The 72,089-nt window shown below is 42.4% G+C and overlaps 2 pseudogenes; both read right to left on the reverse strand.

Annotated features, from left to right (window-relative positions):
- Nucleotides 1-29,275: 29,275 nt before the first annotated feature.
- LOC124778504 lies at nt 29,276-29,393 on the reverse strand (annotated as a pseudogene).
- A 14,472-nt stretch (nt 29,394-43,865) lies between these two features.
- On the reverse strand, nt 43,866-43,983 carry LOC124778654 (annotated as a pseudogene).
- Between the last annotated feature and the right edge of the window lie 28,106 nt (nt 43,984-72,089).

Here is a 72,089-nt window from a genome sequence, read left to right on the forward strand (position 1 = left end):
TGGAACTGCCTTGTGAGGTGCTGATTCGCTGCTGATGAGGTGGTCGCTTTCTGACTCTCTAAAACGAATTCAGCTCTGAGGGCAGGTCGTGGCATTAACGCTGGCCGGTTCATTACGTCCCGCTCGACCGTGAGCAGCGGGCTGGTACGTATCTGGTATGTGATCAGCGCCAAGTGCTCACCGACTCTCAATTCACGGTCTACATCATTCCTGCCGTCCGCACACTGCCTCATGCTTTTGGTATTTTCCTTTGCACCACAGTGCTCTCTTTATAGAAACAAATGGCTCACATTTGTTTCTTACATATTGTTGCATACGCAAGACTGACATGAGTAAGCAGTTACATTTTTTTTTTGAATCTTCGCACTAAAGCCACAAGGATCTTGCGTTCAGAGCAATAGTAAATCATATTCAGAATTACGAAGAAATGTCGTGGTTTACACTGTCGCCTCGAAATAACAAAATAGTTTTAAGAATGTAAAGTAAATAAATTCCCTCCGTAAATGTGTGTTTATTGGCACTGAAAGATAGGTCGCTATATGAGTATAAAGACGATGGTAACCCAGTTACAGTGTAAGTATATAAAATGTCAGATTAAAAGACCTTCAGCTATCTACATATCCAGTTTTATTTTACTTTTACTGCCAGTTTCAGCATTACATTACGCCATCTTCAGGTCCCTGTGTAAAGAAAATAATGACAACAGTGTAAAATACGTAACAGAAGGGGCGGTGTAAATTCTTTAAGCAATCAAATTACGTACAGTGGTAAAATGTGGTAAACATATAACAAAACCAAACTATACAGAGAGTGACATCAAAACTAAATATAAATTAAGGAATAAAATGAGAGAACAGTTGCGAACTGTACTAATATAAATTAGAGAACAAAATATATATGCCATATAATCGTAAAAGAGAACCTACTAATGGGAGGTCAAAATTACGTGTTATGCGTTGATAACCATAGTTAGTGCCCGTAAAACATCTGGAGCGAAACATCATATACTGATGTTTGCAATCTGAAGGTAAAATATTTATTATATGTTGCCATACACTAGTAAAACATAAAACCACTTGTTGGAGGTCAACCCTGTAACTACCTGTATCACCATGTTTCGTCTACTAAAAAATAACTAATATATTCTACAACAAATCAGAAGAACGATAAACCTATAGTATGTATTCTACATATCTAGAGCAGTGGTAATTATTTCGACAAGTGACTGTATGGACAGTTTCGTGATAAAAGGTTCATGTAAAAACGCAGTAAATTATCAGCTAGCTAAGCTTTACAATGAAGGGAATGTTATGCATAATAGAAATGTTCACGGGCACACGAGCAACTAACGGAATAACTTTATGAATATTTTGCAGCAGTTGGAAGAATGTTTTCAAAACTTCCATCCATGAATTCAGAACATTTTTTAGCCCTTTTCACAATATTACATGTTAGACTTCTGTGTTCCTGTAGTATTTTGGAGTCGCGATGTTCATAATATGGAAGCTTAGTTTGCATCTTGTGTGTGATATTAAGTTGCCTTCGCCTCTTTCATTAATTAATAACAACAAAATTTGATGAAGCGTTGTCCGATGACCTTGTAGACGGCTGAACGCTATCGAAATGATGGATATTTATAACAAAGAAAGCTAGATTTACATGACAGAGTATGTCCAGTCTTGCAATCAAATGAATCTCTTCCAGTGATACTGGTAATCCACTGTGGAGGAAGTCTGTAAACGTGAGTCCTGTAATGTGCTGGCCAGGGCAGCAGTCGAACATTTTCTGTATCCAGAAAGGCCCGTACAGGACCTGCAACATGCAGTCGTGCATTATCCTGCTGAAATGTAGGGTTTCGCAGGGATCGAATGAAGGGTAGAGCCACGGGTCGTAACACATCTGAAATGTAACGTCCACTGTTCAAAGTGTCGTCAATGCGAAATAGAGGTGACCGAGACTTGTAACCAATGGCACCCCATACCATCACGCTGGGCGATACGCCAATATGGCGATGACGAATACACGCCTCCAATGTGCGTTCACCGCGATAACGATAAACACGGATGCGACCATCATGATGCTGTTAACAGAACCGGATTCATCCGAATAAATGACGTTTTGCCATTCGTGCACCCAGGTTCGTCGTTGAGTACACCATCGCAGGCGCTCCTGTCTGTGATGCTGCGTCAAGGGTAACCGCAACCATGGTCTCCGAGCTGACAGTCCATGCCGCTGCAAACGTCGTCGAATTGTTCGTGCAGACGTTTGTTGTCTTGCAAACGTCCCCATCTGTTGACTCAGGGATCGAGACGTGGCTGCACGATCCGTTACAGCCATGCGGATAAGATGCCTGTCATCTCGACTGCTAGTGATACGAGGCCGTTGGGATCCAGCACGGCGTTCCTTATTACCCTCCTGAACTCACCGATTCCATATTCTGCTAACAGTTATTGGATCTCGACTAACGCGAGCAGCAATGTCGCGATACGATAAACCGCAATCGCGATAGGCTACAATCCGACCTTTATCAAAGTCGGAAACGTGATGGTACGCATTTCTCCTCCTTACACGAGGCATCTCAACAACGTTTCACCAGGCAACGCCGGTCAACTGCTGTTTGTGTATGAGAAATCGGTTGGAAACTTTCCTCATATCAGCACGTTGTAGGTGTCGTCACCGGCGCCAACCTTGTGTGAATGCTCTGAAAAGCTAATCATTTGCTTATCACTGGATCTTCTTCCTGTAGGTTAAATTTCGCGTCTGTAGCACGTCATCTTCGTGGTGTAGCAATTTTAATGGCTAGTAGTGTATCTTCAACGTACAATAGTGTGAGTAATAATAACCTGTGAATAGTAGTTATCCATTTATAAATCTGCAAACGTCGTAGTACATTGCCTGTATGACGATATTTTTTGCATTTTGTAATAAAGAAGTGATATTTGGCAGAGCATGTGTGGATCGATACACATGAGAGTTTCTCATAAGATTGTTTGTTGACGGCTTCCTCTTGAATTATATGTGGTACAGTAGCGAGTTTAAAAGAAAGTTGTGCGCTTGGAAGACTACCAATCTCGTTAAGGTTGTTCTCTACTATTGGGAAATCAGCTACATTAGTGTTCGCAAGTAGCTGGCGCATTAATATTATAAAACGCGCAAACAAATATCCTGTCAACGCATTCAGCAACGGTGGGATATAGGCGCGTCGGCTTCAAGCAGATGTGCCTCCACACCTCTTATAAATTAGGAACACGTCTATGTTAACTCTCTAACAGAACTGTCCACACCTTCACGTCATTCGGTATTTACAATTTCATCTGAAACATAACTTCTGAATTTTAATGGAAACGGAAATGACCTAAAGTGTTCACCTGCCTTTACTCCTACATTAGAGGGTGTTTCAGTGCCTCACCTACAAATTTATAGGGACGATTTTTCGCTCACAGAAGTTCATTTTTGTCAAGGTACACATATTTTTTAAACCATGAGTTATTCATATGAGTGAGGCGCTTCGATCATTGTACGCAAAGATTTGTATTCACCAAATAATGAAATGTTGTTCTGGCTCTAATTCACTACCGTTTTTTTCTCTTTTTTCACGGATTCAGCAACGGCTACCATTTGTTTGGAGCACTGGCACGATTAAGTGTTGCAGTGGGGCGGGGAAAATGGGAGAGAGCCTCGTTATAGCTACAACTTGTGAGAGACAAGTCCACCACAATACTTTTGCCGCATTTTATCAACTCCCCCGTGAATCAGGGAGTTTTTCAGTACGTTGTAGAAGTGCTGCGGACAAATGTCACTTTGGGAAGGTGTGGCAGGAGTATAGCCTACATGTATACCATTTCAGAAGGTGCATGCACTAGGACTGTCAATATGGGATTTATGTAATGGTTTCTTTATAAAAATAATGATGCCTTCGCCTTACACAGTCACACACAAACACACACGCACACACACACACACACACACACACACACACACACACACACACTCGTACAGCTTCGTTTCATTGTCAGCATTTAGTAATCGGAAGTCTCGCCAAGGACTGTTAAGAGTCCTCATGCAGTTCTTAATAAAACTCACCAATGAAGGTTTTCCCTGAACGTTTCTGGAAATCGTTGAAGAGCTTCTACACTTCAGTCAGTATGATTAGTTGGAGTATCTTAGCATGACTATCTTACCTGTATACCAAGTTTCCCGAGCTTCAAGACACATTTTGTTTTACGTATCAGTGTCTAGTTTTAACCAGATGAAGCTCCAGTGCTTTTGAACATCCAGCGCTTTCGAAAGCATGGATTACGTCGACATTGGGAAGAAATCAATAAATAGATTAGGACTTTCTTAAAAGACATCACAGTCACCGTTGACTATATAAAATATTTGTTATTACAATTGGTGGTGGTGGTGGTTGTTGGGATGTTTAAGGGGGACTAAACAGCTAAGGTCATCAGTCCCCCATTAAAATTGCAATTTCGGCCTTAGGGTCATTTTCAAGTAACACTGCAAAAGTGACATTCTGTCAGAGTATAAGACTATCTGACGTGAGTACTTTTGCAGTGTTACGTGAAAATGGCCCTAAGGCCGAAATTGCAATCGTAATAATAAATATTTTATACAGTCAACGGCGACTATGATGTCTTTTAAGAAATATTATATCACTGTGAATCCCAACCATGAGAAGTTAATCAGAATAGGACCTGTTGCGTGGCCAACACATTTTCCTGTTCAGTAACCTTAGTGCACATTGCACCAACTAGCACGAGAGCTGAGTTTCATATAATTTCGTAGGTGTCAGGCATGCAATATGTCAAATGGTTCAAATGGCTCTAAGCACTATGGGACTTAAAATCTCAGGTCATCAGTCCGCTAGACTTAGAACTACTTAAACCTAACTAACCTAAGGACATCACACACATCCTTGCCCGAGGCAGGATTCGAGCCTGCGACTGTAGAAGCACCTCGGTTCCGTGTAATATGTAAGGCAGAGTGAATGCCTGCCGTCCACTTAATGACGCATTTTAGTTTCACAATGCTACCCTGAGACACGGTCTAAAATCTGGAGCCGCATCTTGAGACCTGCCGACGATGGACTCCGAAGCCTTGTTTTCTCCCTGAAAGGGAATTTTATGAGTACAACCCACGTTTTGACTATCTATGAAGAAATGGAGAACTTGCGGAAGAAAGACACTTACTGAAGTCAGATTTGAAAAATGACACGTCGGCTTGACATGTAACTTGTGGGCATTACGGAAAACATAGCTTTCTTCTAATGAGAGAATTGTTTCAGAGAAAGACTTTCTTAGTGACTACACCTTCCAATTTAGTGTGGGAAAAGATGGTGTCACACAACAGTTACGAAAGTTATTGTTAAAAATTTTATTGCCAAGTAATTGAACCTCATTGGCCAATCCGATCCATGGAAATATCTACAGGGAAGTTTTTAGCATTGGGATCTTCCCATAGTGGGACACTTTTACTGTGAGAAGCTAGCCTTCAAGACAGACAGTTTGCTACAACTTAGAGGACACTTAGTTACTTGGCTTTGAGATCAGTGGTCATCTCCTAGTGATTGCCAGTAGACGGCAACAGCGGGAAGACATTCACCGCCTTACTTCCACGCAGCTCCCTGTAGGTGCCAATTGTAGACTCTCACGTGGAGAGTGATTTCCTGGTACACATAAGCACTTAAGAACTCAAGTTACAGGACACCTGCCAGTTTCTGTTGGTCTCAAAGCAACCACAGCCAACTTCGGTTAAAATAAAATTTGCATGTATTAAAAGAATATCAAGTTTACAGTTGGTGCATTGTTTCCTAAATGCCACATTTATGTGTTATTATAATTTTTGTAACAACGTAATACCACAATTTAAGGCTGGTGGCAGGCTATATCTCCCATATTACTTAAACGAAATTAATGGTTGAGATATCATTTTCAAGATTTCCTTCACCGCTAATGCGAAAGATACACATATGGTTCAATGTTATTGTTTTCGTCAAAACACTTTATTTAAGAAAACAATGTAGAAGGAGCCATCAATTGAGAATCTGTTTACTAACGTGCACGGTAGCTCCTACAGATGTTTAGATTCTCTACGCAGTTGTAGTCCGTTACTCGATTTCAATCAAACACGCCGATGTAAAGAATTTAGAAGGCGCCATCTATCGAATATATAATTTTACTATAAGGCATAACAACGGTTGGAGCTGTTCGCTTTCAAAGACACTCTACGCGTTGCGACATCACGAATAATAATTAATCTGCCTTCTGCAGGCAAAACAACTCCCGTGAGTATTACCCATCGAGAGACAGGCCAATAGAAGAGCCAATGTCGAAAATACAATTAACGATCACACTTATTGTCTCATGGTATAACTCATGACTCGAAAGGTGACATCAAATGGTGATCAAGTTTTCACTCATCGGTTACTTATGTTGGAAGACGGTGATATATAAAATCAGATTACTCCAATGAAGCGATCAATACTCCTATTATAATTATGATAGTTTTGTTACCATCGTCTTCAATGTCAGAGAAGTCAATGAACAAAATGTTTTGCAGTTCTATGCAACAGCAATCCTATGTCTACAAAATGACTGTTGTAGGACAGTTAATGAATATGTCGTTTCCAAACTGTTACTTGGAGAGGGAAAGGTTTACCTCAGTTCTGTTCCTGTTCAACCACAGAAATAACCAACATTCAATTGTAACCTGCAGAATTCTGGAACTCTTTAAATCCGTCCAGTTTACCACATAATCAATTGCTTTGAAAGAAAAATGCTATTATTATATTAATTAGAAATGTTAACGCTAGTCATCGATTAGTTAATGGTGAAAGATTAGTGATAATTTCCTTAGCAGAGTACATAATGACTCCCAAATCAACTGACTGCGATGAAATTGTGCTCATACCCCGCATTAACCGCACATCTTCTGATGCAAAAATGGATTTCCAAAAGATGATAGTAATTCCTGATAAAAGTAGCCTTCGTTATGACTATTAATAAAGAACAAGGTCAAACTCTTGGCTTATCTGAACTTGTCTTATTGGCATGGCTTTTTCATGACGAAGCACATTCAGTGATATGACACACATGTACAACCAAAGAATTCACAATAATTACATTATAGCCGCTGTTGTCAAAGAATTTTTGTAAAATACAGAAAAGTAAAAAACTAATTATTATTTTCTTATTTATCTATTACTAGGAGGGCTATTGCGAAAGTAAGGAACGATGGTTCGCGAAATGGAAACCACAGTGAAAATCAATACCGTTTTATTTGCAACGGTTAGCTACACCTTCCAGCTACTTCTCTACACAGTTGCCACACAGACTTAGACATCTGTGATAGCGTTGTACCAACTTTTCAATTCCCTAGTTATACGTAGAAGACAGCCGCCAGTGCTTTTCGACAATTTTCTACGCTGGACCGTAGCTCGTTGTCTGTGTCAAAATTTTGTCTTCATAGCCAGCGGTTCGCTTGAGCAGAGATGAACCTCAGAGGTAGCCAATTACGGGCTGCATTGTGGGTGATCAAACACTTCCCATTGCCCCTGCAGAGTGCGGCCGAGAATTGTGATGTAGAACGAATCTCCTGGCAGTTATTTTATGTGTATTGCATAGCTTCAGGCGAAATCTTCGACCAGGTCCTCATACTTGGCGGGAAACGCTGAATTCTAGCCATCTTTACGTTCTCATTGTGAGCTCAAAACTGAAAAGAGCGACATAGTGCTATCGACGAGTGTACTAGACACAGTGCCCAACGCATCTGTGTAAAGCGTCATCAGATTTTCACTGTATTTTCCATTTCACGACCAATCGTTTCTTACTTTCCGAATAACCGACGTATATTACCTACTTGACCAGAATAGATTGCAGATTATTTACTCGGATCAACTAATAGTTTCTTATACCGTAGACTTGCACATAGTAGAAGGAACAATCTCCAAAACATCTGGTGTTCCTGGAAAGTCAAAAATTGACAACCACAAAACAGCCTGTTGAATGGCTCCCGGTAAACTACTTCCTCTGGATGGAAGTGACGGATTGCTCGCATTGCAGTTAAACTGCTGATAGCAAGCCAGACTGCTGGCATCTAAGTGCCCCATTGTTGCTGAAGTCGCCCTGAGGTTGATGACGACCACGTGTGACAGTCAGCAGCACGGGTGCTCCTGTTGGAGGGAGAGAGGAAGGCCGCCGGCTAAGCTTGCTGCTGATTGTCCTGTGCTGACGGCGCGCTGACTCTCGCCCGCCGCTGCCGGAAGGGCTTCCCCGCCCGCTGATCGATCACCGCACACGCGCTATTGGACGCATCGCCTGCGGCACTGGGGCGACACGTTATGCTCAGCACTCCCTTCCCTCTTACTTTCTCCGCTCCATGAAAACTACCAGAAGAGATGGAAATTCCTGGATGGTGATGCAGTTTGGGAGGCCTAACGATCACAAAATCCTATTCACCATCGAAGTGCATTGTTAGGAAGAGTTGTAAATTTTCATGCCTTTTATAAAAAATAACGAGTGTAGAATGGATGAGTCTGGCGACATAACATATGATTTTCCGAAAAATATCATCTACACAATTCCCAACACTGCAAGAGCTGACGAGTGCAACAATCATCGCACAATCAGCTTAACAGCTCAGGCATCCAAACTGCTCACACATGTAATATACAGAAGAATTGAAATGAAAATTGAGGACGTGTTAGTTAACGGCCAGCTTGGCTTTAGGAAAGGTAAAAACGCCAGGGATGCAATGCTGATGTTCCCACATCTACATCTACATTTATATTCCGCAAGCCACCCAACGGTGTGTGGCGGAGGGCACTTTACGTGCCACTGTCATTACCTCCCTTTCCCGTTCCAGTCGCATATGGTTCGCGGGAAGAATGACTGCCGGAAAGCCTCCATGCGCGCTCGAATCTCTCTAATTTTACATTCGTGATCTCCTAGGGAGGTATAAGTAGGGGGAAGCAATATATTCGCTACATCATCCAGAAACGCACCCTCTCGAAACCTGGACAATAAGCTACACCGCGATGCAGACCGCCTCTCTTGCAGAGTCTGCCACTTGAGTTTGCTAAACATCTCCGTAACGCTATCACGCTTACTGAATAACCCTGTGACAAAACACGCCGCTCTTCTTTGGATCTTCTCTATCTCCTCTGCAACCCGACCTGGTACGGATCCCACACTGATGAGCAATACTCAAGTATAGGTCGAACGAGTATCTTGTAAGCCACCTCCTTTGTTGATGGACTACATTTTCTAAGGAGTCTCCCAATGAATCTCAACCTGGCACCCGCCTTACCAACAACTAATTTTATATGATCATTCCACTTCAAATTATTCCGTACGCATTCTCCCAGATATTTTACGAAGTAACTGCTACCAGTGTTTGTTCCGCTATCATATAATCATACAATAAAGCATCCTTCTTTCTATGTATTCGCAATACATTCCATTCGTCTATGTTAAGGGTCAGTTGCCACTCCCTGCACCAAGTGCCAATCCGCTGCAGATCTTCCTGCATTTCGCTGCTGTTGTGGTTGATAATGGAAGAAAAATCAATACACCTTCACAGGATTTGTCGACCTGGAAAAAGCGTTGGACAATGTGAAATAGTGTCAGAAATTCTAAGAAAGATAGGGGTAAGCTATAGGGAGAGACGGGTAATATACAATATGTACAAGAGCCAAGAGGGATTAATAAGAGTGGGTCACAAGGAACGAAGTGCTCAGACTAAGAAAGGTATAGGACAGGGATGTAATTTTTGGCCTCTACTGTTCAATCTGTACATCGAAGAAGCACTGAATAAATAAAGGCTCATGGGTGGTATTAAAATTCAGGATTAAGAATATCGATGATACGATTCACTGATGACATTACTATCCTGAGTGAAAGTGAAGGACAGCTACATGATGTGCTGAATGAAGTGAACAATCTGATATGGATTGAGACTAAATCTAGGGAAGACGAAAGTAATGAGAAGTAGCAGAAATGGGAACAGCGAGAAACTCAACATCCGGATTGATGGTCACGAAGTAGATGAAGTTAAGGAATACTGCTACCTAGGCAGTAAAATAACCAATGACTCACGAGGACGTCAAAAGCAGATTAGCAATGGCAAAAAGGGCATTCCTGGACAAGAAAAGTCTATTAGTGTCAAACATAGGCCTTAATTTGAGGAAGAAATTTCTGAGGATATGAGTACAGCATTGTATGCTAGTGTAATACGGACTGTGGGAAACCCGGAACAGAAGACAATCGAAGCATTTGAGATGTGGTGTTACAGACGAATGTTGAAAATTAGGTGGAATGAAAAGGTAAAGAATGAGGAGTTCTGTGCAGAATGGGAGAGGAAAGGAATATGTGGAAAACACTGATAAGGAGAAGGATCAGGATGGTAGGATATCTGTTAAGACATGATGGAATGACTTCCATGGTACTAGAGAGAGCTGTAGAGGCCAAAAACGGTAGAGGAAGATAGGAATACATCCAGCAAATAATTGAGCATGTGAGCTGCAAGTGCTGCTCTGAGATGAAGAGTTTGGCACAGGAGAGGGATTCGTGGCGAGCAGCATCAAACCAGTTGGAAGACTCATGACACACACACACACACACACACACACACACATACACAAAATACAAGTCTTTCTTACCTCTTCCTACAGAGAAACCAACTATTGATATAGTTACTTACGAATCTTTATAATCGATTAGCGGAAGTATGAAGTAGTTTGGAGTTCATCATTTGCAAGGGTCTAAGGAAGACTAGTAGTAACTTCTCTCGTATCACGTCTCCACTCTCAGGAAGACTTATCCTTGTCTCTGTGCCCTCCAGAAACTTCTGAATCTATTTCCACAGGATGTGAAACATAGTCTTCGTTCTGCTTAACCTTCACCACTGGGGTGTAATCCTACATGGCACCATTAGTGACTATCCGAGTCAATTATAACTAACCGTGACGCGTCTGGGTGCTACACTTGCAGCATTCATCCATTTGTCCATATCACTATACACTCAGTCAGGATGTCTGCGATCAAAGAAGTTATGTGACTGCCATACGATATGTCAACTTCATCGGCTTCTTAATGCGAATGCATTTCAATATCCGAGATCAGAGGTAAAGTACTTGTCATCATAATCAAAACACAGGTTTTCACTTATATAGTATCCCAATTGTGCCGGCCTACACAACGAGAGCATTCGCAAACTCCATTTCTCTTGCACCTGTCCACCTCTGAAACACACTACCCTGTACTCTGCGCACAATTCATTGCTGTCTCACATTTAAGAAGATTCTGAAGCGCTTCCTTTTCTTGTAATTTGCTTTGGGTCATCAGTCTTCTAGCTGGTTTGGCACGCAGCGCCACGACTACCTGTCCCGTGCCAACCTCTTCATCTCAGCGTAGCATTTAAACTCAACGTCTTAGATTGTTTCTTTGGATATATTCTGATCTGTATCTTCACTTCAGTTGTTACCCTCTAGTACCATGTAAATTAATACGTATCCTATTATCCTGTCCCTTCTTCCTGTCAGTGTTTTCCGTATTTTCCTTTCTGCACAGAACCACATTTTTTACCTTGTCAGTTATCTAATTTTCTACACCCTTCTACTGCAACACATTTCAAACGCTTCGATTCTATTCCCAGTTTTCCCACAATCCATGACTGACTTCCATAGAATGCAGGGCTCCAAACGTACATCCTCACATATTTCTTCCTAAAATTAAGACCAATGTTTAGTACTAGCAGGCATCTTTTGGCCAGGTATATCCTCCTTCCTTCGTTCGTCATCTATTTAGGAAGAATACCTTCGTAGTGCCCAATTTTGATGCTAAATTTTACACTAATCTAATTCCTGTTATTCGTCATTACATTTGTCTTTCTCCTAATCCATATTCCTTCCTCAGTACACTGTATATTGCATTTAGTGTTTCATATAATTCTTTCTCGCTCTACTGATGATATCGATGTCATCAAGGACTGTCACTGCTGTTCATTCGGCCTGAATTTTAATCACTTTCCTGAAGTTATCTTTCCTTTTCCGTTATTACTTCTTTCACACACAGAATCAACAGTCACGGAGAGAGACTGAATCTCCGTCCTCCACTATTCATTATTCGAAGGCTTTGTTCTTCGTTTTGATTCGTATTGTTCGTTCTTGCGAATTCCTTGGCTCGAATTGTGTCACAGACTATACATTATGTCACAGACTATAAATTATGTCATAGACTGCACGTTTCATTGGCAATATTGTTTTCTTTATCTTTGCAATGTTTTCACGATAACCCTTTTTACAAGGTAATTAAGCATAGTTTTTCGAAATTTCACAGAAGAGTGAATAGGTGGACCTCTAAATCGTGTGTTTTTTGTCACGTTTTTTGCAGTATCTAACGAATAAACAAAAATAAAATAAATAGCTTATTACTTCTTGAGGACATGTCCGACGAGTAATTCAGCCTAATTTTAGTGCACCCGGTATCCATTCCGTCAGCCTGAAATAATTCAAGGTGGCGGAATTGGTTGCGGGCACGCTAATGAAGATATCTTTCTAAGAGTTAGCTGAATTTTTCCTCGGACATGTCCGCGAAGAGTATTAGGTTATTTTTTAATTTAATTTATTTATTAGTTATTGCCAAAGACACACAACAACGCTACAGCTTTGTTTCAAATATCATTCATTGAAAATTTTTTTTTCGAGATTCAAAAAACTGTGCTATTACTCGTACACAATATACTATATATTAAGAAAATTGTTTGTTTTTTTGATTTCAGATAAGATTTTCAGACTGCTCGACTTCAGTGATGGACACACTTCAATCTGGACATAGCAACTTTAACTTCTCGAAAGTGGGATGTAATGATGAATGAATGTCTTAAAACATATCAGAAAGTGTTGTCCAAGAATCAACAAATACTGTGAAAAAATATTTCCGTTGATTGTTCTATTAGCTTTAAAAATCCGTAAAAATTGTTTATTATACGGCCTGACTGAGGATAATGGACCATGAAGTATCACACCCTACCAGTCTGCCGCGTAACACAACCTGTTTACTTTAGTGTTACGTTATTATTTTTCTGTTCGGTATTTTGCTATCCACTAGTCATTCACTTGAGAAAATACACTTTTACTGCTGAGTCATTTTAAGTTGTCAACGACGAAGAACGAAAAATAAATGAAAATTCAATTCTCTCTCTCCCTCTCTGTTCTGTGGCTGTAGCATCGAGGAGGGAAGAAACTGAGAAGTGTGCTCGCATTATCGGAGATTTATTTTACTAAACGGCGAACGATGTGATATTTGCATGGTCTACCTTACTTCAACTGTCGTTCATTGCTGTTTTAAGTTCAAACAAATTACCAGCAACCAGCTTAGCAGAGCAAAACGAGTTGAAAGCAGTGATGGAGGGGAGAGCTATATTAATCTATGTAACATAGTCAAAGGTATTTTCTATGGCAATGGGATCGAGGGATTTACCGGTCCTCTCTAGGTGCGATAGGATGGATGAGTGTTCATCAAACTACGTACGTATACGCGTTGAACGCCGTTTTGGAGTGTTTGAAAAGAGGTAAAAACTGGCTCGAGTCGGACAGCACTACACGCCTACAGTCATCTACTCTCCAGTTTACGTCTCGTTCAGCCCGTTGAAGAGGTGGAACTTTATGTGCCGCTGTTAACGACAGCGGTATTTTGTGAATTACATGACTTTATCACGCATTGTGTGCAGTTATCTTCGCAATGTTTGCTCAAAAAGTGGTTGAAAAGGACTTACATTCAGACAGCTCTTTCTCTCGCGTTGGAAACCGAGTTTTAAAGAAAAGACCGTGACACTTGTCTGCGGTCTTTGTTAGCTAAGATCATCGTACGACCACCGTATTTCAAGGCTGCAAGTGGTACTCCATTTCCTAAAGACACATTCTACAGTCCACGTTGTTGTACCAACGAATCGGGCAGTTTCATTCCCAGTGCGTCATGGGCACGTCCGAACACAAACTTTTTGCAAAAACAGACACAATGTCTGATAGGATAGCCGCAAACAGTTACTTATAATCCGTCTTGATTTCAAAATGTTTATTTATATGAACGGTTTCGGTTCATCTGGTTCCATCTTCAGATCTGATATTTCGGTTACAGGCGTAACCCGTCCAAATACAGCAACTTTCACGTGCTGCGTCACAGTGACAGATGGTTCTAGATGAACCGAAACCGGTCATATGAATAAACATTTTGCAATCAAGACGGATTATAAGTAACATTATAACTAACTTTTTGGCATTCTGCCCGTCCCCACGTAAACCCACGTTACTGCACTGATTCCAGACAAAGGACTGACACACACACACACACAAACACACACACACACACACACACACAAACACTGCTTCACCGCACTAAGTTAAGCCAAGGTCACACAGCTGCCTCTCATCAGTATTACACAAACAACGCCCCAAGATGACCAGTGTGCTCTTTTAAGAGGCTGAATAATAATTTGTCTGGTGAGCTTGTTAAGTGAATCATGCCAGAGCAGTAAAGAAATATTCATTGCATCCGAGGTGTTAACACTTAGATGCACCTATGAGGTATAATATTCTGACCACTATCCAGTGCGAGAGTGAAATCCGCCTGGTTGGTTGCTGGTACGTGACGCTGTAAGGAAACTACATGGTGGTTAAGATTTAATTAACAGTGTTTTGGGTGCTGAAGTGCAGGTTGTTTAAATCACTGGATGAAGAAGCATCGTAGGCATGTATATTCGTTAATCGGTTCGCTCACGGAGCACGCTGAAAAAAAAAAATCTAGTTTTCAAACATAGGGACTATACAGCCAACAGGTTGCAGATAACTGTTTGGTACAACTGACCTAGGTTTCGACACCTACTACGGGTGTCTTCATCAGAATGAAATTTTGATTAACCGTAAAATTACATTGCTTTCTCGCAATGCAATTTCACGGTTAATCCAAATTTCGTTCTGATGAAGACACCCGTAGTAGGTGTCGAAACGAGCGTGAATTGTGCCAAACAGTTACCTGCAACCGGTTGGCTGTATAATTCCTATGTTTTAAAATTCTATACGGTTGCTGAGAAAGAGCCGTGTTTAAAACTGACAGTTCTCGTTTCTGGCACCAGGTGAAATTACGTCTCTGTAAGCAGTAAGAATGCGGTTCGGGTGTAACAAAAGGGGAGGAGTGATCAAGCACATGATAATGAACATTCTGGAACGTTTATTACGATATGGTCGCTAGTTACAACACATGTTCAACATGTTCCATAAAATTTCTGGCGTGCAGCCGCATATATTCAGCTTCTTCTTCTAATATTTCGGCTGAATACCGTCCACCCATCTTCAGAGTGAGCCGAGGTGACTAACGCTCCAGCACTTGTTCTGTCCTTTTAAACTCGAGAACCGAACCACCGCATATGCTGCCAAAGATGCTCTAGGCGCCAGAGACGTTGATAGGCAGCAAAGAGGTGTGACATGTTCATGGAGATTAAATCTATGGCTACGCATTCGATCCACACTGTGATGTTGATGTGTCACGGAGAGCTGCACTGTCGCGACGTCTTTGTGATTTAATTACAGAAGTTGGCGGATTCCATGATTTGTCCAAGCTGAAGCCACTATCTCTATTAATTTAATTCGTCGCCAACCGAATTTCAATTGCTTCTTTCACTACTGAGTCCCAGAAAAATGAAGTCGAGGCTAAAATTTCGACATTATCGTACACCACAGACTGCCCAGTGTCAATACAGTGCTCCGCCAGCGCAGATTAATTAGGCTGTAAGACACGGGTGCACCTGATGTGCTCCGTGAATCTCTTCTGGACTGTACGTGTCGTCTGTCCGATGTATGAACGGCTGCACTCACACGGGGTCTTGTAAACCCCAGGCTTCCGAAGCACCAAATGATCTTTAACGGAACCCAGGAGTGCTGAAGTCTTTGATGGTGGGCGAAAAATTACTTTCACTTTGTGTTTCCTGAGGATCCGTCCTATTTTTGATGAAAGGCTTCCCACGTATGGCAGGAACGCCGTGGATTTAAAACTTTCCGTGTCTTGTTCCGCTTTTCTTGTGTCAACTCTTGATTTCATTTGTGGTGCTTTACGTATCTGCTGTGGAGAGTATCCGTTGGTTTCAAAAACTCTTCTCAGGTGTAAAAGCTCGTCCTCCAGACTGCTCTCGTCAGCAGTGACGTGTGCTCTGTGTACTAGAGTCCTGAGTACACTCATAGTCTATGAAGGATGGTGGCAGCTATTTGCACGTAAATATAAATCCGTATGGGTCGGTTTTCGATTCACTGCATTTCCCAAAGTGTCATCATCTTTGCGCCGTACTAACACATCCAAAAATGGAAGGCATCCATTTTTTTCGATTTCCATCGGGAACGGAATTTGTCTGTGGATACAATTTAGATGATTTAAAAATTCTTTTAGCTTGTCTTCACCATGGGGCCACACTACAAACGTGTCATCAACATACCCCCAAAACACAGTGGGCTTCTAGCTAGCAGATTCCACCGCTTTCTCCTCGAAGTCCTCCACAAAAAAATTGACCACCAAGGGCGGCAAAGGACTACCCATGGCAACACCGTCAGTCCGTTCATAAAATTCGGCATTGAATAAAAAATCTGTCGAGGTCAGAACGTGTTCAGATAAAGCTGAAATCTTTTTATCGAAATCTTTCCTATGAGAGACAATGATTTCGAAAGAGGAACCTTTGTGAACAACGACACTACAACGAAATTGACTAAAATATCAGAATTGTGCAGTTTGAGATATTTCAGTATGTCAAGTTACGTATGTGATGAGCGCATTTTCCCACCAGAGACCTCAATAAGGACGCTGTTTGGCACAATTATAGGTTGGAGAGCCGATGTTACTCACTATCGGACGTGGAGGAACATCATTCTTATGGATCTTTGGAGGTCCACATAAAGTCTCGGAAGAACGGCACCACTTGGTTTTAATCTTCGCACGACTGCTGGTGGAAGGGGGGAGGCATTCAGAAGCGATGCAGTCTTCCTTACCATCTGGTTGGTGGGGTTTTTAATGATCTTCCGGTATGTGCTTTCACTCAATAAGCTGTTCGTTTTTTCATGGTAGTCGTCACGAGACATTAATACAGTGGCATTACCTTCATCAGCAGGAAGAACCACCATCTCGGAATCCTGGCGAAGCTTACGTAGATATGTTACTCCTTTGTGGGCGAGCCTGCATAACTGCTCGACAACTTTCGCGTCTTACTTCTTCTACTGACTCCGCAGAAAGAGGACGAACAGTTTCTTCAAGAACAGTGATGAAAACCGATATTGGTAAAATCTTTGGTTTGGGTGCAAAGTTCAATCCTTTACTTAAAACCATCATCGTAGCGTCGTTCAAATCTTATCCGACATTTTAATAACGGAGCGTCGAATAACAGTTTTTTGCTGCGAAAACGTCTCAAGCCGGCTAACCTTTGCCATATGTGGCTTCCTCACGAACCCAGTCTGACTTGACCCAATATTAGAATAAGAAGCTGAATTTATGCGGCTGCACTCCTGAAATTTAATGGAACAGTCTTTACGCCGCGAAAACATGAAGATGCACATGTTCAATATGGTTTCCCGACTCAGCAACATGCTTTTTGCGTAACACGGCGCAGTGTATTGTGTATTTTGTATTTAAATCGGGGACCTAGAAACGACGTAGAGGCTTCGTCCCGCCGTAGCCCCCAGTGGTTCAGAATCCCACAACAGGCCACAGCAGTCCACCCACCCCATCCCCATCCCACACCGAACCCAGGGTTGGACACAAGCTGACGGAATGGATTATGGACACACTAAAACCCGTTGGACTCAGTTGAGTCAGCTGATCGCTGATGGTTCGAGAGACAACGTCGCGGTTACAGGTTAGTCAGCGTAAACCAGTTAAAGAGGTTGGCCACCTACGCATTGCGTAACGGATGGTGTTAGCCCTCTAAGAATCAGCTAGGCCTGAAGATGGGGCACTGAAGCACCGAAACTGGCTATCCACACAGTAAATGATATCCTAAGGATGGCTGTGTGTGTTTCATTTTCTTACATAAGTGAAGAGCCGAAGTCCCCCAGATCTACAGTCACAAGGATGGAAATATAAAAACACATGTGGCAGTTCTGTCGGAGCTATGGTGGATTGAGGAGAATAATTGTGAACTAGCATTGATATCTTACTCACCAAATTCACTAGAACTGAACGCGATGGAAACCCATCTGTTAATCTATAGAGCGTCGGCTCGATGCACATACGCCACCAGCCTGTCATTTACGTGGATTTTGCGATCTGTCCGGAGACAGTTAGTGACATAGACAACCAGAAACCTAGCAAGTACTCGTCGAATCCATTCCACGCCAAATCGCTGTAGAATTGCTTTCCTAAGTTGGGCCAGCGCGCTATTAAGCAGGCGGTCATAACGTTTTGGCTCTTCAGTATAGGTTCCAAATAAAATAATGCAGAATGAGCTGTTTCGTTTCTCTTGTTTCATCATCATAACCATCTACATTCATAGACTAGGTTCAAGAACCTGTTCCGACTTCAGCTTTTTAGCTCCATCGTTTGGTGCGCCGAATCCCATCCCCTGCCACTTTGGGTATATATTGAAACTCTTTTTTGGGGTATGTTGCATTCCGTTTACATATTCCTTCCACTTCTTTCTACGTGTGTTGATTTTTGTTGTTATTTGAAATATTTTAAGTTCATTTCTAATATCTTCGTTTCTTAATCTATCTTTTAGTTTACCAGAACTGAGAAATTTCATTTCTGGCGTTAACATTTGAGTAATGTCTCCTTGTTTGCTATCCAAGCCTTAGAGCTGTAAAGTAGCAATGAAAGAGCTAGTGTTTTCTACAATTTCAATTGAATTTCTTCAGTTGTCTTTTTGTTTAATGTTCCACACACACATTGCTATTTTTCTGGAGTCATTCTTTATATCACTGTCATGATCAAAAGAAATGTCGCAGCCCAACTAGTTAAAACGACATACCTGCTGCAATATTTTACTTTCTGTCACTATTTTCGATCGCTCCTGTTGTTTTCCTCGGAATAACATTACTTTTAATCTGATGTGATCCATTATAAATTGTTTATGAAAGCCTGCGACTGTGAAAACAATAGGTTTGTTTATAAATAAATTTTCTGCTACCAGTCACGATTTTTCTTTATTTTACTTTCGCACGACGCGTTTCGGGAAATGATTTCCATTTTAAAGTGCGTTTTTGTGTGTATTAAGCCTTTTATATTCTTGTTGTCAATGTGTGAGAGTCTGCTTCATTTTGTTGACTTCTAAATTTCGCCACTAACTTCACCAAAAGAATCGATACTCAACTAAAAAATCGCGTGTTTCTTATATATTGCAGTATAAGTCAACGAAATGAAGCAGACTCTCACATATTGACATCAATAGAAATGGCTTAATACACACAAAAAACGCACTTGAAAATGGGAATCATTTCCCGAAACGCGTCGTGCGAAAAGTGAAATAAAGAAAAATCGTGACTGGTAGCAGAAGATTCGTTTATAAACAAATCTACCATTACTTTTGTTCTTGACCGGCACACCGGTCAAGAACATTAGAGCAGAGAGGGCTGTGAGACGACGCCAGCAAATAGTACGCTAACCCCTCTCTAGGACGACACCGAAACAGCAGTGGCCTCTACACGACGAGGACATAAGCGCCGCACCGCCTGGCCGCACCCAGTTGAAGTCTAACCGTTGGACGATCTCTACAATAGCTACTTAGGAACTGTATTGTTTCACGTGTATTAGGAGTTGTATATACGGAAGGAGACTGATTATTTGTCTGTTGCCATTTTCTAGCGATACATCATTGTAATTTCCCAAAATTAAGTACTGTAATTTATCTTACTGTAATAAAAATTCATTAATACGATTTGCTTGAATTGTTGTCTAGTGATATGCGAAGCAGGATTCCTAGGCAACCCACATTCGACGAATAGGCGGGACACAACAATATAGCTATTTTGTAATAATATTTTTGATGATTTGTTTTCATTTAAAAGCATTTCGTTGTAATTCGTTTATCCATAGGTGTTTTGAAATGATTGTTAACTAGTTGAAACCATCAGCTGCAGACAGGTGTTGTTGAAATACCTCGATGAGAACAGCTGCAAATGTGTGCCCCGACCGGGATTCGAACCCGGTAGCTCCTGCTTACATGGCAGACGCCGGCCGCAGTGGTCTAGCGGTTCTAGGCGCTCAGTCCGGAACCGCGCGACTGCTAGATCGCAGGTTCGAATCCTGCCTCGGGCATGGATGTGTGTGATGTCCTTAGATTAGTTCGTTTTAGGTAGTTCTAAGTTCTAGGGGACTGATGACCACAGATGTTAAGTCCCATAGTGCTCAGAGCCATTTGAACCATTTGTGAACGTGGGAGACGCTCTATCCGTTTGAGCCACCGACGACGCAGAGGAATAGCGCGACTGCAGGGTCTTATCGCTTGCACGCCTCCACATTCTCAACTGTCCACCATCTATAAACGTCGATACGTGGATGGGCAAATATCTATTAGGTACATTCCGTATGTAGATTGTGGACAGTTGGGAATGTGGGTCTCACGGGAGGCGTGCAAGGGATAAGTCCCTGCAGTCGCACTATTCATCTGTGTCGTCGGTGGCTCAGATGGATAGGACGTCTGCCATGTAAGCAGCAGATGCCAGGTTCGGGTACCGGTCGGGACACACATTTTCAGATGTCCCCATCGGGGTATATCAGCAACACCTGTCGGCAGCTGACGCATTCAATTAATTGTCATTTATTGTAGAGAAGCTGCACCGTCATCAATGGTATCTATGCTTTCGAGAACGGTTACTATCTTCATATATATTCTGGAATGATGTTTTTGACTATTTGGTTTTAGTAATTCTTCTTGCGAAGTAGCTATTATATTCTGGTTGATAGCTTATATTTTTTGTATGTCATGGTCATAGTATAGTTTAAACTTTCGTTTCCTCATTCAAGTTTTATATCATATCACTCATAAAGATGTCACATCTGACTTCGCCAACTCATATATTTCCGTATTGAAACAAAATACGAAAAATGCAATTGTCCAGGGATGCACATATGCCTGCGGCTCACACAATGGGCAGGAACGCAAAATCTCCACAAATAAACAAACATCACTTTCAACACAAAGTTTTTTAAATGGCACATGTATGTATTATTTTTACCAAAATGAAAACTAAACGTATAATTAGTTATAGCAGACATGGTTTCACTGCTCTAAATGTTATTCATTCTGGAATACTAGACTTTAAATAATGGAAACGGTGCCACAGATTCTGCCGTAATGGTGTAATACCGTACTGCGGGTTGCCTGCGCTGTCCTGAAGCATGCTCTAGGCAACCCTTGCTCTGCGCACTATGGCAGAAAATGTGGTGCCATTGCCATACTTTAGAGTACGTAGCTCAGAACAGTGAAAACAAATTGTCACTAATTGTACCTGTAGTTTTCATGACCAAAAAAAGGTACCTTTTTGTTCACAATAATGTTTCTTTACGTTTATGGATTGTTCATTCCTGCCCTCTGTGTCTGGCCTATTGCACTTTTGACGTTTTGTTTCGTTTCGGAAATACACTGATGAAAATAAATCGCAACACAAAAAGGGAGTGTGTGCGACATAAACGAAAGTTGGTAGACGCGTTTCTACATCTGAAAGATGACGTCTATTCAGATTTCACACCAGTGGAATAAGAAGATGCAACTCAGATTTGCTTTAAATATACACTGTAAGCTGTGAGTGTTAGTTACCTTTCAGATTGGACGCGGTGAATTGTTGTTAGTCAAGAATACCTTTAAGGAACAAAGACACCATTATCAACATCTGACTGTTTGAAAGAGGTCGTGCAATAAGGCTACGATTTGCTGGATGTTCCTTCTGTGATACTGCAGGGAGACTTGGCAGGCAAGTAGCCATTGTACGTGGTTGATGGCAGCGGTGGTTACGAGAACGTACGGCTGCAAGATGAGGATCCGGGCGGCCACGTGGCACTACCGAGAGGGAAGACCATCCTATTCGGCGTTTGGCTCTGTCTCATCATACTGTATCTGCAGCAGGGAGTAGGCAGTGAACTGTGATAAATCGGTTACTTCAAGTAGAATTTCGAGCGAGACGCCTTGTAGCATGCATTCCACGGACCCCAAAGTACCACAATTTGCGACTCCAGTGGCATCAAGCGAGAGCTAATTGGAGTGCAGGATGGAGGGCTGTAGTATTTTCTGATGGAATCTGGTCTTACCTCGGTACGAGTGATGGCCGTGTGTTGGTTAGTAGGTTCCAGTGATGGACGTGTGTTGTCTAGAAGGACGACCTGCAACCAAACTGTCTGCGTGCTAGACACACTGGACCTACACCTGGAGTCATGGTCTGGGGTGCGATTTTGTATGACAGCCGGAGCACTCTTGTGATTACCCAACGCACCCGAACCGGAAATTTGTACGACAGTGCGGTGATTCGACCTGTTGTGCTGCCATTCATGAACAACATTCCAGTGGGTGTTTTCCAACAGGATAACGCTCGCCCACATACCGCTGTTGTAGCCCAACGTTCTCTACAGAGTGTCGATATATTGCCTTTCCCTGCTTAATCACCAGATCGGTCTCCAGGTGAGTACGTGATGGACATAATGGGACGACAGCTACGTCATCTACAAACAGCATTAACCGTCAGTGTACAGACCGATCAAGTGCAGCAGGCATGTAACTCCATCCCACAAACAGGCATCCGGCCACTCCAAAACACAATGCATGAATGTTTGCATGCTTGAATGGAATATTCTGGCGAATTTCACATTTTCAATGGTTACTTCACGCTTACATTAAATTGCAATGTAAGCACTTAAATATGTTACATAGGCAAACGTATTCCAGAAAAATACTCTAATTATTTGTTAGCGTTTCGATCTTTTCGGTTCAAACGGTGCAAATGGCTCTTAGCACTATGGGAGTTAACATCTGATGTCATCATATAAGGCCGGAAATGCCTATGTCCATCTATTGTACTATAAATTTTTTTCCGTATTTTGTTACCTGAAGATATGACATTCCTGTGTCTTTATATATTGTAATAGTTTTAATATATATATATATATATATATATATATATATATGTCGATGTATAATTGGTTTGTTTTGTAAAAATTTTTATGCTGGGTCTGGCCAAGGGAAAACTATGCTATCGAATGCTTACATCGATAGGTCGTGTGGAGAACCGAAGTGTTTAGGATCTTTGGTAGTGTTAACTCTGCCGCATGGAGCGCGGGCAGAGGGAGTCTGGCTGGAGGAGGGCGGTGGAGCAGGTGTGTTGTGTGACGCTCCCGCGAGTTGCCGCGCTTTCGGGGTTTGGCAGCATGTAATTGCGCTCGACTTGCTATGATAGTTTCTGACACGGTGTCGCGGACAGGAAGCATTAGCTGGCGCACATCAAGAGCCCGTTTCGCCTGGTGACCGTGTCGAGAAGAAGGCGCGCCAACATCCAGCTTCTGCAACAGCGACGGCCGACAATGAGTGAGTGTCACCACCTCCTCGATCGACGACATAAAACCTTCAACCAACCAACAAGGAAGTCCGGAAGCACGTAAAGTTTTAGAACTGTATGGCAGGCCTCAGCTTTTCAAACTGTTGCATCACAAAAATACAGTAACTTAGCATGAACCTTTGTTGCTCATTGTCCCAATTGCATTACCAATCAGGGTCCCTTCCTTTTCTGGAATGAATCCGAGTGTCGTTGAAATTCATACGGCAGCATTAAAGTAATATCATTCCATTTCACTGCTTTAATTTCAAAGTTCAGTTAAAGTATTCATACCTGGCTACAATATTTAGATTACACAGGCACAAATTAAAAGTGCGAGTTTTGTTACCATATTTTAGCTTACCTGTGACTGCAGCTCAGCTTGATACGTACTAAATTTTACTATTGTTAATTGTTCAGAATCATTTAATTCAAGTCCAAAGTTAAATCTCTTATTTCTATATTGCGTAGATTCAAGTAGCTTTTGAAATGATTGTTGAGGTAGCCCAAGAGTAACCTTATTTTATTGAATTTCGTAGTGCTTCAGAAACAAAGTTCACCATTAATTTCAGTCACTAAATTAACTTTCAATTTTCCGGTTTTATTAATTCTTTTGCTAAATTAAGGCTGAGTGTAGCGAAATTTATTACTTCTGACAAACATTCTGTTTTCACACAGCACGTGCCAACCATCAGTTGCCACGCTTTTAGTGCTAATTATATGTGCATTAATCTTTCATTTTCAGTTATTATAGTAGTTGTCCATAGGACTGGCGACCGTAATTTTTCCCAAATCTCAAAAATCTAATTAACGCCAATTAATTGTTAACGTAACGACCGCACATTTACTTTCTCTATTAATTTTACCCTTTTCTCAAAATTAATTTTCACCAATTTCATTTGCATTTTTCCTTTCATGTAGATGTAACTCTTTCCTCCCTCTTTACCGACAAATTAACTTCGGTGACGATTGCTTTTTCCCAAATTTCCATTACGTGCACGCGGTTTAATTTTTCACTGTCATTAAGGTCGATAAGTGGGGGGGGGGGGGGGGGGAGGTTACAATCAGTCCCCTAGAACTTAGAACTACTTAAACCTAACTAACCTAAGGACATCTCACACATCCATGCCAGAGGCAGGGTTCGAACCCGCAACCGTAGCAGCAGCGCGGTCGCGGACTGAAGCGCCTAGAACCACTCGGCCACAGCGGCCGGTGATTATTTTTTCTGTCAGTATATATGAGGTGGCAGTGTTAGGTGGGACACCAAGTGTACACATGTCATTTTTATATTCATTGAACAAACTAGAGTTTTGTCCTTAATTTGTTAAACGCATTAAGATATTCGATGAAAGCTATGGGTGTTTCATAATCGAATTCCGTACTTTTATTAAATATTCTGCTTCATACTTCATTACACTGCGTGCAAAGACTTGTTAGTGTTGAGCACAACGAACTGTGTGGCTTATGCTATGCGCTTCAGCGTCATGCGCTCAGTGTGTCTCCAGGCTGCACTCTGGCTAGCCGAGTTGTAGCCTGACGTCACTCCTGCGGGAGTTGTTTATCCCGGCTGACGCGAGAGAGCGTGTGTATCCAGAACGGACGCCACGCCCCGAATTACTGTCAGCTGCGTGTCCCGCGGCGTCACTTGTCAGCAGCCAGCGCTGACCGCAGCACGCGCTGACCGGCTGTCTCACTCCGGTTCCACATCGACAGCGAAAGGCGTGAATGGTGGCGCGCCGCTCTGCATTCAGGTGGCGGCGCTATCAGTTCTATAGGGCTCGGCGCACGTGCTCCTATACTATAGGAGACGGATGTCCCGGTAAAAGGGCGCTTGCGCGTCGCATGCTATTCTCCGAAATTAAATTTGATTCCTCGAGGGAGGCGCGACCGACTCCACCCCACTCCACTCTTCTTTTCTTTTCCCCCGGGCGTCGATACACGTATCATACAGCCATATTTCCGCCGCCTAGCACAGAGCGCATATATTTCTCCTCCGGTTTCGTACGGGCGCCTGCCGTATTGGCGACGTCTCCACCATTCGCTGGGCTCGATTGGAGCTTTCCTCTGGAACAGGTGCGGAATCTGCAATATATGTAATAGAAAAATGTAGGTGCTTGAGGAGCAATTTGTCAAACTTACTATGTGTTTTGGCATGTCAGTCGGTTCGGAAATGAAGAAAATATAGATGACTATATGCTGTATCTTATTCTGAACGATCCTGTAGCAGATCTCGACATGGTGATGAGCGTCTCTATTAAAATGGGTACCTGCTTCACGGCTTCCTGTCCGTCATCCAGGCGTCAGCTTGCTCCCGTACTTGCAGGCGTAATTAAACTTGGCCTCCCGTTTAATCATTCTGATTACGACCAATCAAAAAGTTTCCGTTTGAAGTCGTTGCTGCAGCGCAAGTGCAACGTAGCGCGATTCCGATACTGGTATATAAGCACCGACATCTAGGTAAGCGATTGCTGTGACTTTTGTGTCTTTCCGGCGTGCATGTGGTAAATGCGGGAACGTGCACTATGGCGAGTTATTACCAAATGTGTAGGATCAACGTGCTATTATTCTTTTCTTGGCTGCCAAACGCGGGTAGATGTTCATCGGAGAGTAAAATATGTGTATGGGGCATCATGACTGTTGAAACCACCGTTGTGGAATGGTGCGCCAAGTTCCATACCGATCGGTACTTGATACAAGACGTCGGTAGATAGTAAAGCAGAAATTACGTCAATTCAAGTGTGAGACACTCGAGCTGCCTCCCTACAGTCCTGATCTCCCCCAATGACATTAACACGCCTTTGATCACTTGAAATGCGATTATCACCCGTTACATCCATTAAAAAAGGCTTTGAAGGCTCGACGATTTCTGTTGGACGAGGATGTGCCAGCAGGCAGTTGCAGACTTCTTCACGCAGCAGGACATCGTGTTTTATCAAATGGGGTATAATAAATGAAAAGCACCAGTTTGCTTTTGTTCTACAATATTACTCCTATTGTTAACCGGTTTTCGGTTTACAAGTCCATCTTCAGACATTTACTGAGTATTATCACCAAAGAAGTTAAATGTTAGCAGACAATATTGGAAGAGAAGTAACACATCTAGATTGAAGTAGAAACATATTTGAATACAGGAAACTGGGAATATGTAGGAAGAGACAGTGTGGGAAGTAATGAACAACAAAGATAATTATATGAAGTTTAGGAGAGGGGAAGTTTTGAGTTGTGTCATTAAGTTGTTTTGTTTGTTGAAGTTGTTTTTGTATTCCACATAGACTGTAGGTTCAATAGTTAAGGCTTTCTTTTAACTGGTATTTGTTTTACTGTCCATGTTTAACACCCCTTGTAGTTGTCTCATCAAATGCTGTTCATTTTTTACTTTGCTCATTTACTTAATGAAAAACTGGTACACAGCCACTGCTTTGATTATAATGTTAATGTTAAAATGCAGTACCACCACACGCTCAAACTGTAGGTTCCCTCAAACACCTCCATTTTCTGCATTTATTAATTTCTGTTTATCTTACTGATATTGCTTAAGTTCCTTATGTATTCTGTATTTACATTGACAACTGTCTCTTCTTTTAATTGGTTGTGTGTCACTCTCCATGTTTCATACCTCCTGATGCAGCCTTGTCTAGTACTAATTTTATTTTATTTTGTTAGTTTTGTTTATTAATAGTAACTGTCATGTAGGCATGCTACTCCTATTTTTTGCTAAAGGTTTTCCTGTCTACTCCATTGTTATTTATGTTCTGTTCAGTTTTTACTTTTTCATTGCAAAGATGTTACTTACTGTACGTTTCTACTTCAGTATAGATGTGTTACTTCTCTTCCAATGTTGTCTGCTAACATTTAACTTCTTTGGTGATAATACTCAGTAAATGTCTGAAGATGGACTTGTAAGCTGAAAACCAGTTAACAATAAAAGTAATGTTGTAGAACAAAAGCAAACTGGTGCTTTTCATTTATTATAATGTTGTTCTACCAAGAACCGACGGAAGATTCTGTTAATACAAATGGGGTATCTTCAAACTGGAGCGTCGGTTGGATGATTGCCTTAATGCTCATGGCGATATTTCCTGGCATATAGATTCTAGACTGTACAGCCTTTGAACGAAAACTTTTTGATCACATAAACTAGGAGCAGCTGGGGAGATTATATAGCTACGAAGACAAGAGTCGCAGAAAGTCTCCAGTAAAGAGATGTAGCGATTAAAGCCCTCATATAGGGACATACGAAGTCAGTCAATGTGACAGCACTAAATTGAGTGAAACTGTTAAGATTGCACAGGATATTGGAGCGTTTGTCACTGTCCCCTCAACAGAAGAAAATGCCACGCGTAAGTAATGTTAAAATACACGAGCAAGAGAGATTCTGAATAATGGTTACAGAACGACAGCGGAACATTCAACGTTCCATGAGCTGCAGAGTAGATGATTTACAGATTCAATTGCTGTAGCACTGTTGTGCTGTGATTGTGATATAATGTAATCGGGTTGTCGCCAATACCAAGCAAGAAGATGGTTAAATAATTTGCTCGTCGAAAGCCAGCAGCCTTTCCTAAATTTCTGTGGCCTCTACTTAGGAACATGACACTACAACATAGGGTCTGAGCTATTGGTCCATGTGACACAGTGACTGACTGTAACTCTCGCAGAAAGGCCTATTGACTTGTCGATGGTTTTCCAAAGGCGCTTTAGGCGCTCTCAAAAGAAAGAGCTGGCAGACCAAAATAGCACTATTTGTTATAGGGTGTCTTTCCAGCAGCTCTGGACGCGATGGGACTTTAAGTTGTCGGGCATTGGTGTCTTCCAACGCCCAACTACAACGAGCAGCTGTAGTCCTAAAACACAAAGCGTCCATGTTCATACAAAGACTTAGCTGGCGAAAATCAACATTTTGACAAGAAGTAAATTTTTATTACACCTAGGTATAGCCTGAGGGAAGAGGAGCGGAGAGAGGTTCAGGTCACTCTCTTATCCTTGGGGTGGGAAACTGCTCATAAAGCCGGAAGAATCGGCAAGATCAACGGCATGAGGATGCAGAAAGCAACGGAAACCACTGCATTAGAGACACATAACGTATTTCCACAAGACATGTGACCTGTAATGGAAAAAGTATCATGATGATCTCTTCATTGACAAAAGATTCCGAAATAGCCACCATTCATATCTCCGGGAGGGCACTGCCAAAGTGGAGGTGACCAAGAGGAAAAAAATGAATAACCAACGAAAGGATAACGTTCTACGAGATGGGCGTGGAATATCACGAGCTTAAACATATTAGGGAAGCTATAAAATCTGAAAAGGGAAATACAAAGACTCAGTGTAGATATAATCTGGGTCAATGAAGTAAAATGGAAAGAAAACAAGGTTTTCTTGTCAGATGAGTATAAGGCAATATCAACAGCAGCAGAAAATGGTATAACGGGAGGAGGATTCGTTAAGAATAGGAATGTAGGCAGAACGTGCGTTACTGTGAACAATTCATTCATAGGATTGTTTTTATGAGAAAACTAAACTCCTTCCGAACAGGCCATGAAGGCCCAACGGTACCGACCGCCCGCCGTGTCATCCTCAGCCCATAGGCGTCACTGGATGCGGATATGGAGGGGCATGTGGTCAGCACACCGCTCTCCCGGCCGTAGTATATCAGTTTCCGAGACCGGAGCCGCTACTTCTCTATAAAGTAGCTCCTCAGTTTACAAGGGCTGAGTGCACCCCGGTTGCCAACAGCGCTCGGAAAACCAGATGGACACCCATCCAAGTGCTAGCCCAGCCCGACAGCGCTTAACTTCGGTGTTCTGACGAAAACCGGTGTTACCACTGCGGCAAGGCCGTTGGCGTTGTTTTTATCAGATCCGACATCAAACCAACAGCGACAACGAGAGTTCAGGTATACACGCCGACGTCGCAGGCAGAAGATGAAGAGACAGAGAAACTATATGAGGATATTGAAAGGGTAATAAAGTAAGTAAAGGGACATGAAAATCTAAGCGTCATCCGGGCCTGTAATCCAGTTATAGTGAAACAAGTAAACGGAAAGGTTACAGGAGAATATGGGCTTGGGACAAGGAATGAATTGGGTTATGTAATAAATTTCAGCTAATAATGACGAATACTCTGTCCAAGAATCACAAGAGAAGGAGGTATACTTGGAAAACGCCGGGTGATACGGAGAGGTTTCTGTTAGATTACATCATGGTCAGACAGGGATTCTGAAATCAGGTACTGAATTCTACGGCCTAGCTAGGAGCAGATATACTCTCTGATCGCAGTGAAGAGTAGGCTGAAGTTTGAGAGATTAGTCAGGAAGAATCAATACGCAAAGAAGTGGGATGCAGAAGTACTAAGGAATGACGAGGTACGCCTGAAGTTCTCTGAGGCTATAGATACAGCAACGAGGAATATCTCAGTAGACAGTACAGTTGAAGGGGAATGGACATTTCTAAAAAGCGCAATCACAGAAATTGGAAAGGTAACTGCGAAGAAACCACGGGTAACAAAAGAAGTACTTCAGTTGATCGATGAAAGAAGGATGTACAAAAATGTTAAGGCAAATTCAAGAACGTAGAATAAACAGGAAGCGCTGGGAAGCACAAGACGAAATACAAGAGCTTTGGAGGACTTTAGCTCAAATAAGGCAGAATGGATAAATAACATTCCATCAGAATTTCTAAAATCATTGAGGGAAGTGGCAACGAAACGACTATTCACATTGGTGTGTAGAATGTATGAGTCTGGCGACATACCAGGTGACTTTCAGAAAAATATTCACACAATTATGAAGACTGCAAGATCTGACAGTTCATCCAAGTTGCTGACAGGGTGTGTTAGCTGACGATCAGTTTTGCTTTAGGAAAGGTAAAGGCAACAGAGAGGCAATTCTGACATTGCAGTTGATAATCGAAGCAAGTCTAAAGAAACATCAAGGCACGTTCATAGGATTTTTCGACCTGGAAAAAGCATTGGACAATGTGAAATGGTATAAGATGTTCGAAATTGTGAGAAGAATAAGTATAAACTATAGGGACAGAGGGCTAATATACAATATGTACAAGAGCCAAGACGGAATAATAAGAGTGCATGACTAAGAACGAAGTGCTTGGGTTAAAAGGGCTTAAGACAAGAATGTGGTCTTTCACCCATACTATTCAATCTGTACATCGAAGAAGCAGTGATGGAAATAAAAGAAAGGTCCAGGAGTGGGATTACACTTCGTGGTGAAACGATTTCAATGATACGGTTCGCTGATGACATTGCTGTCCTGAGTGTAAGTGAAGAAGAATTACGTGATCTGCTGGATGAAATGAACAGTCTAATAAGTACAGAATATGGATTGAGAATGAACTTAAGAAAGAGTGAGGTCATTAAGGGTAGCAGAAATGAGAACAACACATAACATCAGGATCGATGGGCACGAAGTGGATGAAGTTACGGAATACGTCTACCTAGGCAGCAAAATAACTAATGATGGACGGAGGAAGGAGGACATCAAAAGCGGGCTAGAACTGACAAAAAGGGCGTTCCTGGTGAAGAGAAGTCCACTAGCATCAAACAGCCATCTTAATTTGTGGAACAAATTTCTGAGAATGTATGTTTGGAGCACAGCGTTGTATGCTAGTGAAACATGGACTGTGGGAAAACTGGAACAGAAGAGAATCGAAGTATTTGAGATGTGGTGCTAGAGACGAATGTTGAAAATTAGGTGGACTGATAAGGTGAGGAAGGAGGAGGTTCTATGCAGAATCGGACAGGAAAGGAATATGTGGAATACACTGACTAGGAGAAGGTACAGGATGATAGGCCATCTGTTAAGACATCAGGGTATGACTTCCATGGTGCTAGAGGGAGCTTTAGAGGCAAAAAGGAGTAGAGGAAGACAGAGACTAGAATACATTCAAAAAATAATTGAGGATGTACGTTGAAAGTGCTACTCTGAGATGAAGAGGTTTGCACAGAGAGGAATTAATGGCGGGTCGCATCGAACCAGTCAGAAGAATGATGACTCGAAAACGTTATAGCCTCGAAAACATCAGGGAAAAATCCCTGTACCTTTGTATCACCTACATCTACAACTATATCTACATGATTACTGTGCAATTCACAATTAAGTGCCTGACAGAGTGTTCACTGAACAACCTTCGAACTATTTCTCTATCGTTCCACTCGCGAAGCGCGTGTGGGAAAAACGAATACTTAAATCTTCCCGTGCGTGCTTGATTTCTCTTATTTTGTCATGGTAATCATTTCTCCCTATGTGGATGGGCAACGACAGAATATTTTAACAATCAGAAGAAAGAGTTGGAATTGGAATTACACAAGAAGATCCTGCCGCAACTATAAACGCCTCTGTTTCAATGATTGCCACTCCAGTTCATGTATCATGTCGATTCCCGTCGCCCATGAGACCCATATTAATCGGATCCCACACCGTACAGTAGTACTCTAGAAGAAGGTGTACAAACATAGTGCAAGCTGTCCCTTTAGTAGACCTGTCGTATTTTGTAAGTTCTCTGACAATAAATCACAGACTTTGGTTTGCTTCCCTACAACATTATCTATTTGGTCGTTCCAATTTAAGATATTCGTAATTGTAATCCTCATGTGTTCAGTTGAATTAACATCCTTTAGATTTGTGTGTTTTATAGTCTAACCGGTATTTAGCGGATTTCTTTTGGTATTCAGGTGGATGACTTCACATTTTTCATTATTTAGAGTCAACTGCCATTTTTCGCACCGTACAAGTATCTTGTAGAAATCATTTTGCATTTGGTTTTGATCATCTTATGCTTTAACTATATAGTAAATGGGAGTATTATCTGGAAACACTCTGAGAGGGCTGTGAACCGTGGATTTAATTTCAAGGAATATTCTTAAAAATTTGTTTTATTTACTAGCGGTTCATCAAGAACATTAACACATTTATTCACACTATGTGAGCGTGGAAGTAGTTGCCAGGGAGTAACCGATGAAATCATAATCAAATTGTTTTTAACAAATGGAAATTTTATTCCTAAAAGCGTTTCTTTTAAAGAAACAGATTTAAAATTATAAACAAAAGCACCCTCTAAATATCAAGTTACAATTTATTCAGAGGCAGAAAGAAACAAATTTTGAGTGTATGAGCTTTCGGTCTGAGAATCTTGCCTCTCCCTTTTGACACGGCCGTAGTGACGACCGCTCACAACAACCTCTGAAAGACTTCACTGGTGCAAATCTGCAACACACCAGATTACCTAAACTAAAAGTTTAACAATTCACACAAGCACACACACTATGCATCCCGTAGGAGGGATGGAAATGGTACAAAACACTAAAATTAAAAGATTAACTTGCCACCGAAGGTGCAACTTGATTTTAACTTCTAAAAAAAGTCTTACGGTGGAAGGGTGGCAACTTTATATGCTAAAATGACCATTTAAATAAAAGCCCATGAAATGCAATCTTATATAAAATTATACTAGTTTTGGCAAACAAGTTAACATGCTCTACAGTACACAGATATCGCCTCTCATGATGATAGGCAAGATCAAAACATATTTCAGGAATCAGGCCGTTACACTCCAAGCAATAAATTCGTTAACACACCGAATCCGACAAACATGACAGAGGCCGCTTCGAACGACAGACAGACTAGCACGCCGACCGACAGACTGACCGATTTCTAACCGTCAGATCCAACTGCACAAACAACAGAGAATATGGGCCGACGTCGAGTAAACCAAGATACCTACACCTAACTCGGCCTCACCAAGATCAAGGCATCAAACACCACTCAAAACAAGTTTAAAACAATACAGAAAACTCAAGTCACAACTGTCAAATAACTACGGAAGAAGGCTGCGGGTTCTAGACAACAACACACACCACTATTTATCACACGCGTGAACGGTTGAGGAAACAACTATCCACAAATAACGAACAAATCGTAACAGTCGAGATTTAAAAGGAAGTAACTAATTACTCAACTTGAGGATCCTGCTTCGGAGGAAAGCGAAAAGTCGCTCTCGCAACTAGCGCCTCCACATGCGACAGCGCGTGCCAGCCACCAAAAGCCCCGGCCTGGCTTCGCACTGTGGAGACTACGTCGCTGCTCAATTCCAGCGAACCAACAAGGTCCAACCACATCCCGACTCGGTAAATGGTGTTCATCCTGAGGATTCAAGACGTCGTCGACTAAGACGACCGGCCGAGCAAACCACCAACGGCTGCACGCTTTCGCCGACAGCGGTCCCGATGAATACTTACACCATACGGACCAGACTGTTGCTGACCGCCAACTCTTCCCGACTGATACTGGTGTCAGTGCTCAGCAAACCACATTTCGCCATCCGACGACCAGCCGACCGATCGACCAACGGCCTTCCGTCTGCGCATGCTTGCAGCGTGCGGACCTGCCTGCTGCTGACTGCCAAGTGGTCCAACAGCGGAGTAACGACGAACCCGACTCAGTCCACAACCCAACAGCGACTGAGACTTAGAGCCGACTGACTAACATGCGAGTGTCTGTCTTCCGACAGACTCTGTCGACTCACTGCACCGACTCCCAGACTGACTGCAAACTCAGATGCAGGAACTAGGCCCCGACCGGGCGACTACTCGCTGAGTTTTCTTACTGGCGGATTGGAAAGACACTCATATTACCGGCTTTAAAGGTTGATCCGAACGAAAGACATGCTATAACTCCGGACGACAGACAGACACTAACTGCCTCACAAATGCGGACGAGAGACAGACTAGCAAGCTGGGGACGAGAGACTGACCCAGACTGACCAACTGGCGAGCTCATAGCGCCCTTTAAATGCACGTTAACAGGCAACCTTTACCCTTTCCCACCAGAGGGAGACACCAAAGCTGCGATTGCCACAGCGGCGCCACCGGCAGAAATGTAGGGCGACTGCTTCACACTACGCGCGGCGGCGCGCTCTTCGAAATAGCAATTTTTACCACGGCTCAGGCTGCTCAGGATATCTCCTAGGTCGTTTGTGTAGATCAGGAAGAGCAGAGGGCCTATAACACTTCTTTGGGGAACGTCAGATATTGGTTCTGTTTTGCTCGATGACTTTCCGTTGAGTTACTATGAACTGTGATTTTTCTGTCGGGAAGTGACGAATCCAATCGGACGACTGAGGTGATACACCATATGCACGCAGTTTGATTAGAAGACGCTTGTGAGGAACCGTGTCAAAAGCCGTCTGGAAATCTAAAAATGTACAATCAATTTGACATCCCTTGCGGATGTCATTTTTCCTCACGATGGCTTCACACAACGAAGGTACCGTCGACGTATGTGTATCACACCTTAGATTTCAAAAGAACGATATTTTCTGAATCCATGCTATCAATAAATCGAGCTCTTCGAAGTAATTAATAATACGTAATTGTGAAGGCTTTCGCAGCCACTTGTTGACAAACTGCCTATTACCTTCTGTCTGGGTTTTTCCCGACGTTTGTTGGATGATTTTTCTGACGTTCCGTCAGCACGAAAGCCTAGCATTGTGAAAGATGGTGGGAGACTGGATTCTGGCTCGCGGCCGCAGATTATACGAGGACATCATTGCTCATACCAAAGCGACCATTCGGACCCTTCCTTGTAAAAGAGTTGAGAAAATACGTTCTGAAACAGCGGGGATACTGCGCCGAACAAAAACAGCAGCTTGCAACCCGAAGAAAGAAGAATTACAGTCTATCAAGACGCTTAACGCTGGCAAGAGTATGTTAGTACTGCCTACCGATAAGAGAAGTGCAACCGTTGTGTTGAAGACCGAACATTATGAGCAGAAGACACGGGACGCATTAAATCCGACGACGTACCGAAAACTAAGCGCAGACCCGACGCAGTGCATCACGCGGGATACGAATCGGTTAATCAAGACGTCTTCTCTCTCGGCGGACGTACAGAGCAACTTGTGCAGCACAGAAGTCCTACCACCTCGGCTCTACGGATTCCAAAGATCCATAAGAATAACATTCCATTAACGCCGATTGTCGGCGGTCCTTGTTCACCGACGAAACTTCGGCGAAACACTTGGCCTCTCTTCGCCGGTCGCACATGGGAAAGACTGACATATACATAAAGGACTCAGGGCATTTCATTGAGAAGCTAAAGAAACAACAACTTGGACAAATCGGCATCCTAGTCAGCTTTGATGTTGTTTCTTTGTGGAGTAGGTCGATTCCATTTTCCCTCAAGAATCAGCAAGCTCTTTCATGCGTCTCACCACGTGTTATATGTGGAATGGTAACTTCTATGAACAGCTGGAAAGCGTCGCCATGAGTAGTCCACTTAGTCCAGTGGTGGTCATCCTCCTCATGGAACATTTGGAAACACAGACACTGGACTTTACACCTTGTAAACCTAAGCTGTGATACACTTACGTCGACGGTACCTTCGTTGTATGGAGCCATCTTGAGGAACATCTCGGTGGCTTCTCAAGACACATGAAGAGCCTCAATGCCAACATAAAATTTACCTTGGAGGTAGAGAATGTCCAATAGCTACTCTTTATAGACAACCTGATCACGAGGGAAGCGAAGAACTGCAACAGAGCGTGTATCGGGAACCGATACACACGTACCGATACCTGGACAAACTGTCAGTTCACCATCCGAGCCAGGAAAGAGGCATGATTAATACGCTGGCATCGCGACCAATACGAACACGTGAGCCGCAACACCTCAGGCGCAACACCTGGGAAGCGTTCTGAGGAGGAATGGGTGTTCAACGAGTTACGTAAGAAGCGTCACAGGATCAAACAATGGCCGAAGTGATGCATCGGAAAAGAAATGTCGGATACAGCCTTACTGCAATACATTGCCGAGGTGACAGAATCGGCGAAAAAATGGCGTAAAGACTATTTACAAACCGACAAAGAAAATCAAATTGTGTCTGAGATCGGCAAAGGAAAAAAAGGAACCAATTTGCATCGTTGGGATTATACTGCATTCCATGTACATGCGCAGAAGTCTATATTGTCATCACTGGATGATCAATCAGCGCCAGGATCACCGAACATAGTATGCATTGCAAGATGGAGCAGGTGGAGAAATAAGCCGTGCGCAGCACGTGCTGTGTGAGAGACCACATAGTAAAATTTGCCGACACGGAAGTTGTGACTGTAGAGAAGATCTATCACACTGGCTTCTTCAGAGAAGCTACAGAAATACACAGACCTGACAATAACTTCAACAAGCAAGAAGAAAGTATCAAGGTGAACGGATCTTGGATTCCTGTGCTGCAGCGAACGACCATTTGCAGGTAGCAGAGGAGAACGGGTACGGAAATGAACACGGAAAAGCCCTCGGACGTTGGCGCGCCTGGTACATATAGTCTGCAGCCGCGAGCTCGTCTCCAGTTCACCATCAGCAGTGGAGCGTGAAGCTTTGATAATGCCAGCCACTCGTGCTGGAGAAATGCCAGAAAATTCATCGAACAAACGTCAGTCGAAGAACCTGAGAGAGAAGTCAACGGCCAGTTTGTAATTCATAATGTTCGAATATTGTATATGTTCCAAGATCCTACTGCAAATCCATGTTAGTAATATGGATCTGTAAGTCAACGGTTTACTCCTATTTTCTTTCTTGAGAATTGGTGTAACGTGTACAAATTTCCATTCCTTAGGTACGGCTCTTTCGATGAGCGAGGGGCTGTATATGATTGCTAACTATGGAGCTATTGTATCAGCACACACTACGGAAGGAACTTGACGGGCATTCAATCTGGACTGGAGGCCTTGCCTTTATTGAGTGATTTAAGCTGATTTAAGCTGCTTCGCTACACCGAGGATATCTAGTTCTAAGTTATTCATGTTGGTAGTTGTTCTATATTCCTATTCTGGAATATTTGCTTCGTTTTCTTTGGTGAAGGAGTTCCGGAAAACCATGCTTAGTAACTCTGCTTTAGTGGCATTGTCATCAGTGACATCGCCACTGTTAACGCGTAGTGAAGGTATTGATTGCTTCTTGCCTCTGATATACTTTATATGTGACAAAAATCTCTTTGGTTTTCCGCCAGATTTCGAGACAGACTTTCATCGTGGAAATTATTAAAAACATCTCACACTGAAGTTCATTAATCTTGAGGACTTCACGTTCTTTTACTTTTAGCACGCTTTTTTCGTTGCTTCTGCGGCAGTGTTCTGACCGCTTCTGTGTACCTTGGGGGATCAGTGCCGTCGCTTATTAATTTATTTAGTGTATGTCTCTCAACTGCGTTGATACTATTTCTTTGAAGTCAAGCCATGTTTGGTCTACGCTTACACAATCAGATTTAACAGATTTAAAGAAGTGGAGACTGTGTTTTCGAAAGGCATCAAGTGAATTTTTATCTTCTTCTTTAAAGAGATGTACTTTGCGTTTATTTTTCGTGAGGTTTCGATATTACGGCATTCAGTCTCACTACAACAGCTAATTTCTGTATCCGTCATGATGTTCCCTATTTGGTCAGGATTATTTGTTGCTAAGCGATCAAACACGTTTTCGCAATCATTTACACTTCGAGTGGGTTCCTCAAGTAAACGTTCAAAATAATTTTATGAAAAAACATTATTACAATTTCGGACGACGTATCACCATTATCTATTTATCATCGGCTGACCTACTTAGCTTCAAACACGAAATTACGGGAGAGGTAGTGTCATGTAATTACCCATGGTTTCGGTTTCAGTGATGATTGTGGGTCATTTCTACCGTAAATGGGTAGCCACAAATCGAATTTTGAGTTTTATTTCACTTATATTCCGTATCCTACGCTGTCACAGGCAAATCAAGAAGACCCGATAAGAAGTCACAAGAAATAGACAGCTCTATCACCAAATTTGCTGGTAAGAAGAGAATCCAAAACAATGGAAAAGAAAATTGGGCATCCTTTAGGTGGCTATCAGTTCCACGTTATTAGACGTAAAGGAACCAGAGAGGCAGTTACAACGTGCACTTAATAATGGAAGCGAGACTTAAGAAAAATCAAGACACCTTCACGCCATTTTTCGGCTTAGAAAAAGTCTTCTTTGTCGTAAAGTATTTCTAGATTTTTTAAATCCCTAGGATTTATTTACTATTTTATCGTATGGGAATACATATACAAAGATTGCGAAACTACTACACGTCAAAATTTAATCACAGCTCTCCAGTATAAAATAACACAAATGACAACAACCATACATGGATATCAAGGTCTTTTATATATCTTGTAACATAAATCGGCGCAGTCAGGAAGTCTTCGAAAGGGCTTTTGCAGGCACGAGCGGGACATGTCGATACAGCATGACCAAACGTTTGTCTTCAGCATCACAGTCACACGATGGTCATGAAGATTTGCCTCACTTGCAGACAGTCCCTGCACATCGCCACTGAACCGTTCGGATGCGGTTCAAAGGAGTCCGAATTGCACTAGGCTAGTCGAATCGAGGGTGTTCCTTCCGGATGCGAGGTAGCTGCAGTAATTGTGGAGAAATGTTTTGTTGCCAGCAGCGTTTCCATTCATCGATGCTATTAAAAATTCTGTTTGCATGAGAGTTCTGGATATAATGAGACTGGAATGGCTTCATCTTTCTCGGGGCGCAGGGAAGGTCTGTGTTATTAGTAATCTTCTGGTATTCACACAGCAGTGCGCTCTCCCGTCTGATATAATGCCCGGAAAAGTAGGCATGAATGTAGTATTTCTCTTCTACTGCTCAGATTCTATATCGAAGAAGCAGTGAAGAAATTGGGACTAAAATTCAGGATGAATGGACATCAATGACAAGATTCGTTGAATACGTTACACTCTTCAGTCAAAGCGAGGAAGAAGTAGAGGACTTCTCGAATAGTATGAACAGCGTCCTAACAACTGAATATGCGGTGACAATAAATCAGAGAAAGACGGAAGTACTGAGAAGCATAAATAGGATTATCGGTAAACGTAACGTCGAAACTGTTGGCAATATAGTTAATGAAACGAAGGAATTACGCTAGCTTGGAAGCAAAATTACACGTATCGGGTACAAGGAAATAAGTACTGGAATGATAAGATGAGAAATGAAGTTTTCATCAGAACAGGAGAGGAATGGAATATATTACAAATTTATTTTATGTAACAGTCACGATCTCCAACCATGTCTATCTATGACAAAATTGCCTTAAGGAATACATTGATAACTCTGGTGAGAAGAAAGACAGGATGATACGAAAAGTGATGACAGATCGGGGAATAAATTCTGTACTAGAGATTTCCATACAGGGTAAAACCTTTAGAGAAGTCAGAGATTGGAACATAGCCACATAAATTAATAAACGGTGGTACTGATCCCCCATGGTACACAAAACGGGTCAGATCGTTGTTGCAGAAGCAACGAAAAAACCATGGCAAATTTAAGAGAACGCAAAATCCCCAAGATTGGCAAAGTCTTACGGAAGTGCGAAATATGGCGCGTAGTTCAATGCGAGATGCTTTTAATAATTTCCACAACGAAATTCTGTCTCGAAATCTGGCAGAAAATCCAAAGAGATTCTGGTCATAAATAAAGCACACCAGTGGCAAGACATAATCAATACCTTCACTGCGCGATAACAACGGTGAAGTTACTGATGACAGTGCCACTAAAGCAGAGTTATTAAACACGGTTTTCCGAAACTCCTTCACCAAAGAAGACGAAGAACAACAGCCAAGATGAGAAATATATCCTCGGTGTAACAAAGCAGCTTGATTCACTTATAAAGGCAAGGCCTCCGGTCCAAATTGTATACCAGTCAGATTCCTCTCAGAGTATGCTGATAAAATAGCTCCATATTTAGCAATTATATATAACCACTCGCTCACAGAAAGATACGTACCTAAAGACTGAAAAATTGCTCAAGTCACACCAATACCCAAAAATGGAAGTAGGAGTAATCTGCTGAATTACAGGCCTATATCACTAACGTAGATTTGCAGTAGGGTTTTAGAACATATACTGTATTCGAACATTATGAAGTACCTCGAAGGAAACGATTTATTGACATATAGTTAGCACGGTTTCAGAAAATATCGTTCTTGAGAAACACAACTAGCTCTTTATACTCATGAAGTAATAAGTGTACTATGGACAGGGGATGTCAAATTGATTCCATATTTTCAGATTTCCAGAAGGCTTTCGACACCGTTCCTCACAAGCGTCTTCTAATCAAACTGCGTGCCTACGGATTATTGCCTCAGTTGTGCAACTGGATTCGTGATTTCCTGTCAGAAAGGTCACAGTTCGCAGTAATGGACGGAAAGTCATCGTGCAAAACAGAAGTAATATCCGGCGTTCCCCAAGGAAGTGTTATAGGCCCTCTATTATTCCTGATCTATATTAACGACACAGGAGACAATCTTAGTAGCCGTCTTAGATTGTTTGACGCTGTCATTTACCGTCTTGTAAAGTTATCGGATGATCAAAACGACTTGCAAAATGATTTAGATAAGATACCTGTATGGTGCGAAAAGTAGCAATTGACCCTGAATAGCCGGCCGCTGTGGCCGAGCGGTTCTAGACGCTTCAGTCCGGAACTCCACTGCTGCTACGGTCGCATGTTCGAATCCTGCCTCGGGCACGGATGTGTGTGATGTCCTTAGGTTAGTTAGTTCTAAGTCTAGGGGAATGATGACCTCAGATGTTAAGTCCCGTAGTGCTTAGAGCCATTTGAACCATTTTGACCCTGAATAAAGAAAAGTGCGGAGTTATTCACATGAGTACTAAAAGAAATGAGCTAAATTTCGATTACGCGATAAGTCACACAAATCTGAGGGCTGTAAATTCAACTAAATACTTAGGGATTACAATTACAAATAACCTAAATTGGAACGATCACATAGATAATATTGTGGGTAGAGCAAATCAAAGACTGCGATTCATTGGCAGAACACTTAGAAGGTGCAACAGGTCTACCAAAGAGACTGCTTACACTACGCTTGTCTGCCCTATTCCGGAGTACTGCTGTGCGGTGTGGGATCCACATAAGTTGGGACTGACTGATGACATCGAAAAAGTATAAAGATAGGCAGCTCGTTTTGTATCATCGCGAAATAGGGGAGATAGTGTCACAGACATGATACGTGAATTGGAGTGGCAATCATTAAAACAAAGGCGTTTTTCGTTGCGACTGGATCTTCTCATGAAATTTCAATCACCAGTTTTCTCCTCCGATTGCGAAAACATTCTGTATGGAACCCACCAACATAGGGAGAAATGATCATCACGATAAAATAAGAGAAATCAGGGCTCGCACGGAAAAATTTAAGTGCTCGTTTTTCCCGCTTGCCGTTCGAGAATGAAACGGTAGAGAGACAGCATGAAGGTGGTTCATTGAACCCTCTGCCAGGCACTTTATTGTGAATAGCAGAGTAATCACGTAGATGTAGATGTAGAATAACTAAGGAGTTGAGTGGAAGAGGGAATCTGAGGTGAAGCGCTTTGCACAGGGGAGGAGGTTGTGACAGGCCGCAACCAACGTGAAAGAAGACTACTTTTATTACTCTCAAGGGCTTTCTGTACATATTATAGCTTACTCATGTCGCTGCTGTGTCTTTCTTTTCTTCCGAAGTTTGAGGACCTCGGTCCCCTGCAAATGTTCGAAGGCCTGCTCTACTTCTACATTGTATGGAATGGGAAAACTGAAGCTGTTTAAGAAACCAAAATTCTCAGAGCTTGCCAGGTTCTGTTCCAGACGTAACGTGAAAACACGAAAAGCCACAGAGAAATTTCCGCATAATGCTGTCTTATAGTAAGATTAAAGTCGTCTATGTGTGGCTAGGGACGTTCCGATATTATTGAAATGTGCATTTATCGATACTTTGTTTTGATACACGTGATGCCGTAACTGATACAAAGTATTCAATTAATTTCGCAGTGTCGTAAGAAATGTCAAGAGTATCGGATAAAATGGTGCTCAGGAGAATAAGAATCTTTCAATTCTGATTCAATAAAAAGTAAAGTGTGAGAAGTATATACTCAGTAAACAGGAAATACAAATGCCACTGGAAAAGCAATAGACTATTAATAAATCAGATTCCAGAACCATATGGCTGTATGTATTTACTACGTTGGAAAAGAGCATTTGGTTTTGTACTGAGGTTGGTTCATACACGCAGACTGTGATTCCAAAATTTTGCTCTGATTCAAAATGATTGCCTCACTTTTAAATAAATTCTTGTTACAGTGCACTGTAGTGATAGCACGTACGTATAGCATAAAACTACTGCCAAGCTTTGTATTTTGTTGGCGCTTGGGATGTTCGTCCTTTACTTCTTACGTTTGTATCTGATTTTATATCCAAGCTGATAAATGCTTCAGTGCTTGGAAGGGGCCTTTCGGTTTCGCAAGGTTATGCTGTAAACGGTTTAGCTTTGCTTCAGAGTAACTTTAGGGAAACAGTAGGTGGTTTACACCACCTTTTTTCTTCAGAGACAGACCGAAGAGGTGGTGCAATGGTTATAACGATAGACACGCATTCGGAAGGACGAACACTCAAATCCGCGTCCGATTACCCTAATTTACTTGCCGTTTCAGGTAAATGGCAAGATGGTTCCTTTGAAAATGCACGACCGATTTCTATCTTCATTCTTGACACAGTTCCAGCTTGGCTCCATCTATAATATCCTCGACGTCGACGGCACGTTAAGAACTAATGCTCCTTCCTCGCTTGTTCTGACAGTCACAGAAACGGTTACCTTCGACGTTTATCTGATGTAGGCGGGAAAGAGTTGAACCGTGGGCGGTAGGCATTCGTACCGAGGTAGTTACAAGCTCCCTGCTCACCCGCAATTTTCGAAATCAGGGCAGACTTCAATTACTGGTCGGTTCGCAGCTTGATATTGACCTTCGTGGAAGACTGAAACGCGCCCATTCTTCCTCGGCTGATTTACCTATTTACAACTTGAAATCGGAGGGTGATACTTTGACGTTCATTACAGAGGCAGAAATACTGCACCCAACTGTCCGTCACTAATGACCTCGTTGTCGACGGGTCGTTAAACACTAATCTCATCCTCCTCCTGCTTCGCCGGCCGTTTGACTTTGTTCTTTGTAAATCGAACCACCACGAGCTAGTATCCACAAAAAGAGAATTGATATATCTCGTCTAATTTCCAGGATTTAAAACTAAACTAATCTCCGTCCGAACAGGTCTTGGAGGCCTAAAGGTACCGACTGGCCGCCGTGTCATCCTGAGCCCACAGGCGTCACTGGATGCGGATATGGAGGGGCATGCTGTCAGCACACCGCTCTTCCAGCCGTATGTCAGTTTACGAGACCAGAGCCACTACTTCTCAATCAAGTAGTTCATCAGCTTGCCTCACAAGGGCTGAGTGCACCCCGCTTGCCAACAGAGCTCGGCAGGCCAGATGGTCACCCATCCAAGTGCTAGCCCAGCCCGACAGCGCTTAACTTCGGTGATCTGACGGGAACCGGTGTTACCACTGCGGCAAGGCCGCTGGCTTTCCAGTATTTAGACAGCAATTTTTTTCTTCGGTTTTCAATGTATTACATTACACTTTCTGATATTATCAACAGCTTCTAGTGCTCCACATTACGAACAACTATTACTTCCGTCGTAAAGACAGAACAATTTTGGGGCGGACGAAATTGATTGAAATATTTCCAGTTTCACACAATAAATGCACATCCCACTACTTATGTCTTTCGATATCGAGAGCCATCAATGTACACTCGAAGAAAATGTGCTCAGTACAAATTAATGTAAGCACTGAAACATGAAATGATCGTGTTGAAGCGATTTTTTTAAACTATAATAGTGAATATCCGAGATTCCTAACACAAATGAATGGAATTTCAAACAGGGCTATGTGGTACGCACTGCTGTCACTAGTAGAGAACTAAACGTCCACATTTACTATTTGTACTTCACTGGCTCCTTGGTGGCAATCAGGTGTTTGAAAAGACTGACGGAAAAAAGAAATTGTAGTATTACGAAGGAGTAGTGCGGCCTAAACAGAAGTTGGTAGGCGTGTTTCTACATCTGAAAGATGATGTTTAGTCAAAATTCGCTGGTAGTGCCGCTATGCCTATGAGGATGCAAATGAGGTTTGTTTTAAATACTCGCTGTAACGGTCGTGAACGATAGTTACGTTTGAGACTGGTCGTGGTGAGTTGATGTTAGTCAAGAATGCTTTTAAGGTTACAAAGATGCCTTAATCAACACCTCAGTGAGTTTGAACGAGGGCGTATAATAGGGTACGAGAAGTTGGATTTTCGTTCTGCGATATTGCAGAAAGACTTGGAAGGTACGTAGACCACTGTACATGGTGATTGTTGGCAGCTGTGGTCACGAGAAGTTACGGTCGCAAGAAGACCGGGGCAGACGTCAACGTAACGCTACGGAGAGGGGAGACCGTCGTGTTCGGCCTATGGCTCTGTCTCATCGTACTGCACCTACAGCAGCAATTCGAGCATCAGTTGGCACTACAGTGGCAGAACTAATTGTTACAAATCTATTACTTCAAGGGCAGCTTCAAGCCAACACGCGCTGTACCGTACAATCGAATGGCTCTGAGAACTATGGGACTTAACTTCTGACCCACACACCACCGTCGTGATCCAACATGTTCTACAGAACGTCGGCATGTTGCCTTGATTCTGCTCTGTCACCAGATTTGTCTCCAGTCGAGCACATAAGGAGACGATCGGACGATAACTCCAGCGCCATCCACAACTATCGTTAACCAACACCCAGCACACAAACTATGCACATTTGCAGTGAGCATTTCTCATTTGCAACGGTTTATTTTGCTCTTCATTGCTCTGTAATCTTGCAGTGTTAATCACTTAAATATGTTACTTAGACAAATATATTTCCGAGCTTTCATTACTCTACATAATTATGTTTTGGCGCTGCGATTTTTTTCCGTCAGTTTATGTTCAGGAGTTGGCTCAAATGGCTTTAAGCACTATGGGACTTAACTTCTGAGGTCATCAGTCCCCTAGAACTTAGAACTACTTAAACCTCACTAACCTAAGGACATCATACACATCCATGCCCGAGGTAGGATTCGAACCTGCGACCGTAGCGGTCGCGCGGTTTCAGACTGTAGCGCCTAGAACCGCTCGGCCACTCTGGCCGGCTATTCACGAGTTGTTTTCCTCACTGATGCTCTTGGCGAAACGAGATCGAATGATGGCTTCACCAAGTGACAGTTTCACACACACGTTGATGACTTAACTACGATGGCAGACAGGGTCTTAGTACGTGATGTAGTGAATTTCGGCAAGCGTCGCTTCTCTTGAGTCGCAGCGGCCTGGGAAGACGGTGAAATACACGGGGCAGCGGGCGAGTTCGTGCCCCGCAGCAAGTGTCCCCGTGTGTGTGTGTGTGTGTGGTGTGGTGACGGCGTTGGTGTGTGCAGCTTTCGTGTGGCAAAGTGGCGGCCACTCCCCGGGGAAGGCTGTGTCCGACACGCGAGAGCCAGCTCGGCACGCACTGGTCACCGCACTGCGACACCGCAGCTGACCACCGTGCAGACGTAGGCCGAGCGGAGCTGAACCTTCTGCAGGTCGGGAACCTGTAACCGTATGCAACCAAACTCCACTCTGCCGCATAAGATGCAGTGAGGGATAAATTACGCCGCAGCTGTATTGTAAGGAATAATACAGTGAGTTCCAGTTGGTTCCACTTTGTTAGTGAAAACTATTGGCATTGCTGAGTGGTTGAGTGACGAGATCCCCAGGATGTAGTTGACGCTCTTGGCTGAGTCATAAAAGTACCCTTCAGGGGCCTGAGATGGTGTGGTGTGGATATGCTGTGGGAGCAGGAAACCAACCCGCCTTGCTGAAGTGGTGCAGCCGTTCACACGGTAAGCAGGAAAGAAAATGCAGTATTTTTTTGTACACTGTGTGGAATATACAAGATATCCCAGGAGATATGGCAATGTTCAAGGTGTCCCAGGAGGAATGGTCAATATTCGGGATACGATATGAACAACCATTTAAAGCAAGAAGGTCTAGTAAACATGGTCTCTAAAATGCCTACCTTTACAGCTATGAGTACTTCTTCATCTTAGATTCTGTGAAACAGTTCTGCCCTACTGAAAGCTTTTTGCTTTTCATACTTCGAGAGGTGGTAGTATGGACCAAAAGAATAAAAAGTGTGGGTAAACCTGGGTTCCTAAGTGCACACCTAAAGAGCTTTGAGCACTTTTTTACCTTAGCTGTTGTGAAACACATCTCTTCTACTGGAAAAGTGCTCACAGCTGTTAAAGGTATGCATTTTAGAGCTCATGTTTACTAGACTTTCGTGCTTCGAATGATCGTTCCTGTCACGTCACTGAATATCGACCACTCTTCACTAAACGCCTTGCAAAATGACGATCACCCGGTATCCTCATGAACACCTGGCATCATAGAGAGACTGAAAATGGTGTATTGTAACACCAAAATAGATTGTAAATAAAAATAGGAACAATAGTAGCACCTGAAGGTACATAACGATACGGTAACAGCTGTAGTCACATGATCTGTCGGGAAATGGATGTACAGAGAACAAGAAGGATGGATACGAACAGACGCCCAGTATGTTGCAGAATTTACTGGCGTTACAAAAGTCACAGGAATGACAAAAGTCATAGGATAGCGGAGTGCACTGATAAACATGTCATTAGTCTAACGTACACAAGTGCATTGGCGGACCTGTCATTTGCACTCTGCTGATTCACGTGAAAAGTTTTACGACGTGATTATGGTCACTCAAATGGAATTAACAGACTTTGAAACAGGGTGAGGCATGTAAAACCAGCCCGTCATACGCAACGATAATGTTCAAGTGCGTGCGCGCGCGTCAATAATAATGGAAACCGAGGGTCGCGCACGAACTAACCATTACCTCTGATGTACCGATACTGCACTGAAATTTGTTGTTGTGTAAGGCGACTACAGCCACAGACAGTGAAACTTGCTGAAGTTGTGGAAAAGGTTTCGTTCTGTAAAGCCGGGTTAGTGTGAGTGTGTCAAATGCCATATTCGTTACCTGGTCGTGTTGCCATCGTTGAAGAATCCATTCGCACTGGATCTCTTGTGGAAACAAAGAATTTCAAGGACGTTCTATGCCAGCAAAAAGCACCATGCACCATACAGGAATTGACTGAAAAATGGCGGCGTACAGGATCGGTTCAAAATACTCCCAGTAGTAGACCACCACATTTATGGACACCTGAATTGAAGAGACAGGTGCAGGAGGTAATGACACGAAGTCCTCGTAAGTCAACCAGGAGATCGAGTCAACAGGTTCATGCAAGTGAGAGAAGTTGCAGACGTGTTTTAAGGGGACTGAAACTACAATTATACCGGATAAGTGTTGTGCAAGAAGTGAAGGAACACTCTCAGAAGAGAGTGTATTTCTCTTCGTGGCTGTTGAGATATGTTGACAGTGGCGTCTTGGACTCATCAACATCTACATCATACTCCGCAAGCCACCTAATGATCTGTGGCGGAGGGTACTTTCGATACCACTACCTGAACCCTCCAACCCTGTTTTACTCTCGAATAGTGCGTGGGAGGAATGATTGTCAGTAAGCCTCTATATTGGTTCTAATTTCGCGAATTTTCTCCTCGTGATCAATACGCGATATGAATGTGGGGGACGTAATATGTTGCCTGACTGTTTCTGAAATGTGATGTCCCGAAATTTCAATAGTAAATCTCTCCGTGATGTACAACGCCTCTCTTGTAACGGCAACCAGTGGAGTTTATTTAGCATCTCCGTAACGCTCCCTCGCCAGCTAAACGATCCCGTGACGAAGTGCGCCGCTCTTTCTTGGATCTTCTGTATCTCCTCTATTAGTACTACCTGACAGGGATCGCAGATAGATGAACAATACTCAAGAATCGGGTTAAGAAGCGCCTTATAAGCCACTGCTCCCGTGGGTGAGTTACATTTCCTTAGGATTCTTCCGATGAATCTAAGTCATTCCGCTTAAGGTCGCTCTGGATAGTTACGCCTAGATATTTTACGGCAGACGCTGTCTCCAGCTGTTTGTCATCAATAGTGTAGCTGTACAGTAGTGAATTTCTTTTCCTATGCGTAATATGTTACGTTCAGGGTCAACTTCGCCTAGAACCACTTGGCCACAGCGGCCGGCCTTTAACTAGACCTTCAGCCGTATTGTTTAGTTGTGATCTTTTAAGGCAATGTGTAAATGAGTGGTTCTTAGAAAAATAAACTTGTGTGTTTGATTGTGCAACTCACAGCAACTGTTTACAGCCCCATCAACAATCATAACCATATCCTGTGCGTTCTCTGAGTCCCTACCAACCAGGTTCCAATGACTTGTGCTTTTTTCCAGTCGTTAGGTACCTTTCGTTGCTCAAGCGTTTTACGATAAATTACCGCTAGAAGGGGAGCGAGTTCTTTCGCGTAATCTTTATAGAATCTTATAGGTATCTCTTCTGGTCCTAAAGCCTACCCACTACAAAGCAATTGTAGCTGCTTTTCAGTTCCGTGATAAGTTATCTCAATACCTGCCATTTCGATTGTCGTACGACGATTGAAAGGAGGGACAGTGTTACTTTCTTCTGTGGAGAAACAACAACGGAAGACCGAATTCAGTATTTCGGCCTTCTCTCTGTTATCTTCCGTTTCGGTGCCGGTTTGGTAGCTGAGAGAATGAGCAGACGATTATGACCCACTTACTGATTTTACATACGACCAAAATCTCTTAGGACCTTTACTCAGGTCGGTTGACAAGTCTTACTTTCAAAATCATTGATCGCTTCTCTCATTGCTCTCCTTACGCTCATTTTCGCTTCGTTCAGCTTTTGTTTGTTAGCTAGGTTTTTACTTCTCTTGAATCTGAGAGATTAAAGAGAACACGCCTATTAAACCATGGTTGATCTTTGCCAGACCTTGAAACCTTACTCGGGACATACTTGTCTAGGACTTATTGAACGATGCCTTTATTATTGAACGTCCTTATCACCGAATATTTGATGCTGAGTGCTGAGATATTCTGAAATTTGCATCCTGTCACCCTTACTGAGCAAATCTATCTTCCTTAACATTCCTTGTAGGACCCATCGTCATAGATGATGTCACAGCCTTATGGTCACTGATACCTTCCTCTACGTTAACTGATCCGGTAAGTTAGGGTCTGTTTGTTGCCAGGAGGTCTAAGACGTTGCCCTCACGAGTTGGTTCTCTAACTATCTCCTGAAGGTAATTTTCGGACAAGACATCCAGAACAATGCCACACGACTCCCTGTCTCTTGGCGTCATCTTGAGTGTCGAGGCGTGGATCCACCTTTCAGGGTACATAAATTGCCAAACAAACGTTATTGGTCGACAGAAAATCCACGTGCGGTCCACCAGGTACCCTTGCATGACGAGAAGATTGGTGCTTGGTGTGACATTTCACCACACGTATTATGGGGCCCATATTCTTTGAGACCACAGTGACCAATGACACGTATTTGGGAATCCTCAAGAGAGAAGCGTCATTTGTGATACTTTGAGCAGGACCGTGCAACATGCCACGTATGAGCTGCATCACTGTCATGTGTGCGTGAGATGTTTACACCAAAGAGGACAATCAGCAAATGCTTCTGGCCTCCTCGGTCACCAGACTTGTCCACTTGTGATTTTTACTTTTAGGGACAGTTAAAGAGAAAAGTATGCGAAACCGATCCACACACAACTGACGAACTCAAGGCCAGGATCGAGTATGTCATCAGTAGGAACACAAGAACTGACAAGGGTATATATGAGTCATGAGTCTTCTCAGCCGTGTTCACATGTGTGTTGTAGGTGAGTAATCATATTCAATACATTATTTTATGTTGATGTGCTGCCTTTACGGGCCGGTCTTTACGAGCCTCACCCTTGGAGATAGACGCATGGGATATTAAGTTTCGGATATCGTTAGGGAATACAATATTTCAGATGTACAATGTCAAGTGTATGCCAAGAATACCAACTTTCAGGCATTACCTCTCACAACGGACAAAATAGTGGCCGACGGCTTTCACAGCGGCGTTTGCGTGAGTTGTCAGCGCTAATACACTCCTGGAAATGGAAAAAAGAACACATTGACACCGGTGTGTCAGACCCACCATACTTGCTCCGGACACTGCGAGAGGGCTGTACAAGCAATGATCACACGCACGGCACAGCGGACACACCAGGAACCGCGGTGTTGGCCGTCGAATGGCGCTAGCTGCGCAGCATTTGTGCACCGCCGCCGTCAGTGTCAGCCAGTTTGCCGTGGCATACGGAGCTCCATCGCAGTCTTTAACACTGGTAGCATGCCGCGACAGCGTGGACGTGAACCGTATGTGCAGTTGACGGACTTTGAGTGAGGGCGTATAGTGGGCATGCGGGAGGCCGGGTGGACGTACCGCCAAATTGCTCAACACGTGGGGCGTGAGGTCTCCACAGTACATCGATGTTGTCGCCAGTGGTCGGCGGAAGGTGCACGTGCCCGTCGACCTGGGACCGGACCGCAGCGACGCACGGATGCACGCCAAGACCGTAGGATCCTACGCAGTGCCGTAGGGGACCGCACCGCCACTTCCCAGCAAATTAGGGACACTGTTGCTCCTAGGGTATCGGCGAGGACCATTCGCAACCGTCTCCATGAAGCTGGGCTACGGTCCCGCACACCGTTAGGCCGTCTTCCGCTCACGCCCCAACATCGTGCAGCCCGCCTCCAGTGGTGTCGCGACAGGCGTGAATGGAGGGACGAATGGAGACGTGTCGTCTTCAGCGATGAGAGTCGCTTCTGCCTTGGTGCCAATGATGGTCGTATGCGTGTTTGGCGCCGTGCAGGTGAGCGCCACAATCAGGATTGCATACGACCGAGGCACACAGGGCCAACACCCGGCATCATGGTGTGGGGAGCGATCTCCTACACTGGCCGTACACCACTGGTGATCGTCGAGGGGACACTGAATAGTGCACGGTACATCCAAACCGTCATCGAACCCATCGTTCTACCATTCCTAGACCGGCAAGGGAACTTGCTGTTCCAACAGGTCAATGCACGTCCGCATGTATCCCGTGCCACCCAACGTGCTCTAGAAGGTGTAAGTCAACTACCCTGGCCAGCAAGATCTCCGGATCTGTCCCCCATTGAGCATGTTTGGGACTGGATGAAGCGTCGTCTCACGCGGTCTGCACGTCCAGCACGAACGCTGGTCCAACTGAGGCGCCAGCGGGAAATGGCATGGCAAGCCGTTCCACAGGACTACATCCAGCATCTCTACGATCGTCTCCATGGGAGAATAGCAGCCTGCATTGCTGCGAAAGGTGGATATACACTGTACTAGTGCCGACATTGTGCATGCTCTGTTGCCTGTGTCTATGTGCCTGTGGTTCTGTCAGTGTGATCATGTGATGTATCTGACCCCAGGAATGTGTCAATAAAGTTTCCCCTTCCTGGGACAATGAATTCACGGTGTTCTTATTTCAATTTCCAGGAGTGTAGACAAACAACACTGCGTGAAATAATCGCAGAAATCAATATAGGAGGTACAATGAACGTATCCGTTTGGAGAAAGAGGCGAAATTGGGCGTTAATGTCCTATGGCAGCAGACAATTGACACGCCTGCCTTTGCTAACTGCACGACATCGCCTGCAGCGCCTCTCCTGGGCTCGTGACCGAATCGGTTGGACCGAAGACGTCTGGAAAGTCGTGGCCTGATCAGATGACTCCCAGTTTCATTGGTAGGGTTCGATTGTGGCGTAGATCTCACGAAGCCGTGGACCCAAGTTACCGACAAGGCACTGTGCAAGTTTGTGATGACTCCATAATGGTGTGGTCTGTGTTTGCATGGAGTGAACTGGGTCCTGATTGTGTTCGGCTACTTAGAGACCATTGTCAGCCATTCATGGCCTTCATGTTCCTAAACGGCGAAATAATTTTTATGAAAGACAATGTGGCATGTCACCGGTTTGAAGAACATTTTGGACAATTCGAGCAAATGTTTTGGCGATTCAGATCGCCAGGCACGAATCCCATCGAACATTTATGAGACATAACAGAGAGGTCAGTTAGTGAAAAAAATCATACAGCGGCAACGCCGTCGCAATTGTGGACGGCTATAGAGGGAGCATTGCTCAGTGTCCCTGCAGGGTACTTCCAGCGACTTGACCACGCCACTACGCTGGACGAAAGGAGGTCCGACACGATATTAGGAGGTGTCCCATGACTTTTGTCACCTCAGCGTAAATTTTATAAACACAGCTGAAAATATCACCCCTAGTACGTAAAGGTTTAGTAACAGCAGTCGTCCTATCATCTACCAGGAGATGGATATACAGAGAAAAAGAAGGGTCGCCGAAGACACAAAATACTATAGCCGTAAATCCATAACATCGGTATGTTGCACAATATAGGGACATGTCTTATGCTCGCGTAATATGACATTTCTGGAGACGAAAATCTCCTCTGTATGAATCAACATGAAGTCCGAGATGGGGAAGGTAATATACAACGGCGCTCAGGTTGAGACGGCGCTCCTTGAGTTCCATAAGGCGTTTGATAAAGTTCCAAACCGCCAGTTAACGAAAAAAGAAAACAAAACAAAAAAATTCGAGAGTACGAAATATCAGACCAGCTGTCTGAGTGGCTCGAAGACTTCCTAGCAAGCAGAACGCAACGTGTCATTTTTACTCAGCCGCAAAATTAACTCCGAAGCACCCTAAGGTCCATTATTCTTCATAACACATCTAACTGATCTAGTGAATAATGTCGGAAACACCATGAGGATATTAGTGGACGACATTCTTGTATTCAGAGATGTTGCAACGCGTTCAAATACTGCAGCGATTCGACCCCTGGCGCAGAGTGGCAGTTGACCCTCATCATAAACAAATGTATAACATATAGCTCATAAAAATGTAAACAGATTCACTGTCAATTATTCAAAAACAGTCTTAATCACATTTATTATTATTATACCGGCAACCGGATCAACCCGACGAAGGGGTCATCTTCTGAGCGTTTACATCATTGGTCGACTGCTGGTGGTGTCACTCCTGTCTACATAAAGGCAGGAGTGACACCACCAGCAGTCGACCAATGGTGTAAAAGCTCAAACGATGACCCCTAAGTTGAGTTGAAACCGGTTGGCGGTATAATAATAATAATAATAATAATAATAATAATAATAATACAACAAATACTGGAACAAAATAATGTGCAATCAGAAGAAGAAGAAGAAGAAAATACAGTAATGGACTCAAACATCCCAGAGCAAACAAACAAAGAACAACACGCATCAATTAAACAATCAGAGGGAAACGAAATCTTAAGACAGCCTCCAGAACAAGCACAAATAGAACACGAAGTGACACACATGTTAGATATAGAAGAAAAATTTCAGCTGACATATATAGAATACAAAGACACAAATACAGACATTAGACCATTCTTGCATAGACCGCCAAATTACCCACAAGTCGAAACAACAATCAAAACTATCAACACAATCATACACAACAAAATAAATGAAAACACAACTATGGAAGAGTTACAACTACTGGTTTATATGGGAGCACTCACTACACTAAATACACACACTAGGCAGAGATCAGAACCAACCAACTCACAGAAGAAACCCACAAAACCAGCATGCCAACACAGGCTACAGATCAGAATAGAAAAACTGAGAAAAGACATCAGACAGCTAACACAATTTATAAGAAATGAAATGTCAGAAAAAAAAGAAAAAGGTTAGGTAAAATCTCACAACAAGAAGCGATACAGCAATTAGATGAAAAGAAGTAGAAATTAAAAGCATTGACCAAACGACTTAGAAGATACAAAAAAAGTGAAAATAGAAGGAAAAAAAACCAAACATTCTACAGAAACGAAAAGAGATTTTACCAGACAATAGATAATACACACATTAAAATAGACAATCCACCAAACATAACAGACATGGAAAACTTCTGGAGCAACATATGGTCAAACCCGGTACAACATAACAGGCATGCACGGTGGATACATGGCAGAAACAGACACATACAAGATGATACCACAAATGCCTGAAGTGATAATTTTGCAACATGAAGTCACCCAAGCAATTAATTCTACTCACAATTGGAAAGACCCTGGAAAAGATAAAATAGCAAATTTCTGGCTAAAGAAGTTCACCTCAACACATTCACATCTAACTAAATTATTTAACAGTTACATTGCAGACCCATACACATTCCCTGATACACTTACACATGGAATAACTTATCTGAAACCTAAAGATCAAGCAGACACAGCAAACCCAGCTAAATATCGCCCCATAACATGCCTACCAACAATATACTAAATATTAACTTCAGTCAATACACAGAAATTAATGACACATACAACACAGAACAAAATTATAAATGAAGAACAAAAAGGCTGTTGCAAAGGAGCACGAGGGTGTAAAGAGCAACTGATAATAGATGCAGAGGTGACATATCAAGCTAAAACTAAACAAATGTCGCTACACTACGCATACATTGATTACCAAAAAGCTTTTGATAGTGTACCCCACTCATGGTTACTACAAATATTGGAAACATACAAAGTAGATCCTAAATTGATACAGTTCCTGAACATAGTAATGAAAAATTGGAAAACCACACTTAATGTCCAAACAAATTCAAATAATATCACATCACAGCCAATACAGATTAAGCATGGAATATACTAAGGAGACTCATTAAGTCCTTTCTGGTTCTGTCTTGCTCTGAACCCACTATCCAACATGCTAAATAATACAAACTATGGATACAATATTACTGGAACATACCCACACAAAATCACACATTTGCTATACATGGATGATCTAAAACTACTGGCAGCAACAAATCAACAACTCAGCCAATTACTAAAGATAACAGAAGTATTCAGCAATGATATAAATATGGCTTTTGGAACAGACAAATGTATGAAAAGTAGCATAGTCAAGGGAAAACACACTAAACAAGAAGATTACGTATTGGATAATCACAGCGACTGCATAGAAGCGATGGGAAAAACAGATGCCTATAAATATCTAGGATACAGACAAAAACTAGGAATAGATAATACAAATATTAAAGAAGAGCTAAAAGAAAAATATAGACAAAGACTAACAAAATACTGAAAACAGATTTGACAGCAAGAAACAAGACAAAAGCTATAAATAGTTATGCTATACCAATATTGATCTACTCATTTGGAGTATTGAAATGGAGTAACACAGACCTAGAAGCACTCAATACACTTACACGATCACAATGCCACAAATACAGAACACATCACATACATTCAGCAACTGAAAGATTCACATTAAGCAGAAAGGAAGGAGGAAGGGGATTTATCGACATAAAAAAACCTACATTATGGACAGGTAGACAATTTAAGAAAATTCTTTCTAGAACGAGCAGAAACTAGCAAAATACACAAAGCAATCACTCATATAAATACATCGGCTACACCACTGCAATTTCATGACCACTTCTACAACCCTTTAGATCACATAACATCAACAGATACGAAGAAAGTAAATTGGAAAAAGAAAACACTACATGGCAAGCACCTGTGTCATCTAACACAGCCACACATCGATCAAGACCCATTAAAAACATGGCTAAGAAAAGGCAATATATACAGTGAGATGGAAGTATTCATGATTGCAATACAGGATCAAACAATAAACACCAGATATTACAGCAAGCATATTATTAAAGATCCCAATACCACAACAGATAAATGCAGACTTTGCAAACAACAAATAGAAACAGTAGATCACATGACAAGCGGATGTACAATATTAGCAAATACAGAATACCCCAGAAGACATGACAATGTAGCAAAAATAATACATCAACAGCTTGCCTTACAACATAAACTTATAAAACAACACGTTCCTACATACAAGTATGCACCACAAAATGTACTGGAGAATGATGAATACAAATTATACTGGAACAGAACCATTATAACAGATAAAACAACACCACATAACAAACCTGACATCATACTCACCAATAAAAAGAAGAAATTAACACAACTAATCGAAATATCCATACCCAATACAACAAATATACAAAAGAAAACAGGAGAAAAAATTGAAAAATACATCCAACTGGCTGAGGAAGTCAAGGACATGTGGCATCAGGATAAAGTTGACATTATACCAATTATACTATCAACTACAGGAGTCATACCACACAATGTCCACCAGTACATCAATGCAATACAGCTACATCCAAACTTATATATACAAGTACAGAAATCCGTAATTATTGATACATGTTCAATTACCTGAAAGTTCCTAAATGCAATATAACATATACCGTACAGTTAAAAGGAATTCACGCTTGATCAAGGTCCACGTCACTTTCCATTTTTGACCAGACATAACGTCTGAGAAAAGAAAGAAATAATAATAATAATGATAAATGCGATTAAGACTGTTTTTGAATAATTGATTAATCATACTAATCGCTGCTTCATCTCCAGAACCATGTCGTCCAAAGATCCACTGTCGCCTAGTTATCACTGGTAGAGGTCACATCCATTAAATACCTGGGAGTATACATACAGAGCGATTTGGAGTGTGCCTCAGGTAAGGCAGACGCCAGAATGAGAGTCCTTGGTCTTCAGGGAGGACATAGCTTAGAAAACCCTCGTTCGATCAGTAACTGAGTATTGTTCGTCAGTCTGGTATCTGTTCTAGACAATATTGATAGAGTTTCGTCATACATTACAGAAGGCGTCACGGAGTTATTTAGACAACTCTAGTGGCAAACGCAACAATCTAGGCTTTGTAGATCACCGAAAAGTTTACTGTTGAGATATCAGTTCGGTGCTTTCCTAGAAGTATCAACCAACTTATTTGTCCCTACTATACAGGGTGCGTTGCACGACATATGTATGTAGCTTGATGTGGAATCGGTCACATGTAAACTGGTAATATTATGGCCTACTTCAAACGTGAAAAATGTGCTTTACACACCTGCTCTATTTCTAAATATTACTAAGTTACGAGTATTTGAAAATTAAAAAAAATGTAAACATCGAAGTTGACAGTAAAATACCGTATCGTAAATTGGTCTTTTTTATTGCAAATTTACTTTCGCACTTCATGTTCAAGATCCACATCTTTCTCATACAAGGTTTACAGCTTTTGTTGAAAGATGCTGAACTGTAAATCGGTCATGGTGTCAGATATAAACGTTCATCCGGTTTTCTTTCGATAATATGATCCAGTCTATCATTCCATGAAGTATGTTTGCTGAAGAGGAGACTTAAAAACATCGTACTTGCACGTTTGACTGGAACTGGCCGAAATGAAAATCAATTCACGATTTTAACCCTCGGTCTAGTATTTATGTTAGGCTGTCCCCATGATTCGATTAGCTAATGTCAGATGAGGTCCTATGTTTACAAGCTGGCTTACCGATTCCATCTTCAGTTACCATTTTCTGTCAAAGGTAGGTTTTTACTGCTGCTCGTATGTTCAAGTACACATGACAGATTACATCGGCTCCTTGCTAAGGCATGGCATAATGGGAGAGAATGCCACTGTCCGTGACTCGGTGCTAGCAGTCTTTGACGATCTATACCATCTGTACGCAACATTAGATGAAAGCTGGATACATCGAAATCAGCTACGTCCTTGCAATCAGGGTTCTCAGATTTAATTTCCACATACTTCTTCGTACAGGGCCACATTGGCAGTCTTTTTTATGAGGCTGTGCACAGTCAGAGGCAGAAGATATTTTGTACCAGAACTAAATCTGTATATACAGTTTACACAAGGAACACAGTGATCATTATTTCGAGTGGTTTATGCAACTAGCTGCGTAAGATATACCAATATTTGGAAGAAGATAGATTCGGCAGAAACTGGCATAAACGACCAATTCAAAATAGAGTAAAATTTAGGAAAAAGTAAATAGAGAAGATTTCTAAGAGAAAACGTCACCAAGTATAATTGGAGAAAATGCATTGCTTAAGTAAGACATAATTAATTCATACTTCTTTCAGTCATACTTGTTTCACAACATTAGGTGCCATGTTCTGTCCTGTTTATTAGTCTCCAAAAAGTTTTTGTTAAAAGATAGCATCTTGTAGAGATCAATATGAATTCGGCTTAGAGCTGGTTCTATACGAAAAAGATTGATAAGCGGACGTTCACATAAGCGTACCTGTATAGATAAAGGCTGTGTCACATATTACGGAAGTGCACACACACACACACACATACACACACACACACACACACACACACACTACATAATTTTTCGTCTCATGTGCTGTGGGGTCAAACTCATCTTTATATGGGTTGACAAATAAAATGTACAGTATTAAGTTGTGTTGAATGTAATGTCTTCATTCTTTACGCTTTTCTTTTGAGCAAGAAAGTCGCGTAAACAGTTTTGCTTATTAAGAAACACACAAAATTCCACCTAATGTCCTCTATTTCATTTGACATATAGTCAACTGATTTTAGTATAAAATCAGATAGGAACCATTAGTACTGATTACTGCATTAATAAGAAACACACATTAGCAATTGCACAACTCAGAAAAATTCCTTCAGTTTTGTGGAGGTTGCGGTCACTTATCATCAGATGACGCTTGAAGTACTGACGACATTATATAACGGAATTTTTCTCCTTGTTATCTTTATTTTTATATTTTAAGTTGTAAAGAAAGCAAATTTTTAGGGCTCTGGAAACTAAAAAAATTTGGTATAGTTATCTCTTAAATGCAAAGCTCAGTTCCTGAAGTCAAAACTAACACTTTTTTATCTTTAATATGGCTGCGGCGAAGACGAATACATTTAAAATAAGAAAAAGATATCTGTACAGTAAATTCAGTTTCAAAAGGCAACTTTAAGTGAGCTACATGTCGAAAAGCAGCAGCCGGATGTTGTGGTTTACAGTAAACAGAACATTAAAGATATTTGTTTACCATATTTTTCTTAGTTCAAAGGGTATTGTTTTAGAACCTTGAAAGTTAGCGCGAGAGTGAAGGGTGGTTGATTTTCAGTAGAATTACTACTACTTTCCAGAGCTGATAACACTGACCCTGTTCAGATCTTGCAGGGGTATCGACGCTTTCGCTGCAGGAACAGTCGTACAAATATTCCACTCAGGTGCTGCATTGAGTCGTCCTTTTTGCACTCGTATTTTTTCATGCAAAGGATGTGCATAGCCATCACTTTAAAGAAATCACTTACGTTTTTTTGACGGAACCATAAATAATGAATTGGGAACTGAGTTATCCAGAAGCCTTAAAACTGAAAAAAGAAAAGAATATATGAACCTAGAAGACACGAGAAATTTCAAGGTTTAAGATGACAGTCGAGCGTTTGAAGGAGTAGTGTTTATGTGGTTGTCTTCTTTTCCTTAATAATAAGTTTAACTGATTTGTCTTTTTTTTGCAGTCTCATGTCACGCTTTTGTACACTGATAACCTGTTTCGAGCAAGTACTGCTTGATGAAATGAAATAAAAGAAACATTAAGTGAGATTGTAGCTAAGTAGTATAATACATAAATGTGATAATATGAAGTATGATATATGACATCAAAGTGGTTGCAAAGTAATATGTCATGTAATGATGTTGTGTATATCGGCCTTGGTTCGATAAGATACACGGAAATGAGTGGCAGAGTTCATTGATGAGTGGAGGTATACACATCATGAAGAAATTTGGAGGCGTGGTAAATCAAAGTGTCAAATTCATTATGACTGAAAGCAGTCACAAAGGTTAAATGCAAACAGTTTATGTTGTTAAAGTTACAACAGAACATGGACCATTATTAATTCGTTCTGAATGTGTTTTTAGGATAGTTATGCCCACAGGGTCCTGTTTCCCGTGGCTCTGGATCAACTACAGCACGAACTCTATTGCAGCACGTCCGATGTTCACCAGGCTGGCCCCATGGCCTGGCATAAACATCCTAGCGGCGCTGTGCGTTCGATATCAAAGTTTGTGCGGAGATATACGTCAATTGTGTATATGTTCCATATGTGTCTTGTAGGATTCTATTCGACGGTAATTGAAACTATGTATATACTGTACAATATTCTTCATTTCATTCCTGTGACTATATTGTTTTAGACATAATGTCTTTGTCATCTTGATGGATCACACATAGAGGATGACACGTGCAATTTTCTTCATGATATTTATATCCCTCCATGCCTCACGCATAAATTCTATTCTATTCTATTTATGCGTCTGTGCTTACGAAGCTGTACACCCTGCAAGAGCCTAATTGCCCTGCATTTGCTGTGATATATACACCGTTTTATTCAGTAGTCTTCACGAAAAAATTACCTTCACTTGTGAATTAGAAAATAACGACCGTCAGCTTAATTACTAGGACCTCAGTATTGCTATTGACAACGACAGACTTTCCTTCAGTATTTTTCGAAAGGCCACTAATACAAATCAAACTGTGCCCGATAGTTCAGTGGATCCTCATTCCCATAAGAAAGCATTTTTCTATTTAGCCATTCGTCGTGCAGTCTCCGTACCTTTATCACCTGACAAGCTTAATGAAGTGAACATAATACAAACTAATGCAGTTAATAACGGCTATCATCCCACGTTAGTTGACAAGATCTTCAAAGTTAAAACTGACGCTAAAATTACCTCTTTATGCAGCAGTTCTGTTCCGGACAGTAACGAGTATAAAAATGTTTTCTCGATTGCATTTTTAGGACATATTTCGTATAAAATTAAATTCGTCGTCTTCTGATTACAAAATATGGAGTCAAAGCTGCCTTTTCCATGAACAATAATCTCAAGCCCACAGTTGCTCCGATACACAATTCAGGAGCGTATAAAATCGCTTGTGATACGTGTCCCGTTTATTATATAGGACAAACTGGAAGGTCTTTTAGTGTCAGGTACGAAGAACATGTGTTGGGAAAAAGAGGCACTGATGTACACAATTCCACTTTTGCTGATCATCTGCTAATTTCCGGACACAAACTGAAACGCGGTGAAGAAATTTACATTTTACGAATAGAAAGGAAAGGTCATAGGCTCGATGTACTCAAAGAGCTAAAGATTTTCAAGTATATTTCTTAGAACGATGGCCTCATCGTCAATGAACAGTTACAACTGCGTAACAATAATTATTGCAATGGTGTGAATCCACTGCTCTCGGAATTTTGATTTTTCTATTTTTTACTATATTTTTGTTGCTTCTGGTTTCGAAACATTATTTTCTTCTAATCTCATAGACGTGTGCTGCTAAAGTTATCTTCATGCAAATATTTTCTGGATTATACAGATGTATGTAAAATTTCTTCTGTGTCATTGTGTCCTTTATGTAATAGTAATTTCTGTAAGACCTTACAGGTGGCTGCATTATACTTAATCTGCTTGACTACTGTATAATTTCGAAAAGATATTAAGCTCTTTTTATATTTTGTTTTTTAAAATTAACTGTCTTTTTTTCAATTATTTTTGTTATAATCTTTCAAATGGGCACATGTCATTGTCCGCGCCTGATAGGAGGCGCAACGTTTTTTGTTTTCGTGGCAGCAGTGTGAGCCATTGGGCCGATCAGTCAGATGTTGTCACCAGCTGGGTACACGTGGTAAAAGCTACAACGTTGTGACTTGAGCACAGCTGCTTAGAATTATGACTGTTGCTTTTTACAGTGTAATTTTACATAAGTAACCTTTGTGCATCATGAAAATTGTCATCTTGGTTAATGTGTTTGTTTGTCGTACCTGATTTTCTGTGTATTATTTTATAGGATTTAGCAGCTGTTCATTCTGATGAAGACACCTCTAGTAGGTGTCGAAACCTATGTCAATGTGCCTAACATTTATGTACAACCGGTTAGCTGTTTAATCTTATATTGTATCTTATGTGTGTTGAGTTAGCTAGGTACAATCACTCTTAGCACACCTATCGTTTTATTTTTAACAGAGCTTAGAACTTTTGTCAATCGCGACGTTGTCGTAAAGCACGGAAAAACGGTCCAGTGAATTCTGATTCCAGTTCTTTTCAATAGCAACGCTTGACAGCAGATGTACATCATATTATCATGGGTTTCGGTCTGTGATGACCATCTTCATGAGATGACGGAAATCGACTATAAACTGATGTATATAAGAACGTAGGCTTCCGCGGCCGGTGTCATAGGATTAAAATTCTTCTGGGTATTATGCCGCGTCATTGCTAAAAACTAACAACAATAATAAACTAAAACCGACGTTTCGGCCGGATTGCAACGGCGTTCCTCAGGGCACGACTGGTTTTGCATGGGGATAGGTGCTTCTATTTATTACGGACTATCGATGTCTGACGCCACTGTTGTAACACTTTTAATTGGCCCTCTAATATGATTGGCTAGTCATGACGTAAGGGAAGATGGAAGGAAAGAGGCTATTCGTGGATGTCTACGTCGTCAACGATTGGTGGCTGTTTGCCAATCAGCGCTCGGCTTCTGGTCGGCAAGTATTCCTCCTGGTGTGCGCGGAAGTGGACTGACAGTTGCTCTACAGCTGTTTGTGAACATACGTCGGCGTCCCGTGTAGCTTCTGCCCCGCGACCGCTCGCGGCCCGTTGGACTGGGATGGCCGGCAGTCAGGACGCCGGGAGTTTGTAACCATCTTCTCTGTTGATTTTGTGAGGCTGCTTAATAATTTCGATCTTGCATCCAAGATTCTTTCGCCAGTACTCGGGCTTCCTGGAATTTGATAGGTTGTCCACAGTCACGGTGGCGTTCCGCTATCGCCGGTTTATTATGTTGTTGTAATCGTACATAGCGTTCGTGTTCTGCTACCCGTAAGCTGACAGGTCTCCCTGTTTCTCGTACGTAGGCAGCTCCGCAATCACAAAATGGCTCTGAGCACTATGCGACTTAACTTCTGAGGTCATCAGTCGCCTAGAACTGAGAATTAATTAAACCTAACTAACCTAAGGACATCACACACATCCATGCCCGAGGCAGGATTCGACCGTAGCGGTCACGCGGTTCCAGACTGAAGCGCCTTTAACCGCACGGCCACACCGGCCGGCTCCGCACTCACACCGTAGTTCGTAAACACCTGCAGTATTAAGATTGTTGACTACATCCTTGGTGGAACCTATCATTTCGGAATCCTGTGACTGCCTCAAAAAACGGTTTGAAACCTCGTCGGCGGAGGACGTTTGTTTTTAGCAATGACACGGCATAATACCCAGAAGAATTTTAATCAAACTGATGTATGTTTGCGATCAGACACACGGATTTCACAGAATTAAAATCAGACATTAGTACGTTCAAGAATTAAAAAAATAATTTTAAGTGATTAATTCTAAAATGATCGTATCTGCTCCGTAGTGGCGTGAATCAGTCGGTAAGAGAGCCGTGAACTTGAGATCAGGATACATGCAGTTCGCTGAACTGACAGTACTGCTCCAATACAAGTACAGGCGTGGACAAAACCAGCGAGACCCTCGCCTTTTCGTTGTGCTGATCGGCACAGCTTTAAAGTCTGCTAGACAGCATAACAGTCAAGGCGACAAAGTGCTACCAACATACTATGCACAAGCGTGAAACTGAAAAACTATCCCAATTTTGTCAGACTGTTTTCAATCATGTGTAAAACTATATTAATGCTTATTAGTGTGTTCCATTTTTACCGATTTAGGTGACGAAATCCTAACAACGAAAATAGCTACGACAATTACGGAAGATGAGGGCCGCATAAATAATTCCACCAACTCTTTATTCGAAATGTTCTAGTTGCAGTCGATACATCAGCATATTACTCGTAGCTATGCTTTCGATCCAAATCACGATTACAGGAATGCAAATAAAATCCATTTGCCTATACACATGGTAATTCAGATCTCAGAATTAATGTCACCTCGTTTTAGAAGTGCGAGCATTCCCATTGCTAGCTAGCTTATGAAACACATCGGCTAATGAATGTTTTCTGGCTGTGGCGAGTCTAATGCAGGATTTGAAACATTGTAGAGTGTGCATGGCAGCTATGTCGCCGTTTATTTCCTGAGGTGGTGCAGAATTATCCTACTAAATTTACTCGCTAACAACAGTATTTTGTTGTTTCTATAAACATCCAGAATGAGTGTCACATAAGCGGTGACATAAAGGTAGAAAATTCATGTTTTTGAGTCCAGAAAGCTCTATGCAACAGAAACTGCAGATCATTTTGCCATTTTCGTTGAGAAATTGCCGGCTTACTCATGTCTGGGGAAGTAATAGAGAGCTGTTTTCCTGGATTGTCTGCTAGCGGAGTGAAAGGTGTTTGCTACTGCAAGGGAGGTCTGGTTTATTTTCGGTTCTAATCTCGATGGAGGCAGATAGAGTATCAGCAAAGCAATTTTAAGAAATTCTCGCGCCCCAAATACGTGTTATTGCCACTTTTATACTGTACTGGCACCCTGTGGATGTCAATATGATACTCTTGTAGAGTTTCATACTTGTTACTGCCTACTTTTTCCGCTTCTGTCAGTGATTGAATTGACTTAAGTGTGGCACTGGATGATTTTCCACTGAATTTCGTTATGAATCTTCACACATTGCTAAATTAGCACACTTTCATGGTACGTCAGCAATGGTAATCCAGTATGACTGGTGTTGTGTACATATTTCCGCGTAGTCAGCACGTACCCAACTTTCCCACTAGAGCGCGCCCCCCTAAGCACAACAGCGCAGGCGCAGCGCTCGTCCGTCTCCGCACTACGATATGGCGCTGTCTTAGAGACGGATCAAATTCTGCTTCCGCCGATCCGCGTATAAATATGTAACGCAGCCAATGAGATTGCTGCTAACGTAGAACCTTTTCTCCTCACGGATCACACTCGCGCAGTGATACCTGAACGCGCGACGTATTATAACGAATGTACAGACCTCCGCTTAGTTAGTCTGCATTTGTCTGCACCAGTCTGTACCAGTCTTCATTAGTCTGTACCAGTCTATAGTCAAGTTTCAGTCTGTGCCTCATAAGATTATCATATTCCTGTACATAGCCATGAAGAGAAATGTACAGACACTTTGTCAAGTATCAGAGATATGTGAGAATAGGATTAACGTACCAAGACCAAAGGAACTTCAGATTGTCAATTGTAAACAGCATCCAGAATCAAGTTACGTAATATCTATGCTTTTTATTATTTTAATAAATGTGTGTGAAAATTAATGAAGTTCTGTTTGAAGTTGATCACCGTCAATATGCTACTCTAAGCGTGTAAGTGGCATTTCTATCGTCTGACCTAACGGCAGAAGATAAACACGCCACGATAAGACCACGAGACATATTGCTGACACTCGCCTACTTCGTTAGAGCGACAAGTCAAATAATCTGATGGTGTGTGTACCGAAGGTCTTACAGTACGCACACCACAACTGGTCTGAATGTTGGCACAGACCGTTTCACGGCCGAATGCGAGTAATATTTTTCTAATTCGTAATGGTCTGGGGTACTTTGTCTTACTAAAACAGTCATCTCGATAAGCTGAAATTCATTTTTATTAGTACAGTTCATACTAATTAGCGTTTCTTCTTTCATTTATATCTTATATTTACGTGTTTTGTTTAACACACTAATCAGCATTAATATAGTCTTCACACGATTGAAAACAGTCAATGTTCAGAAAGTTTTCCAATTTCACTCCTGTGCATATTATGTTGGTAGCACTTCGTCACCTTGACTGTTATGCTGCGTACCAGACTTTAAAGCTGTGCGGATCAGCATAACGGAAAGGCGAGGGGTCTCGCTCGTTTTGTCCACGGCTGTACATGTGACAGTAGGGAAACGAGACACGCAGGCCTTTAGAATGGCGGTTAAGGCGGAGGCGAAGAAGAGTGGAAGAAGAGTGAAGACAGAGGTGCAGAGAAGAGAGAGAGAAGTAGAGCTAGGCGAGGCCTACCCAGGTGTGTGGCGGGTACCGCGGAAAGGGCGCTATCTCGCGCGTCGCCACATTGCTGGGTAGCTCGATGCGTCCGCGCCGGATCTTCTTGCGCCTCTGCTTCTGCTTCTCGCGCACATAGAGGGCCGCCTGCATCGCTGCTGCAGCTGTGGTCATGTGGTGGGCGCACAGCCACCTGCACGCCGCCACAAACAGCCGCAGTTAGTGTCGGGCGGCGGAGGGCTGCGCTGGGCGTCGCAGCTGCTACCGGCCACCCGCTCGCTGATTGGAGGCGGCTGCTGCCAGCTCAAAGCGCGGGGAGCCGGCAGGCCGCGGCGAATGCAATGTAATAACCAAGCCTATGTACAGAGTACGAATGTCTACGGAGTGAGCGTTGCGTACTGCGCATATGGCCAACATCATAGGGAATTAATCACGATAGGCTGCTCTGAAACTGTCGTTTACATAATGCACTACGACACAAACTTCCATATTTCATGCATGTACTGTGTTTTCACTCGTTTGTCTATTAGTAGCAACCAGGATTCCGCTCTACCAAAAGTACAGTTCGGTGGTCTTCGCACATTACATACAGTTGATATATACAGTGTGGTCAGAAAATGTCTGAAACGTTTGTAGGGATGTTGCAGGGCAGGTTGTACTGAGATATGAATGTTAAAAAAAAATAAATCGAGACGTTGCGCCGTTTCCGAGTTATTTAGCATTGAAGTTAGCCAATCAGATTGTCGCGCGCGTAAAATCAAGTTTCAGCTAACGAGCCAAAGCACTCGTTGGGCAACACCGCCCCTGGCAGGCCGCTTGAATGTGAGCGCGCGATGCCCCGATTGGCTAAATTCTATGCTAAATAACTCGGAAACGGAGCAACGCATCGAATTTCTTTCTTAACATTTATGTCTCAGTACAACCTGCCCTGTAACATCCCTACAAGCATTTCACACGTTTTCTGACCACCCTATATATATATATATATATATATATATATATATATATATATATATATGTGTGTGTGTGTGTGTGTGTGTGTGTGTGTGTGTATTATTCCGTGGCTGTGCAGTGCACAGCACACCTCTCGATTGCGAAATGCGGATTCTCAGTCTCCCAAATGTGCCAATTTGGCTTAATTATTCAACACGTAAACATCACAACAGGTATTCTGATTTAGGTTATGGCATGTTCCAGATATAGGTTATGGCATGTGTCGATTCGATATGCCTGCCATCAATGGTGATGATGTGGTGCAGACGCATAGCGAAATTCTGATGACCCGTTGAAGTGTCGGAACATCGATGCTGTCGATGATCTCCTGAATGTCTGTTTTCATCTCAGCAATGGGCTTGGGGTTATTGCCGTACACATTTAAAGAAGCCACACAAAAAGGAACCGCATGTGTTCGGATCCAGAGAATATGGCGGCCAATTGTGGCCCATGCTAGTGGCCTGTCGGTATCCCAGAGCCGGAACGCTGTCCTCAAAGTGCTCCTCCAGGACATCAAACACCCTCCTGCTTCGATGTCGACGAGCTCCGGCTTTCATGAACCACATATTGTCGAAATCAGGGTTATGTTATGTTATGTTAACCGGGGACCTAGAAACGACGGAGAGGCTCCGTCCCCGCCGTAGCCGCAGTGGTCCGCAACCCCACGACGACTACCGCAGTCCACTTCACCCCTCCGCCGCCCCACACCGAACCCAGGGTTATTGTGCGGTTCGGCTCCCGGTGGACCCTCCAGGGAACGTCTCACACCAGACGAGTGTAACCCCTATGTTTGTGACGTAGAGTAATGGTGGTGTACGCGTACGTGGAGAACTTGTTTGCGCAGCAATCGCTGACATAGTGTAACTGAGGCGGAATAAGGGGAATCAGCCCGTATTTGACGAGGCAGATGGAAAACCGCCTAAAAACCATCCACAGACTGGCCGGCTCATCGGACCTCGACACAAATCCACCGGGCGGATTCGTGCCTGGGACCGGTGCTCTTTCCCGCCCGGAAAGCCGTGCGTTAGTTCGCACGGACAACCGGGCGGGCAAATCAGGGTTACTTTAGATAATGGGGACGAAATCATCTTCCAAAACCTTCACCTACCGTTCGGTAGTTGCCGTGCCATCAAGGAATATCGCACCGATTATTCCGCGACTGTACTATGCACAGCACACAGTCACCCGTTGTGAGTGAAGAGACCTCTCGATCGCGAAATGCGGATTCTCAGTCTCCCAAATGCACCAGTTTGGCTTAATTACGAACCATCCAAATCAAAGTGGGCCAGACCAAACCATATTCACGTCGAAGTCCCATTCGTCAATTCTGTGGACTATAGTGTTGGCGAAAAACAACCGCTGTTCCATGGCCCTGGGGCTTAATGGCTGATGGGTTTGAATTTTATATAGCTACAACAACTTGTCGCAATATCTTCTGGTTGATTACCATGGGTAGTGAAGGTTGTCTCATCTGTTTCCTGGGGCCGCTTTGAAACACAGCGCGTGTTTTCTCGATGTTTTCAGTCGTTTCCACCCTTTTTGGACGAGCGATATTGTCAACACTGTTATCACGAACACTACCCGTTCTCTCAAACTTGCCAATAAAATTCTTCATTGTTAGCAAATTTCGAGCGGTTGTTTTCAACTGGGTCGCAAACTTCCTTTGAGTCGCAGTTGGGCTGATATTGCTCGCATAGTAGGCCTTCAAAAGCGCTATACGCTCAGGCACACTGTACCGTGGCATTGTCGCGTGAAAATGGCCGTCAACAACAAGGCACGTGCGCATGAGCATACTAATTCCCATAATCCCCAATCAGCCAATCGTGCGATTCGAACGTCCTAACGCAAACCGTTCAGAAGCTATGACGATTTTATTTCATGTAGTTCAATAATTGTCACCCTGAAAATGACGTAGTAAATGTTAGGATTACCGTTAGTATTGGTAGCACTTGTAGGGAAAGAAACACAAACAAATGTGTAAGAGAGGAAATGAGAATCGCTGACTTATCTTTGTTTTGTCGTTGGACTGGTTGTTTATTTTGCACACAATTAGAACTGCACATCATTCAGTGTTAGTCCATCGTGTACTTTAAATCCCTACAGAATACAGATTTCATTTTGTAAGTAATAAGAATTAGTTGATTGCGTACCCTCTGATCTTTTATGTAAGCAAAGCGATTGTTTCTGATGTAAGTACAGTTTACATGAACAAACATACAAAATATATATAATTATTGTTGTCATTTTGCACTCAAGAAAACATTCTTCATCTTTACGTTTGTTATTATTGATAAATGCGAGAGTTGTTTGTCAACAGCAGAAACATATTTTACCTAAGTTCGATGAAGTGTTAAAGCGATGTTTGATATATTTTTGTTCTGCGTTTCTTTTATTTTACCTTTTTGTTGACGAAATTGCGTTTTATAGTATTATATGATAGATCTGTATTGTTTTCTTTATTTGTAGTACAACATCTCTCTGTTTTGCGTTAAAAATCAAAAATTTTCTATTAAAACCGTAATTAAACAAGGACAATTTCAGCTTTGCTACAAGTACTGTTTATTTTTGAGTAACAAACCAGAGGGTAGATATGGAGGACGAAAATGCTCCATAAGTTACCAGGCCCTTTATATATCCTCACTCAGCTTCCGATTTTTAGGGGGATGTAGTAAGACACTGACCGCATACGTAAAGAAAGCGATCGTTATGAGGTAAAGCACGATAGATACGTGACATTTCTACCTTACAGATCATATTGGTGGGATCTTAACTGACCAGCTGTACCGGGAAAGGTACCCTAGTCTACGATTACTTGCGGTAGTCTACAGCAGCCTACAGTAGTTTTCCAACTCATGATGCTGAATTGTTGTTGCTGCTGATACAATTATAAATTGGCCTAAGGAGAAAAAGTTGCTTTTCATAGGTAAGTAATACAAAGGTCGGATTATAGTTCTTACTCAATGAGGGGCAATGAAATGAAAACCGAACGCCTGCTACAACGGGAACGTGGAATGGCTCCTTTCAAAACTAATCACCACACGCGTTAAGACATTTATTCCATTGCGAAACGAGACGCTTCATTCTTGTTTCGTAGAATACGATCGGCTTCTGACGGATCCACAACCGTACCAACTCTTGCAGTTCCTCGTCCGACTGAAAACCGACGTACACGCATGTCCTTCTTTAGGTCATCAATGATTTGAAAATTATACGGTGAAGGGCCCGGGATGTCCGTACGATATGGCAGTGTTTCCAAACCAAATCTCTGAAGCGTAGCCTTCGTCCGGTTAGAAGTGTAAGGGGTGATGGTTCTGTCCAACAGCGTTCCTGAGCGTTTTGACTTCAAGACAAGTCGCAGTTTGCGGAAAGGGTCTTCATAGCGCTGCGAACTGATTGTGGCTCCGTGCTCGAGAAGTCGACGAGCAGGAAGACCCTGCAGTCGAAGTTGCGCGATAACTCCACCCCCCCCCCCCCCCCTTCCCAATACTGTCAGTCGAACGGAGGCTAACCCTTTAGCATCCTCCGTAAAGCCTGTGTCGTTTTCGCATCGTTGGCGTCCTGAAGAAAGACGTGCGATGTTGGTTTCAGTCGAACGAGAAAGTGCAAAAGTGGGTGCTCTTGTGCATCCGTCAGCCACCGATCGTGTTCTACGAAACGGGAATTGACCGTCTCATAAGTGGGATAAGTGTTCACGAGTGTAGTGGTTACTTTCGAACGGAAACATTCCATTGTCACGTTGCCATTTGACTGCCTCTCATAGTAAGAGACGTTTTCCTTGTTGTTTAATACCGAGACACAGTGAACTGAAGCATAAAATCGTAGGAAAAATTTATGTGAATGTATTGCCATGTATTTACCAAACAACTGATAGATAAGTTCTGCGATGTAGCACCTCTCATTCTGTTGAAAGTCTACACATTTCGAGCAATATTTACGTTATCTGAGTATAAAATTTACGTTTGACAGTCTTACTTATTGCCTCCTGATTACACAGTTGACCAAATCGTTGTTTCTATTTTAAAATGGTCAGACTAGGAAGCTGTAGTACTAGAACCTACCACTAAACCACGGGTTCTTTAAACAACAGAATATCCTCTATGAAACAGCTCATTGCTTAAAACTCATTTCAAGTATTATTTATTGAACACTGAATATGTAACTGAGAAAAAGTCTACAAAAAGTTTGAAACTATATTTTAAGTTTGTTGGAAGTCATTAAGTGCTCCCACTGTCAAACGCTGGACGAGTATAGCGTGGGTATTTCAGTGTTATGACGTCATATCTAAACTGGTGAACTACATGCAGTGCAGTTATATAATACTGCAGTTACAGTCAGTGCAATAATTATGTAGACACTGTCTACAAAATATGTTGCGAATAGAGTTAGTAGTAAAGAAGTAATAAAGTAAAACATCATGCTTGATGCTGAGTAAGTTTTTAAGGAGACCAAACACCAAAGAACATCAGTCTCCTATTCAACCGCGAAAACAGAAGCAGTGTACCATATCTGTCTGCGTACAGACAAAATTCTGTGCACAAGTGTGAGAAAGTGTTGTAAATGTTTGCCTAGTCTGTATCTGAGGCAGAACGTGGGAACCACCTCGATATTCACTTTGTGTGACTTGGGAAATCCAGGCTGGCCGATACACCGACTTGATGGCTGGGTGTTCTGTGATGTCCTTAGGTTAGTTAGGTTTAAGTAGTTCTAAGTTCTGGGGGACTGATGACCATA

The sequence above is a fragment of the Schistocerca piceifrons genome, chromosome 2 (genome assembly GCF_021461385.2).
Source record: "Schistocerca piceifrons isolate TAMUIC-IGC-003096 chromosome 2, iqSchPice1.1, whole genome shotgun sequence".
Taxonomy (NCBI): domain Eukaryota; kingdom Metazoa; phylum Arthropoda; class Insecta; order Orthoptera; family Acrididae; genus Schistocerca; species Schistocerca piceifrons.